At 45.3% G+C, this 69,371-nt stretch overlaps 11 protein-coding genes across 15 annotated transcripts in view; 8 read left to right on the forward strand and 3 right to left on the reverse strand.

The window, feature by feature from the left end:
• The first annotated feature begins 2,441 nt into the window (after positions 1–2,441).
• Positions 2,442–28,937, forward strand: LOC120895729 (neurotrophin 1). Its single transcript, XM_040299301.1, has 6 exons — positions 2,442–2,569; positions 8,675–9,404; positions 22,271–23,187; positions 26,786–26,926; positions 27,045–27,200; positions 27,294–28,937. The coding sequence occupies exons 2-6, from the start codon at positions 8,865–8,867 to the stop codon at positions 28,492–28,494; spliced, it is 2,955 nt and encodes a 984-aa protein (XP_040155235.1). The 5' UTR covers positions 2,442–2,569; positions 8,675–8,864; the 3' UTR covers positions 28,495–28,937.
• Positions 10,785–11,815, forward strand: LOC120895733 (coagulation factor X-like). The gene is made up of 2 exons (XM_040299306.1): positions 10,785–11,194; positions 11,268–11,815. The coding sequence occupies exons 1-2, from the start codon at positions 10,832–10,834 to the stop codon at positions 11,739–11,741; spliced, it is 837 nt and encodes a 278-aa protein (XP_040155240.1). The 5' UTR covers positions 10,785–10,831; the 3' UTR covers positions 11,742–11,815.
• On the forward strand, positions 12,173–13,099 carry LOC120895734. Its single transcript, XM_040299307.1, has 2 exons — positions 12,173–12,558; positions 12,635–13,099. Exons 1-2 carry the CDS (start codon positions 12,193–12,195, stop codon positions 13,070–13,072), a joined length of 804 nt encoding a protein of 267 aa, XP_040155241.1. The 5' UTR covers positions 12,173–12,192; the 3' UTR covers positions 13,073–13,099.
• On the forward strand, positions 14,047–15,469 carry LOC120895735. Its single transcript, XM_040299308.1, has 2 exons — positions 14,047–14,803; positions 14,880–15,469. Exons 1-2 carry the CDS (start codon positions 14,447–14,449, stop codon positions 15,294–15,296), a joined length of 774 nt encoding a protein of 257 aa, XP_040155242.1. The 5' UTR covers positions 14,047–14,446; the 3' UTR covers positions 15,297–15,469.
• LOC120895732 (cationic trypsin-like) lies at positions 15,908–16,872 on the reverse strand. The gene has a single exon (XM_040299305.1). It carries the CDS (start codon positions 16,812–16,814, stop codon positions 15,969–15,971), a length of 846 nt encoding a protein of 281 aa, XP_040155239.1. The 5' UTR covers positions 16,815–16,872; the 3' UTR covers positions 15,908–15,968.
• Positions 17,093–18,189, forward strand: LOC120895730 (trypsin-like). The gene is made up of 2 exons (XM_040299302.1): positions 17,093–17,235; positions 17,305–18,189. The coding sequence occupies exons 1-2, from the start codon at positions 17,199–17,201 to the stop codon at positions 18,129–18,131; spliced, it is 864 nt and encodes a 287-aa protein (XP_040155236.1). The 5' UTR covers positions 17,093–17,198; the 3' UTR covers positions 18,132–18,189.
• On the reverse strand, positions 18,793–19,874 carry LOC120895731 (trypsin I-P38-like). Its single transcript, XM_040299303.1, has 2 exons — positions 19,742–19,874; positions 18,793–19,645 (listed from the first exon to the last, which is right to left on the reverse strand). The coding sequence occupies exons 1-2, from the start codon at positions 19,776–19,778 to the stop codon at positions 18,837–18,839; spliced, it is 846 nt and encodes a 281-aa protein (XP_040155237.1). The 5' UTR covers positions 19,779–19,874; the 3' UTR covers positions 18,793–18,836.
• Positions 28,938–35,189: 6,252 nt separating the features above from the next.
• Positions 35,190–36,354, forward strand: LOC120897563. Its single transcript, XM_040302541.1, has 2 exons — positions 35,190–35,462; positions 35,538–36,354. Exons 1-2 carry the CDS (start codon positions 35,295–35,297, stop codon positions 36,141–36,143), a joined length of 774 nt encoding a protein of 257 aa, XP_040158475.1. The 5' UTR covers positions 35,190–35,294; the 3' UTR covers positions 36,144–36,354.
• Positions 36,355–47,269: 10,915 nt separating this feature from the next.
• Positions 47,270–51,550, forward strand: LOC120898000. Its single transcript, XM_040303268.1, has one exon. It carries the CDS (start codon positions 47,481–47,483, stop codon positions 50,247–50,249), a length of 2,769 nt encoding a protein of 922 aa, XP_040159202.1. The 5' UTR covers positions 47,270–47,480; the 3' UTR covers positions 50,250–51,550.
• An 8,848-nt stretch (positions 51,551–60,398) lies between these two features.
• Positions 60,399–62,241, forward strand: LOC120896558 (homeobox protein Hox-D1). 2 transcript variants are annotated; one of them, XM_040300758.1, is made up of 3 exons: positions 60,399–60,550; positions 61,285–61,534; positions 61,614–62,241. In XM_040300758.1, exons 1-3 carry the CDS (start codon positions 60,533–60,535, stop codon positions 61,661–61,663), a joined length of 318 nt encoding a protein of 105 aa, XP_040156692.1. In that variant the 5' UTR covers positions 60,399–60,532; the 3' UTR covers positions 61,664–62,241. The 2 variants fall into 2 exon arrangements, with proteins under 2 accessions (XP_040156692.1, XP_040156691.1); XM_040300757.1 differs by having other exon boundaries at positions 60,400–60,550; positions 61,285–61,537.
• Positions 62,242–63,609: 1,368 nt separating this feature from the next.
• The window catches only part of LOC120906441 (unconventional myosin-Va), a 24,371-nt gene continuing 18,609 nt past the window's right edge, over positions 63,610–69,371 (reverse strand). For 3 of the 4 annotated variants that reach the window (XM_040318142.1, XM_040318151.1, XM_040318135.1), the window contains 4 exons: positions 69,214–69,371; positions 65,966–67,073; positions 65,250–65,886; positions 63,610–65,164 (listed from right to left, as the gene is read on the reverse strand). The exon at positions 69,214–69,371 is cut by the window's right edge and continues 1,011 nt beyond it. In XM_040318142.1, coding sequence (XP_040174076.1) covers positions 64,931–65,164; positions 65,250–65,886; positions 65,966–67,073; positions 69,214–69,371 — 2,137 coding nt within the window. In that variant the 3' untranslated portion in view covers positions 63,610–64,930. The remainder of the gene's footprint in view (positions 65,165–65,249; positions 65,887–65,965; positions 67,074–69,213) is intronic. The other variant, XM_040318159.1, reaches the window with a different exon arrangement.

Consider the following 69,371-nt stretch of genomic DNA (forward strand, 5'->3'; position numbering starts at 1 on the left):
CCAAACCAACCCAACAGCGGTTGCCGAAACCATTCGCTTTAAGCGGTGGAAGTCGATAGTGGAGGATCTTGTATTTATGATTAAAACATGAAGTCGTGTGATGTTGCAGAAGCGGTTGCGGTTTCGGTGCAAAAACACCCAAGTGGGGCGGAAAAACGCAGTCAACATACGGGTTTATCTTATGAAATGTATTGCACATTTGGTTGATTTGGGAAATACATTTCGTTGCCAAAAAGGGTTGCACAATGCTCGATAAAATTAAGTTCACTTAAAGGCAGTGGAGAAGTAATGTTGGAATACATTAAGCTGTACGTGAGAGTAATGTAGGTAATTTATGTTTTCGGGGATATCATTCCATTAGTTTTATGACGCTTTCCAAACCATAAATCAACGGTTGATCAATGATATCGGGGTGAACTTTATCAGCTTCTCGATAAGATAAGTGATGCACTGATGCATAGTGTATGATCGACTGTTCATCTTTCTACTAAGATAAGCAAACGAAAGGTGAAAAATCGCTCGCAATAACTTTACTCGCTGCTTATGTGTGTTAAAATATGTTTATAATACAATCAAGCTCATCAATCATCTAGACAGGAGCCGACAATTTTTCACTCATCAAAAATCCCGCGAAATTCACAGCGCTAAATCTCAATGTCAGGCCGATCAGGGCTAACTTTTCGATTTCTCGAAACTACCGTCAGAGGTGCTTACCGAAATGCTTGATTCATGAAATCATACCCAAATCCTCCCACTGAAACCGAGAAAGTCTAAACTTGACTTCCCCCGTTAGGTTATCGAAAGGGTCACTCTAGGGGGGAACAAAGGCCCCCGAAACCGAACGGTCAAGTAGTTCATAATTAATTCCTGCCTAAGATGAAAGGCTTGTGCGTGTTTATGGAGAGTGCTTAGAAACTTGCTCGCCGCCAATCGGACCGGTACCGCTTGAACGAATTGCTTCAAATCCGTTCCTATCCTATTGCAAATTTAAGCTGTAGCGTTGTAGTCTCCCAAGACCACCGACGATCTAGGCAAAGTTGACCTAGAAATGTCATATGACGCGTCATCAAGCGATCGATAGTAGTGCCCATTGGCAGTGTGAATTTGGCTGTAATGTTTTGTGATTTTGAGGAACATTTCTGATGCTTTTTGAAGCGAAAATTATGAAGAAACTTTGCAATTTGACCAATGTCAGTGTGCATCGGATTACACGTTGGTACATCATGTGCATTAGGTTGTTCAGAAAGTCTCTTGAATGTAAGAGGATTTTGTCATTCTTTGATATAATATAGAGGCGGGTCTTATTAGAATTACATGTTTTCAAGCTAGATAATGTTAAATGGAGGAAATTATTGCAAAATATCAATACTGAAGTGCTGGTTCTCAAGGAAATTGCCTCAAACCAAACTTGAACGATCGATGTTCAGATTTCTGGATGAACCAGAATATCATTTATGTAATGAAAAATAAAATGCAAATAGAAACTTCTTCAACTTTTAACTATTTAGTAATGTACCTTACGACTCTTTTTATAGAAAATAATGTCACAAAATCAAAAAAATAACATTTTTTTATCCATAGCAAGGTCATTTGCTTTGTGCATCTAAACATAATCAAAAACTATGTCATCAACTAAGAAAGAAGTTGTAAGGAGTGAGAAAGAACACACCACTTGATATTCGACCCATCAAAATACAAGAGAAAGTAAAGGAAACACCCTCGATGAATCCCTCCAAATGCAGATAAAGCCCGTTTGTGTGTGATTCAACGCAAACCACCGTAAAACTCCCTTCGTATCGTAAAGAACAAGCTATTAGCATGCAAATGCTGCTCGTTAGAAACGTTTCTATCCCCGAAAAACCCGTGTCCAACTAATTGTACAACCTACCAAAAGGCACGAGCGATTGGGCGTTGTGTTGTTGTGTCTCTTCATTTCAACTTCAAAACCAACCAGTCCCGCCAGTAGGGAGCATCTTCACAATCCCATCCCTTTTGCTGTGCTTTTATTCCCCGCTTTTATCATCCAAAGCGTGTCACTGCTCTGGGACGCAGCGCAAGACGCTCCGAAAGAAATCCGATTCTGTCGGTTTCAGCGCGCGTTTTGCTGTCTGCCGTTACTGTTACCGCGATGCTCGTTTTCTCTAGGTCACGGACGTCACGGATCATACGGTGCGCGGTGGAAGTGGTTGGCCGCCACGCACATTCCGAGTCGGAGCGGCCACCAAAGCGCACTTTCTCGTGGTGTGAGCCATGGTTGTGAGAGAAAGATGCCGTAAAAGTGGCGTGCGTGAGAGTGGCGATTGTGGGAGAAATGCACCGCGGCGATCAGCTCTCGCGATCTTCTCTCGCTCTCTCGCGCGCAGGTAGATCCCCACCGCTTCTGGAGTGGTGCCACGGTGCCAAGGATCAGTTGGCCGCGAGGGTTAATCTGGTGCGAGACTTCCAACCGTACGGTCGCGTTGCGTGCGTACTTTCGTGTGCGCTTTCATTTGCGCTTTCTGTGTGGTTGAAGCTTAGTTTCTTTTCTTGTGTCGTGACAGTGATTGGTTGTTTTAAAACGCATAAAGAGGTTAAATATTGTTTCATTACTTTGTTCAACAAGCCAACCAACATTTACGCCATACGATCGAGATATTCACCCAGCACCAGCATTGTAGTGTAATACTTCGCCGAGGCTTAAGAACGACTCGTTAATATTTCACGCCCGAATGGGGACGGCCGCGTAATTGGAGGTGCATAAGGGTTGCGCATCAGCTGCCAGGTGTTTTTACGCTCCCGGATTTCCCGTTGCAAGTGCTGTGTTTTGTTCGATTGCGTTTCAGTATCTGCATGTGTCTGTTTGTGAGCAAGTGCAACGTACGATCAGTTGATCAGTTTCTGTACAAAAACGAATCAAGCAGGAGCTTTTTTACACCAGTCCCTATCATCTTGCTACGAAAAACAAATCAAACAGTGATGCCTTTTTCCTTTACGACAATTCACCAATAGTGATCGCCTCCCATTCTTGCCGTCTTCCCGCTATTCCTCCTTTCTCCCTCAAACAACGTCACGGTCACCCACAGGTGCAGGCAATGAAATGAGGTTAATCAAAGCAAAACTGTGCCAAATTGGAGTCGATGGAGCTGTGGTTGTTTTTTTGCTTTCCTTCATTTCGTTGCTTCTCCAACACCCGTTCGTTTGTTTTTCCACTCCCGGCAATACGGCAAAGTGAAGGTGCGGTGGCAGTTGTGGTGGACCGGGCCGGAAGCAACGAGCGAAAGACACGTGCACGTTAGCAGCAAAAACCCGTAATTCACCACGTTTGAGCCACCGGACGAAATGGACCGGATGACGATCGGATCGGAAAATTTCGGGCTGGGAAATGTGTCAATGGGCGGGTGGGTCAACCACGAAGGTTTGGCCGTTAGATGTTACTGCGATGCAAGCGTTAAATATGGAAAAGGATGATCAAGATGGGACATCGCACACAACTGCTTATTTGGTGTAGTTTATCATTTATCTTTGGGACGGAGAATTATTAGAAAGAATAATTTTGAAGCCTTCAAACGACTCATTTCCAAATTGATTTCAATGATCTATTCAAACGTTTAATGTCGTTTCCAGCAGAATATCAAACTGTCTATTTGCTAATTGATTGATTCAAATATATTACAAGCCTTGGGTGGCAATTATCCTACAACAAATCGTTAAATAATTACATTACATCGTTCACCCATCAGCCTCAACAAGCGTTTGATTTGAAGGCAGCGAAAGCACTACCTATTGGTACACACACAAAAAAAACCCGTTCATTATCGTTTCAAACACCGATGCGAACATATTTTTTACATGGTGCAGGCTAGCAAACGTAAATATCATTTAATCTGATTGCCTGCCAAAAAAACCCTTCGTACGCGCCCGCGCTAGGAACCACACGAGCGAAGCAGAGCCGGTCAAACAGCCAGCCGCGATCGCCCAACCGTACTCGCCAGCCAGTCAACTCCGTGTTTTGTGTCGGTTCGTGTCTTAATTTCCCGTTCAAATCTTGCGTTTCGTCTTGAGGCGACCGCGCATGTTTCTTTCACCACTTTTTCACCTTCCTGGGAACGGTTTATGTGTGTGTGATTGTGGCCACTGTCAGCACGATTCACCTTGCACTCGACTAGGTACCGTCCGTGGGAGACAGGAAAGTGGGGGGCAGGTAACAGGTGAACTGAACCGGTGGTTAGCATTTTTCAAGTTCATTGCACTTCGCGTTTATTGCCATTGGATTGAAAAGGGTGTTGTTGTTGTTGTTGTTTTTCTCCAACCTTTCTTCGGTTCGGATGCTATTATGCGTGTGCTGCTAGTTCATCCATGCCGTGCGGAGGGCAAATGGCGCTATTTCCCGTGGTAGTAGCCGCACAACACGGCGCAGAAGGGACGGAAACCCCCTTACTCTAACCCTTCTCGTACATCATGGTGATCATGGTGAGCTTTTCCCTTTTCTGTTTCCCCCGAGCAAACCATTTCTAATGCCCGTGCTAAAGGGGTTGAGCTTTTTTCTCTCTCTCTCGGTTTGTGTGGTTAATTCTCATGACAAATTGCAACGGGCAAAAGGCGCCATTTGTTGCGCGCAAGGGTTGTTAAATAAAAGGGCTCATTGATGGCTAACATTCTGCAACTAATGATGATGATGATGATAAGCGATGGAGGACGGTACGGAGAGTGAGATGTTGGATCCGGATCGGCGCCCATGTTTGCGTTGATGATAATGTTTTGACGGCAAATTTGGATGATGATGATGCTACAGATGATACAGAAAGAGTTGTTAGACCATTTTTTTTAAACGAAATACATTTTTTGGTAGAAAATAGCATAATGATACAATGTAATAAGTCTTAGGTAGCTATTGAATTTCATGATTAATTTTATCCAAAAATTAACATTTGAACTCGCAGTGATTATTGATCAATTTAACAATCATTGTACTATATCATCAAATTGAAATCTTAACGCTCGTTGAAAATTTACAAACTTTCATGAAAATGCATCCTTTACAGAGAAGTCTCACAAAAATGATCACATGGGGCATACAGCTTAAAGAGAAATTCAACTCAGAAAAACTAATTAAACACGTTGCTAGGGCTAAACCAGGAAGCTTGTATGCTTGATTGACCTATGTAGCGCTAGTGTAGCTTTAATGGAACCGTTAAAGTGTTGAGCTTAAAGAAACAATTAATCTTGAAGACATTGTTAATTAACGAGACATCATAATCTGAATGCACAGACAGTCTTTGGATAAGATTTTTGTTAATTTTTGTTGGGACTTTCATACAAATATATGCTTAGATTGGGTTAAAAAAACAACTTTTTAACATCCCTGCTTGTTGAAAAGCTTGTTAAGCAGTAAGTGGTCAACGACTGAATTCCAACTGCATCAAAATAGGTCGAAAATTAAGTTTACAACAGTCAAGACACTAGCACTTACAACACATTTTCTAACTCTTTTCGATAAAACACAGAAAGCACAAGGCTAAATTAAAACCTCAGAAATTGGCAAACGAACCCCAACTGTCCAAATTTTGGTTCCGATCTCTGCAGATCATCATGATCATGATAAAACATTCAAAAACAAAACAAAACAAAACATCAGTTAAAGAGCGCTCACATAACACATTTCAATCGCATCAGTACTTCAGTGCTTCGCCGCTATCACTCTTCCAAAACGCTAAAATCTTGAGCAACACCTTTCTTCCTCGGTACACCCGCCCAAGGTTTAACCTTCTCCCGCAAATAAAAACACAATCTCACCCAATGCACCCTGACCTGCAATCGACAGCCAGGGCGAGTTTTCACCGGGGCAAAACGGGCCCAAGCTAACCAGCGCGTAACGGACCCGCTCGAGAGGATGCAGGAAGAAGGCCGGTGCGTTTAACAAATCCCACTCGTCTCTCCCTGTTCCCCAAGCGCTGTCGAGCCTGCGTTGCCAGCGTACACAGTCCGCCCGACAGGCACCTTAAAAACCGTACGTAACGTGCTCACGTAAAAGAAGCACTGCATATCAAGCGCGGTCGCCGTATCTTTGTGCGCTGCTGCTCCTTCACCGCTCACGATCAGAATTGAGCCAACGTGAAATTACCCAATCCTAATGCGGGAATTACCTGCCCGCGTGTACTGGCAATGCACCAACACTGGCAAGAGTAGCAGGAAGTACTTCTGCACCGCTGCACGTACGGTTGGCGCACCTTGTGGCGCTCGTAAACTGCGCAACCAACACTGGCCGGGCGCATAATTTGCGATTCCATTCCGGGCGCTTCAATTTCGGTAGGAGGCCCCAAAAACCTCCCCTTGCCCGAGACGTGTGCAGAAAGCAAATAGAGGGGAAGAGGAAAAGAAGAAGAAGAAGAAGAAACCAGCATGCCCGGAAGAGTGTATTCGACGTTTGTGTAACGCGCGCTTCTGGCGGCGGGTGATGATAGCGGACCGACGGTGTCGCCCCTAGTATCTTCAAACTAGATCCAGTACGTCCAGAAAATTGTGGTTGTCTGCATGTTACAGAAACTGTGCCCTCACTAACCGTTTGAGTGCGAGTAATTTTCACTTTACGATCGTACTAAAAAAACAAAACCCCCAACACAAACATTAAAGTGGTACGCACGGGCCGTACCAAACCTGCCTTCCACCGCACTGTCCCGCAGGGTTCACTTTCCAATCATCGATCCAGTTTTTCGCACCGATCCTGGGCCCGCTTTCCAGCGGTAGATAACTTCCTGTAAAATAAATCAACCGACTGGAACCGCAAAACACATGTACCAGGCAAAACCAAACCAACGCCCGGCAGACTTTGCGTGCGTCAATTAGAAAGCCACCAAAAGGCACAGGCAAATGTCAACGATACGATTGCCGTCGGCGGGCAAGGGGAACGCAACGGGCAGGTGTGGTTTTGTGTGAGGTAGGTTAGGTTTCGCTTGATCTCCTGGGGGAGAGGAACTGCGGGAAAACTGTTAAGCTTGGCCACAGTTTTTAACGGCCAGCAACAACGTAGTGTCATGACAGTACGGCCAACCTGCTTCGTCTACGTTTTTGCCAACCATCTCGCGGTATCTCGGGTAATAGGATGCGTGTGACAAATCACTGTGCCACGACACTGGAATCGAAAGTGTGACTGCTTCCGCTGGCAGACTGCTCCGTTGATCGAACTTGATTGAGTTTGTTGCTCAGGGCGGGAGGATTAATTGGGAGTGGGATTACGGTGAACCAATTCCGCCTACCGACGGAACTGGGTCTTGCGAGGTGATGAAAGTTGACTCTAGCCAGGACCTGGGTATGAATAATTGGAGCTCCAACGATAGTGGAGAAAACTTCAGTCATGCTTCACACAAAGTAAATAACGCCACAGAAGCAAGGAATGCGAAAACACTTTTATCTATTGGGGGCTAACAGGTTGATAGCAGCTGGGATTATACATTGAAAGTGCGTTTATGAAGTGGCTATTTTGATCATGCCATATCTCACTTGCAAATAATCGTGTTATTAATATCGTATCCTGCTGCTTTCCAATCTGTAATCAAGACCATTACAGGAGGTAAAGACAATACAGGATATCGGTCAAGTGATTAAGTCACTGATAGCCTTAAGCTCATTAGTGCAGCTAATGTAGGCCTAGATCAAGTAATACTAATGCGCTGAATAATAATAATAATGATAATAAGAAGAGCAAAACATTCTTTGATCAACGACATCTGTTGCCTGAGTAACTTGGGTAAAAGCCCCATCACTGTTTCAAAACATACATTATCCGCGTGCTTGGTGTATGCGATATTAGAAAACATGAAAAAAACTTAAGGATATGATTGGACAAATTAGAGATACTTGATAATATCCTATTACGACACAACAGCAGTAATTGTTCGACATTTGTTTAACATCTGTTTAATGGAATATTTGTCTGTGACCTGTACTTACTCGCAGAATTAACTAATTGAACATAACATATGACTTTGTCCTACGACACCAACTATGACAAATACTCAGATTCTACAATATTGTCCAAAATACTTAAAACATTTGTTAGCATAATATGATGTTTTTGTGTGTTGTGCAGATTGTGCCTTTGAGATATTTTAACATCATTTGGTGCTCAAACGCTATTGTGTATATGCCCCTATTGAATGTGTCCAATGTTCAACTTATTGGAGTACCTTGTGATCGGATGATCGGTTGCTCCTTCTTCTAGGTCATACACTGGCCCAGCCAGGTTATCTTGAACTTATTCTTCAACACTCAACAAAGAATAATTGCCAGAACCAGGCCTTTTTGTTGGTGATCTTTGTTTTCTAAGGACGTAAAGGATTGTTGTTAATATTGGTTAACAACTATCTGAAGTACTGCGAATATCTGACAGCAAATGAATTACGGCTAGGATTTTTGTGGGTTTTTCTGACGTTTTTTTAATAGAGATACATTTCACCTTTGACGACAAGAAGTCAATGAGCTTTTGTTGCCGACAGTTAACTGCATTAGTTCGCCTTTCGAAGTGTACTCCGCCTCAAATCTATCTAAGTTATTTGTTGTATGTTCCGTCTATCTACACCTATCCACTGGTTTAGTTTGTTGAATATTTTCTGCGTTAAATTAAATATTAAAGACTTTCTTGTAGAAGATCTACACTCACCTGCTTAACATAAACATCTCTTAATGTATCCTGATACAGCACACCGCAAAAGTGAACATAAAGTTTCGTGAACCGCTCGTTTGCGAGCATGTGTCGGCTGCTCAAACACCTCGCGTGACCGTTCGGTGCATCGATAAGTGAACCAACAGCAAACAACAATTAGACAGAACATACAGAAACCGCAGTGCAGTGCTAGTGAAAACCACGTACGTACCACCATCACCACATCATGCAATCTCGCGTTAAGCTAACGCTGGTGGTCGTTGTCCTTTGGGCAAGTGTACTGCTCCATCATAGCCGTGCCGCACACGCGTCCACCGACTCCGGCCTGCCCGACTTCGAGCTGGACGATGGCAAGGACGAGGCGGACGACGAGTACTACTACGTGAACGACGGGACCGATCAGCAGATGCAACCGTCGCACAAAATCATCAGCTACGCTAAACCACCACCGCCACCACCGTCTGCGCCGGACGCCGGCCAGCTGGATGCGAGCGAACCGTTCCTGATGGAGGACGACGATACGAGCTTCGAGGTGATGGACGATGTCGACTTTGTCGAGCAGGGTCCGGCCATGGACTTCCAGCGGAAGGCGGAGCGGATGAAGCGCATCATGCTGAAAGCGTTCGCCAACCGGGAGTTTCAGCGGAAGTTTGGCGAGGTGCTGCCGCTGCTGAAGGTGATGTCCAAGACGCAAAAGTCGACACTGGCTGCGCTGATAACGGCGCAGGTCAACTCGCGCGACGGCCACACACTGTCGCTGGAGCAGGTGAGTCAAAAGGGATGAACGGCAAAGTTTTGCAGCGTAATGGTGGGAATGAGATATTATCATTGCTTTTGTGATAACTAAGAATGAATCATTTGAGGGGCTTTGCACTGACGGTATTTTTAGTGGAGCAGAAGGCTAGGAAAAAGAGGTGAACATTGCAGGACTAGTATTCCTACCTTTAGTTTGATGCAATAAGTAAGCGCTTGGCTTTTAGACAAAAATGAAATTTATCAACAATCCATGTCATTCTTTCGTTTGGGAATGGATGGAAATTGTATAGAGCTTAAATTATTCACCAATGTGTGTAAATTCGTTTGGTAATGAGTAGCACCGTCAACTAACTGAAATTGACCACTCTTCCTGCAATCATTTGCACTTATTTCGCCACCATGCGACTAGGTTTAAAAGAGCCATTGCTGTTACATCTCAGCATTGGGTCTAAACTACACTCGTGGCCACATGATCCCAATCGGTTAATGCACTTGTCTTCATCGTCTAATAAGAATGATGTCCGAACGCCACTCTTCATTATTCTGGTGTCCTTTCCGAAAAGTTGCCTTCGTTAAATGTCTTAACGAATAAGGTTATATATTATTCGTTTATCACGTCAATTGAGATGATATTTCCTTTATTTCCAACTAATAATTGCATTTAATTGCTTGAGGGGATGTTAGCTTTGCATTAATTTTGGCACGCAAAAGTGATCAAATATCTACTCAACCTTAGAATCAGATAGGAAACAAACCATTATATGCATATTTTGCAATCGACGAACCATGAGTATGGTTCTTTTAACAAACTTCCTTGTCAGTAGGATGCTTTTTTGTCCAAGAAGACGCGTCGAAATTAAAGTCTACGAACTTCCTCCAACCGATATGATTGTATCTGAATCATTTTACTGTTTAATTCTAACCGAAGCCTCTGCATTGTGCTCTATTCTTCTGTTGATCCCTTTATATTAATAAAAACATCATTTTGTTCAATATTTAAAACTTCACAATACTTTATGTATTTATCAATTTACCACATTTAAAGTCTCAAAATCCTTCTGCTTCTCTGAAGATTTGCAATGTATTATCTGTCTGACATGATGCCGTATTTCTACCGTAATGCACACTCAAAAAAATACACACATCACCTTTCTGATTCATTTGCCACATATTCTGGTGTGGTGAAATATTCGCTAATACCGCATGCTTAATCGGGATTTTCGGTGCAGTGGAAGGAGCACCCGGCAGTCCCCAGTGCATTACACATGTGTTTGTCGGTGTCAGCTTATCAGCTGGAAATGAAAGTAATGTACGCCAATTTTTTTTCCCTTGGCATGCCCAAGGTAATCGTAGTCTTCCCGGCACAGCTCACCTTCCAAGGGTAGTCGATTGGTGCGGAACGTTTCAGTTTGTCCGTGACCGTCGACCGCGTCCAACATGGTAAAGTGTGTGCTTCTCTGCCTGCTGGTGGGCCTCATTGGCAGCCAGGCCCAAACGCCAACCCTGCTCCGCGACACCATCTGGGGCGAGTTTCCCTCAGTGGTGCGGGTGAAAACGCCGCGCGAAAATCAGTTCTGCCTCGGCACGGTCATCAACAGCAACCACGTGCTGACGTCCGCCTTCTGCGTGCTTAGCTACGATCGGATGCGCATCTTCCCGGCCCGGCTGGTGCGCGTGATTGGTGGTGACATTAGTGTGACGCCGGCCGCGATCACCCGGCAGACGCGCACCGGGCAACACATCTTTGTGCACGAAGACTACCGACCGCATACGTACGAGAACAATCTTGCCATTATTCGTGTAAGTAGTGCCAGGCAGTGAGTGTGATCGGCGTCGATCAATGTAGCTCTCTGTCGCTCTTCTCGCCGCACAGCTTGCCGAACCCTTTCACCTGCCGAGCAATGCGATCGAGGAAGCCGTGATACGGATGCGCATCGTGCCCGAGCAACATCCGTGCGATGTGGTGACCTGGTACAGGGCACCCGGGACGGAGGGTAACCCCAGCCAGGAAATACCACGCCAGCAGGCGTTCAACGTGAACATCCGCAACCGGGATGTGTGTGCGGCGGAACGGCGCACCGAGTTCACGCTCGAGGAAAACTCGCTCTGCACGTACACGACTACCGCGATCGGTGTCGTGCAGGGCGATCCGATGTTCTGTGACGGTGAGCTGACATCGATTCAGTCGTACGTGTTTCTTCCTCCGGTGACCGGGCAGCCGCAGCCGCAGCCGCAGAGTCAACCGAATCTGGTATCCACCCAGGTGCGGTTCTACCTGCACTGGATACACACGCAGCTGAATCGTACCCAACCGATGCCGGGCGGGTGGAATCCGGTAGAGTACTAGCAGGAGCAGGGGATGAAGTTTAAGATACAATAAAGCTGTTTTTTGCCTTGCACGGTTTACTAGCAAAATTGTCCCACATTGATCAAGTGCTTTGGCTCCGCGTTCGTGCTCGAGTTCCATATGCCAAAGGGGAAAAGTAACATTATCGTGTGATGTTTTAGTGATTAGATGATATCTGACTCGAATCCCACAAAGTCAGACATTTTTTTGTGTTTCGTTCCTCAAACTTTGTTGTTTCTATTCGTTGGAATACGATATCAGACTATGAACTACGTCTAACCTTATCGCTCGATACAACCGAACAGTTGGGATTAGCGCACCTGACATGAAACTTTTATGATAAAGTGTTTCACTTTTTGGCTACAGTTATGTGCGTTCAGGCAGCTAAAGCAATGCAAGATTGTCCGAATTCACTTCAGTCCGACGACCGTAGTCAAACAGTGTCGACATCATGGGAAAAGCAGTGCTCACGTCGATTGTTCTGCTTGGAGCCATACTTAGCTGCCAAGCTCAAACCGAGACCGTAGTTCGGAACGTAGGATTTGGTGAATATCCTTCGGTAGTGTTTGTCAGCACTCCGCGCCATCAGCGATGCATGGGCACGGTGATCAACGCCAACCACGTCTTGACGTCCGGTACCTGCGTCATGACCAATGGACAGGCTAGAATTTATCCGGCACGTTTAGTGCAAGTCGTTGGAGGAGATCTGTCCGTTATCAATCCGGTCGTCACTCAACAGACCCGCGTGGCGCAGCACATTTTCGTGCATGAAAACTTCCGTCCTCATTCAAACGATAACAATATCGCTATTATACGAGTAAGTTACAGTAACAGCTACAGCTATGGAAAGAGCTAATGGGATGGAATGGCTTTTGGGGTGTTTGTCTCTACAGCTGGCCGAGCCCTTTCACCTGCCCAGCAACGGCATTGAGGAGGCACACATTCGGATGCGCATCGTACCGCAAGGGCATCAGTGTGATGTTGTGAGAGCGACTTTAACTGGCAGTCCCGTTCTGCAGGCCTACAATGTGCAGATTCGTAACCGAAATCTTTGCAACAGCTGCTGTCATCAATTATTTCGAGATGAAAGTAACATTTGCACTGAGGAAATCACCATCAGTGACAGCCTGTTGCAAGGTGATTCGATGTTCTGCGATGGAGAGTTGACGGCTATCGCGGCCACCAATGTTAACACTGGTCAAATACGACGCTTTCATTTCAACCAAGTACGATTTTTCACGCACTGGATACAACAGCAGCTAATACGTACGCAACCGATGCCGGAAGGATGGAGTCCAAATGGCGTGCAGATAACGATGAATAATGAATAACAATAAAAAAATACGAAAAACAATAAATTTAATCTGAAGTGTACCCTAGTTGTTGAAATAGTATTTAAGAGGGAAGCATGTTTTGTGTAGGAAACGGTTTCGTCTGGCCTTTTAGCAGACGCTCACCTTAACTTATCTGAACTAGGGTATGGTTTCTTGACATTACAAGTTTTAATTTATGACTAGCAATCAAAAGGCACTTTGCCCGCCATCGGTAAACTTTCGTACAGCCGTAAACTCTATGATAAGCAGTTTCCCATCTATCGATGTTATCAATCTAAATGCGAATTACTACCAAACCCATTCTAGTACTAATAATCATTCAGTTTGCAGCAACTACTCATACAGTGTCGATATGATGGTAAAAGCAATGCTCACGTCGATTGTTCTGCTTGGAGCCATACTTGGCAGCCTGAGTCAAGTCGAGGCCATAGATTGGAACGTTGTTTCGGTGAATATCCTTCGGTAGTGTTTGGGCACGGGTTTTTGACGCACTAGATACAGCAGCAGTTAAATCGTTCCCAGTCGATGATAGAATTCAAAAAAATATGAAAAAATGTCTGGTCTACACTAATGACAGCTAACTTCAGAAAAACCTACCTAATTTATAAATTGATATAATAGCAGTGAATAATAACCGTTGCTATCAATGGCAGATAAACCCGCAAACTAATGGTAGCAATATTTGTTAATCTTCCTTTTTGTTGGTATCTGGTGCAGACATATTATCAAGCAGTCTTGCTACAGTGTTTAGTCGTTTTATTAACATTAAAGAGACAGCAGACCACATGACCACTAAAGCATAAACTTGGAGAAACCAATTAAAAAAAGCGCTTAACGTTAGGCTTGATACGAACTCAAACAGCATACATTTTGTGCTATCACTACGTCATCCACCACGATTTAATCACAGCGAAATGTGTGCATTTAGCACAGAGAGTAGCACCAACGAGACTTTTGCGATACTTATAGAGCCCTGCAACAATCTGTCGTTGCGCATTGCTTCAGTAGCTCGAAGGACCTACGGGACCTCCAAACATACCGGATAAAGATACTTCAGAACAGATTGAATCACAAAATAGTTAAACTGGGAATCAGTTGAGGATTAAAAGGCTGTGTGTGTGACACTAGAAAGCTGCTTTTGTGCCATACCGAATGTTCCGTTCTTTACACTTACCATTTTTACCTACATGATAAGCAAAACAAAGCAAACACTGTGAACTTTAAATCATAACGATATCTGTTTTAACTTGAATGCCATGTCTATGATAAGCAGTTTTCCAGCTATAGATTTTATCGAACCTATCGAAAGCTATCTGCTACCAAACTTCCCCTTCAGTTTGCTGTAACTAGCCATACAGTGTAGACATCATTATGAAGGCTGCGTGCGTTACAATAGTGCTCCTCGGCACCATTGTTAGTAGTTTGGCCCAAACCGTCGTTCGGAACGTAGAATTTGGTGAATACCCTTCGGTAGTGTTTGTCAGTACTCCACGCGATCAGCGATGCATGGGCACGTTGATCAACGCCAACCACGTCTTGACGTCCGGTACCTGCGTTATGACCGACGGGGCGGCTAACATTTATCCGGCCCCTTTAGTGCAAGTCGTTGGAGGAGATCTGTCCGTTCCCAATCCGGTCGTCACTCAGCAGACCCGCGTGGCGCAGCACATTTTCGTGCATGAAAACTTCCGCCCTCGTTCAAACGATAACAATGTCGCTGTTATACGTGTAAGTAACATTCACAGTTCCAGCTATGGAAAGAGCTAATGGGATGGATTGGCTTTTGGGGTGTTTGTCTCTACAGCTGGCCGAGCCCTTTCACCTGCCGAGCAACGCCATTGAGGAGGCACACATTCGGATGCGCATCGTACCGCAAGGGCATCAGTGTGATGTTGTGAGAGCGACTTTAACTGGCAGTCCCGTTCTGCAAGCGTATAATATACAGATTCGCAATCGAAATCTTTGCGATGATTGTTGTTTCCTGTGGATTAGAGATGAAAGTAGCCTTTGCACTGAGGAAATCACCATCAGTGACAGCCTGTTGCAAGGTGATTCGATGTTCTGCGATGGAGAGTTGACGGCAATCGCAGCCCACACTGCTAGTGATGGTCAAATAAGACGCTTTTATTTCAACCAAGTAAGGTTTTTCACGCACTGGATACAGCAACAGCTCATTCGTACGCAACCGATGCCGGAAGGATGGAATCCGAACGATTATTGAGGGAAGATACATATGTAATAGACGGTACGTTTCAATTACAACATTTGTATTTCAAGTGATTTGTAATAAATGTAGCCCAGCAAACATGAAATATGTGTGTCGAATTTAATGGAATAATAATTGTTACGTTATTCAGTACCTCAAATAAAGAAAGAGAGAAAGAGAGTATAGCACCAAGTTGGGTATCTATTTGTCAGAAATCACTAAGATATTTTTATAATTTTGTAGCATATTTTAAGGCACTGATAGTTATCATGGATTTCCAATTGAAGTAAAATGCAAACTGAAAGCAAAGTCATCAAATCATCAAACTATGGACGAAATTAAACACCTCTCAATAGTCTACTCCAGAGCGACGTTCCGACAGTCTAGTATCAGATATGCTAACTACTGAAAGCCCGAACGTGGTTTGATTCCCATGCAGATCATCGTGCTTTGGTTCCCCAGATTATGAACTTGGCTGTTAATTGACGAGATCAACTTCTAAATTGCCCTTCCAGATGAAACAGAAGCAAAAAAGAACTCTTACAAGCAAACATTTGTAGCACACTCTCACAAACAGAAAATCCGCTACTTTATGCTCATGTAAACACACACATCCCAAAACACCCTTTTCCAATGATCAAACAAGCAACAGTTTTATTCGAACATCAAATCCCCATCCCCCCCGCTTTACAATGGCTGCGGCGGAGTCCAGCCCGGTGGCGGATTGTCCGTGCGCGTAAACTGCGTCTCGATCCACTGAGTGTACTGCCGCACGTCCATGTACACGCCCGGCTGATTGGCGACACCGCATCCCATGCCGAACGCCAGCACACCGGTCAGCCGCCCATTGCAGTACAGCCCACCGCCCATATTACCGCGACACACCGCATTCTGGCTCTGGGCAAGCGCACCGGCACAGATCATCGTCTGCTGCACCCGGTTGTTGTGCACGTTCGCCGCATTGCACGAAACCGTCGCCAGGATGGGCTGCGTAACGACAAACTGATTCGGACGCACGACCGCCGTCACCTGGTTCTGGGTGGCGCCCCAGCCCGCAAACACACACTGCGTATTGTCCGCCAGGATGCGCGCATTCAGCAACGCCGGCTCGATCGTGTTGTGGAACTCGGGGAACGGCACATCCACGCGCAGCACCGCCAGATTGTTCCCGTCCGTCAGCCGGTTGTAGTTCGGGTGGACGTAGCTGCGGATCACCTGGCGCACCTCGCGCCTCGTCGACACCGGCACGATGTTAATGTCGCCGGCGATGACGCGCAGCCAGAACGGGTTGATCATCACGAAGGTGGTCGGGTTCATGACGCAGCTGGCCGCGGTCAGCACGTGCTGCCGGTTCACCACCGTACCCATGCAGTTCTGGGGGATGTACGGCGTCTCGATGATGACCGCCGACGGGTACTGGCCGAGCAGGGTGGCCGTGCCGCCCGTGACGCGTGGACCCGCCTCGTCCGCGGGCAGGGCCTGGGTGCTGCCGAGCAGCGCCAAGAACGCTAACACTAGTGCAAACTTTGCCATTTCGTCTTTTGATCCGTTCGGTGCCGATGCTGAACGTTAACTGACCGCTGGACGTGGAGTTCTACGTTTAAGCAAGCCAACGGACGTAGGCAACGACACAGGCCCATGAATCACTGATTACACTGACACATAAATCAGGTTATCTTATCGAGGTATTTGGGCAGCTCGAACGATGTCTGCAAGTGGCGGCGAGATAATAGACACCTTAATCTCAATTCCCGGCGACTTCCGACAGACTCCTCGTCAGAATTTCATTTCCCTGAAGTTCACCACGCGGGGATCGATATCTTGTGATAGTACGAGTGCAATCGGGAGTTTACAGTAACGTTGGAAGGCTTTCGGACCCAGTGTCTTGCAAGTGTCCGTTCGCAGCGCATCGCAATCATGAAACATACCACCGTGTACTCCCTATTGGCGCTAGGTAGGCTCTCATCAAACGCTTTCCACACAAAACGCGCATCGATCTCCTACGAATTGTCTCTCGTTTAAGCCCTTCTGCTCGCCACCACCGTCAGCGGCCAGCGGTACACGCTTGCCGAACAAGAGGAAGGCTACGAACCTTTCCTACCGTTCATTGCCGGCGGCACCAACGCCGTCAATGGACAGTTTCCCTCGATCGTTGCCGTGGGGCTGCCAGCCCCACCGAACAACGCCTTCTGCGGTGGCGTCATCCTGAACGAGAACCACGTGCTTACCGCCGCTCGCTGCGTACTTACGCCCCAGAACACGCTGCTCTTCGCGAACCAGCTCAACATCCTGTCCGGTATGCTGCAGCTGAACTTCGGCGCACCGCGCATCGGCATCACTGCCGTGTACGTCCACCCGCAGTACAATCCGTTCACGTTCGAGCACAACATTGCGGTGCTGCGCACGAGCTCCAACTTCTTCTTCCCGGTCGTGCCGGTGCCGAACGTGGACTTTGCCCAGTTCTACGAGGAGATCGCATTCGACGGCCAACCGTGCCAGGTGGTGGGCTGGAACAACGGAACGGCCACACCGGTGCAGCAGTTCATCAACGCTCCCATCCTGAACCGTGACACGTGCAATGGGCTGGCGGTGCATTTGGGCAACATTCGCGAGTCGATGGTGTGTGCCGGGGCGACGAATGCGGGACCGGGCGTTTGTGCCAGCAATCTCGGTACGGGACTGTTCTGCGAGGGTCGTCTCGCCGGCATTCTGTCGACGGGGCTGGGCTGCGGACAGGCGAACAATCCGGGCGTGTACACGCAGATCCGGTACTATCTGCCCTGGATTCGGGAGCAGTTCTCGCGGCAGGATATTCCGCTCGGGGGTACTTCGCCGATTCCGGTGATGTAAGTGTTTGTGATTTTGGAAAGCATTTTGGAGAATAAAGCGAAAGAGTTTAAACTGTAAAGCAATCTTGTTGGGAATTACTCTGCATTAGGGAATAAGTCTTATATTTGACACAAGATCCAAAATTCAGCTTAGGAGTAGACATAGATTGTGCCTTCTCAGCTTAAAGTCTGTGGAAGATTAATGCTTTCTCGAACGTTCAGACGTCTCTTCAGTTTGAATGTCTTCCTACGGTGCAGTTTCCCACGCTGTATTTGCGATTTGACTGGCCAAAGTTTCTAAGATGGAGGATCAAACAAATATGTTACGAAAACCGATCAAAGCAGCTCATATTTCATCATTTGATGTCATTTGGATCATTTGGATATTCCATAGTATCACGTTTAGTTGCTGTACGAAGAATGCCTCTCTAAGCTGTACATTCCTTCGAGGTTCATCGTTGTGAGATTTCCATGTTTTTTTGGCTGGAAACATTCGATTTCCACACAATAACTTTGGAACTAACTGCCTACATTATTCCAAAAAAGATCTAAGGTCTAGGACCTAGGATCATTGTTAAGGTCATCTCTTTCGTTGACAATCGTTTCATGATTTCTCTTGAAGATCACTTTGCATCTCCAACTCCAATAGAGATCTCCCATGAAAAAACGTAACACAAACGATGTTCAGCCTGTTTGCCTCTTTATTAATCTCTTGAGTCCCCACCCATTACAACACTGCCGGCGTCCATCCGGCCGGCTGTCCCTGCGTCTGGTTAAACTGCCGTTCGATCCAATCGTTGTAGAATCGCACCTGCGTAAACACTGGCGGATTGTTGGCAGCACCACAGTTCAATCCAAACGACAGCGTACCAACCAGGGCCCGCTCACAGTAAAGCCCAGTACCGGCATTTCCGTTGCACGGTGCCGCATTGTTCGATCCGCCCGTGTTGCCTGCACAGAGATGGCTTTCCAGCATCCGACCGGCATGCATGTTGGCCTGATTGCACATATCGCGATCGTTCACCGTCATCGGCAGGAAGCGTTGCAGCACGTTGACCGGCGCATTAAGGGCAGCCGTCGTTGCACCCCACCCAGCAAACTGACAGATGGCACCGTTCGGTACGATCCGGCGCGTCCTATTAGCCAGATTGATCGTATTCGACGGTAGGTCGTACGGACGGTCCAACCTCAGCACCGCCACATCGTTCTCGAGCGTACGAATGTTAAACTGCGGGTGGACGAAGATGTGCGACACCTTGCGCGTCTGTCGGCGGGCACCGACCGGGGCCAGCGCAATGTCACCGGCCCGGACCGTGATCCAGTACGGGTCGATCAGCCGCTGGTTAGCATTGAACACGCACTGAGCCGCGGTAAGGACGTGCTGGCGGTCGACAACTGCACCGCCGCAGTGTACATTGAAGGTGGTGTTAATCGAGACGGCCGACGGAAACTGGCCCCAGGGTGCGTTCGTACCGCCGATCAGTCGAGGTGAGCGATCCTCCGGCTCGACATTATCTGCCCGAATGCACGGGAGGGCTGGCAGAGAAAGAGAGAGAGAGGAAGGGAAAAAAAGACATTCAAGTGAAAGGTCACATCATGCGGATCGTTTAGAGTAGTGCCCGAGGATCTTACCAACTGCCAAACAAAGTACAAACACTGTCCACTGCATTGCTACCGAAAGCTAGATTGATACTAAAGCGCGAAACCTGCCAGCATTCAATCGGGACGTCGTCTTATCGTTTGCTGCCCGGCTTTTTTTCCTCTTTTGATAACCCATACCAACCAATACCCATCAACGAAGGAAACGGATTACATTCCTTTTATCTTGCAAATCTCCTTCCGTCTGCCAACGGTTGATAGCAGTCGGTAGTGATTGTGCATAAATCACGCACGCTGGTTACGAAACGTCCGTCCTTCCTGTTGTTTTGTACCGGGGGATCCGACACAATCCAACACAGGAGGATGCACTGATTGTTTTTGGCAGGTCGGTATTGCACCACAACAGACCGTAGCTTCGGCTGATTAGATATACCGGTAGCGGCGATAATTTGTGGCAGTAGATTAATAGACCGGCATGATAAGGATAAGAATGCTATCAGCGCGTGTGCTTGAGTATGTTGTGGTTGCGAATGCACCGTAACACATTTCCTTACGCAATAGTATTTTTTGGAGAAGCATTGTTTATTGTACCGGACTGCATATGGTACAGGAAATTACATGCCAATATTAATCAGCTCACAGCGCGCCGACGACGTGAATTAACTCGTATTTTGATCGATGAGCGAAGTTACTCTTGCGACGACGGTTATGATATGAGATCTTTGGCAAGGCATTATGCCACACGGAAGGAATGTAGGCGCTAGAAACAGTCGATTTCTTCCCTATTCATTTTCACATCTATTGACAGATTTGATCCTCAAACAGGACTAGTAGGGGTATTCTAAATTACCCTACAATTAGACGTATTGGCATCTTGTGAATAAGATATTGTTCATCAAATTGCGTGCCTCTACGAAGATCCAATCTTGGTTTTACTCGGTTATTACTCGTGGAATATGCTACATGCTCTTTTGCACGATTTTCTGATCTTACCAATTTTAAAAATGTTAGTTTATCTTCGTTCATCTAATGCTGTGTTGTTATCCTCATGACCTATCCTCTTGATTTTCGAAATTCTACTCTTAACTATTCAGTAATATACGTTATGTAGAACAAATATGGCAATTTTTTGCTATGAAGCAGCAGAATTAAAAGTCTTAAACTGTGTTTTAGCTAGATGCAAGGAAAAAAAGGATGCTATCGTTAGTGTTCTTAAGCTAATTTCACCGTTTCTAGTAAGATCTAATATTGGAGAGAATATCTAAGCATGAATTTGACACTGAGAAGAATAAAGAGATGAACATATAGAGACGAACTTCAATAGACAAGTGAAGTTTGCTGTTTGGAAGTCGTTCTTCGACCTGAGCGATATAGTTGCTGTCAAACACATGCGCTAGCTCAGAGTCTATCTTGATTACTGAAACGAAATATGGAGCTCAAGTAAAGATAAACTATGTTTCATATGATAATATAAATGCAAATCAAAATGTTGACAAGTACATTTGAGAACGTTTTTAATTTACAGTTGATGTCATTCACTTGTTGACTAGCTGGAGAAGGCTGCAATGTCTTTTATACTTCCTGATATATTTAAATATGTACCAAATTAAGTTGCCAGGTACAAATAAGATGAGTAATTCTTACTTCATTTTAATCTCTCGTGAAGTTTTCATTTTTTCCAAAGTTGTTTACATCAACTGATTACGGACAAAGTCTCTAGAAATCCAAAGAGAATCTTAAGCATAACTTAACATGCATTCTCACTGCTCAAGCTGCGGGACCTTAACGATCTTGCTCAGATCCTAACTGTACTTCTTGACAATTTAGCCAAACTGATCATTCAATTCATCGCCATTGACACACCTCGTAATTGAATTCGAGTTTGTAATACGAAAACTCATCCACAAATAACAGCGTCCGAAAAATCAAACATTCATCGCCCACCGTAGCAAATTCCTTTCAAATAAAAACATTCAAAAGCGCACGCCCACCAGGGAAGCGGCAGAAGCACAAGCGCGCATCATTAATGTTCTGTGCAGCTCCCGCGGTGAGCTACTCCGTACGTTGAATATTCATTCGCTGAAGCCACAGTAGAGTGAGGGCTACAAAAAATGGCATAAACGGAACGAACGGAATGAAGGCTGAAGGTTTTGCAAATTAACAAACCACAGGCACCGATAGAGGCGAGTAGGCAACAGGCAAACCACACACAAAATAGGCGCACGCGCGCGGCTCCACCTGCTCCAACGGTAAAACCGGCACCTCAGTATATGTGCGGAATTCCACACCACACGCTTGTGCTACACATAAAAGAACCGGAATCGGGATGTTCTTTCTTCACCGGGGTTTTCTACCACATTTTTTGTTGTTTATTATTAACTGCTCTGGCCTAGTGCTCAAATTCGGTAAATTCCGTTGATTGGAAATAACAACTGCAGCCTACATTCTACAGCCTAGAACACGGCGCCATGCGTTTACGGGAGTCGCTCGGGGATTTGGGTCGAAACCATTACCGGCTGCTGTTTTATCGTCCATTTCTTTTCCACTTTTTTGTTTTTGCAGGTCAAATCGATGTTCGGTAACCGGCCGGAGCTGATTCTACCGCTCGTCTACGACATTGCCAACATGATCCGCACGGTGGCAAAGAAGGAGAGCCTGCTGCACGATCAGCAAGAGCAGCTGGACCAGGCCGATAAGGCACTGGTGGAGGATGAAGGTGTCCTGTCCAATCATCTGCTTCGCCGTAGCTTCAGCATTCGCTCCGAGCCACATGGGTTTCGGATGAATGATGCTGCACCGCCCGCCGCCGACCTGAAGGATGGACGGTTGATGGTTGACGATCAGGATACGGCTGAAGTTAAGATCATCTCCACAGAATCGACAGCCAACAACGCCACCCAGGAAGAGACAGTCGGCCGTTCAGCCCGTAGTGAACCACAGCCCTTCTTCGAGAAGCTCGTCCAAGCACTGCCCCGCTTCAACGTACAGCAAACGCACGACAAACGTTCAGACGATCGTATGACGTACCACGAGCGTAAGCTCAACATGACCGCGTTCAACGCAACCGGCAGCCAGCGGGATCAGCTCGCGATGGCATCGGACGGTCCAATCCCAGTCACCCTGCCCAAAGTGTCACCCAAACAGTCGCGCCCAGTGTCCTCGAATGCGGTCAGCGTACTACCTGCCACTACGGCCCGCCCGGAAGCAGCGCCCACCAGCGTCACCGAGGAGCATAAACTAACGCTGGAGGAAATCGAAGATCTAGCCTTCGCCGGGCTGAACGGAACGGAAGTGGATGCGTACGGTGGTGCGGCATCCACCCTGCCCGGCAATGGCACATCGGCTGACGGTGGTGGCCCAGTGGCGGAGAAGCTGATCGGTGGCCGGCAGCGACCGCCGGCACTGCACACGCTGCAGCCGAGTGAAAAGTGTGAGCACTTCTCGGGCGGTGTTTGCATCCGGGTCGCCAACTATCCCACGTAAGTGAACCTGAGCTGTCGCTTCAACTACACCACCCCCCCCTCATCTGCACAAGCTTTAAAGATCACGTGTAGTAGAAACTCGATCACACCAGCACGCGAGATCGCGGCGCTCTGCCCGGCGAGGGTGAAACAGTTGTAAAACAATCGAATGATAGGAGAAAGTCTTTAATAGCTGAAGCCAAGCGCATCTCACCCAATCGAACATTGGTTTGCCTTTGATCTCATTTCTCCCTTCCCCCCGCCACGAAACAAGGTGTTGAATGCACACACACACAGACACGCGGCACGGCATTCTGTGGTACGACGAACGTGACGAGCATTCGCATATTAACGGTTTGATCGACCGGAAACGTCGACAGATCTCGTTTGGTGCGCCATTACGGCGCGACGATGCGTAACCGAAAACCTCCCGAAACCGATCGATCATGGACTTACTCGGATGCTCTCCCTCCTTGATCTGATATGTGTGATCCGCACCAAGAAGCGATCGATTGTTTGCACCATGTCTGGTGGGGTGGTACGCTTTGCAGCGGAATGTTCGTTGTTTGTTGCGCAAAAGCCGTTGCGCCTAAGCCATCGATGCGCCGCTGCGGTATTAGCGTTATCGTACGCGGGTACGCAACCAAACGTTTGGCCGCGAGTGAGCGATAATTTCCGCAAGCGCGCTTTGTTGTTTTGCGTTGATGATGGGAGGTCATTTATACCCATGCCAGAAGCATGGCCATGACGTTGTAGCACACGAGCTGCCGTTAGTTTACGCTTTTTTTCTTAACTTTCTCCATCTTGGGGTAAGTTATCCCTTCTTCGTACGAACTAATGATGATCGGACATAGTGCTTTTTTTGTGGAAAATGAAACGGAAAACACGCTGATTAATTCGATCGATCTTGATTTACTTCGAAGAAGCAACTCCATCATCCCCCCAACAGCAGCGGATCAATTAGGGCTGATAGATGGGAGATGATGAGTAACCGCGCAACGGAAATAACGAAAACACCCTATTGCACTGCATTTTATTGCATAAGCGCTTAGCTGCGTGTTGGAGATGCGTCTCAACATATTAGACTGCTGCTACTGCCAGCACAGTCAAACGGTTGGGGCGGCGGTTGGAATTTTTCATCTCGGATTGCACGTACGTCATCCTGGGGGTTTGAGTGCGTGTGAGTTTCTTCATTCCAATGCGAATCTTTGTAGAATGTACGGGAAGATTGAATGAATCATAAGATCAGATGAATGATTCTGGAATATTCTACCTGATGTAACCTGATGTTTGATAATGATCGCTAACGTAGTGTTTGTGCGATTGGAGTTATATCATGGGATTGATCCAATTAAAGCAAAGCTTGGGAAATGCCCAGATATTGAACGATTCATCCTTAAAAAAAAAAACAAGAAGAAGTTGGGAAGCTAAATCAATTTCTGCTTCGTCTTTTAAACTGTTTCATTTGGTTAGCATCCTTGTGTTCCAGCTGTGTTTCAGAAGAATTAAAAATATGGCACCTTTTGAACAATAGATTGTATGTAGCTCCAATGCTCAGTATCTGTATAAGCAAACCAAACCAAAAACCTGCACAAACAATTAGAGTAATTCAATGTACACTTTTGTGTACTCTTTATGATTGAAAACACATTCATATAGGTTTTCTTTGAGAAAAACATAGAATTATTCCTGTTCTAGTAAATTTGGACTGTATATCCATGACTTTAATTCATATTTGGCGTTAAATTTTGCTCAGAAAGTACCAGTACACTAGTTCACACGCTTGGACGATAATAAACCATTGTTTTTTTTTTTTTTTTTTGAGATTCCTAGTTGTAGGAGATTTGAAACCATTTAATTAGAATTCTGCAGATTTTTAGATAAAAGTATCTAAAAATGTAAATGCATTGTCGTTACTATTAACCGTAAATTAGCTTTTTAGTTTAGTTTAGTTTAGTTTATTAATCGATGGACTTTTATTTCATCAGTACCCGTGTTAGAATCTAGTTCTCAACTTACGCGAATTCGAAGATACGCGGCGTTTCTTATTTGAATTTTTCAGCAGTTGAAGCAGTCCAAGTTGAGACCTTGAATAAAACTTGAATATTATTACATTAAGCTGAAAACATGCAAGTTTTCGGGGCATGAATTATGGTGTATAAATTAAGCAGAATATACAACCATCATCTCATACTAAAGTAATTCAACGTGAGCAGATATTCTAGGTACTCCGACATCTTGGGAACGTATTAACCGTATAACTCAGAGTTTACAGAAGATATTTTTGTATTGGAAGCATGTTGTACATCGAGAAGTGCCCATAAACCTAGGAATAGGAATCGAACGTAGAAAACAAAACAAAAACCGAACACCAAATGCTCTTTAAGACACTATTTTCCTCTTTCATCCTTCCCAACATTAAGTATCAAAATGCCTTCAAACACCCCCGAAGCGTATTAGCCTTATGATCTAACGATTCGTTGCATTTTAAACGTGACATCGAACCCTCCACCTCCCAAAAGCGTGAGTGTAAAAACACAAAACAAAAAAAAGGGCCCACCACTACTTCCGACTGCTGGACTTTCTCGTAGTTCCTCTGCAGGCGCAAAGAGGGGTGGCGCAAAAACCTCCTCAATGCGAACCCATTACCAGCCACCGTACATGGACGATCACGCACACGCATAATAATGATGACAGCCAGCCAGCCTCGATCGCAATCGGGCCGCCGCTCGGGCGATGAAACGTATGCGGAATTGGATACCACATGGGTGTTTGTGTGTGTGTGTCGGTTGGGAACAACATTAGAAACCGACCGAGCACCGTTTATTTTAACAACATTTTGTTTACCCACCCCCACGCTGGGCAGTTGCTACACTTCGTTCCAATATAATTGTTTTACATCTGCGCGTTCGACTCCAGCACGCATGCCGCTGCTGTACAGCAAAGATTGCGCGGTAGTGTAAAAAAAAATTAAAACAAATAGAAGGCAACACACTTCGACGATGGTGTCGGCACGCTCTGATGATGGTGGGTGCAGTACAGAATTGCTTACCGGCACAAACAGCAGCGGCACCGACATCCTCCCGACGAGGTTGTAAATGCGCCAACACCGTTGCGAATGTGCTCGCACAAGTCCAACGCTGCCTGCCTGCCTGATTGAGATGCTTTCGATTGGTTTTATGTTACATGGCGGGATGGGGTGTAGTGCGATCGTTACGGTGGAAATTTTAATTCCTTCGCCCGTGTTTTTCGCACCAACCGTAATAAAATAACTCTCACTTCCTGCATGGCGATGCTTCAGGGCGATGGCGATTTCCAGGCGACGCTCCATTCGAAATCGCGTACCCAATCCATCGAAGCAATCGTCGACTGACATGACATGGCAAGATGACACTTGCCGTCTGCCAGGTGTCACAGAATGTCAACAATTTAAGTAGCTCTTGATTTCCCTGCTGCATCTGCAAGCCAAGTAAACCAAAACCATTTTGGAAATGCAAATGGAAAATGAAAAATTTGGGCTCGGCTTTCCCCTTTCGAGGCTTTGCTGGACAACTTTCACCCGCAGCTAATCGAGCGACATCTTCTTCTTCCTCCTCCTCAAACCGTTCTTTTGCAGCTCCGAGATCTTGTACAGCATCACGCGTCATCGGCACGCCATCGGGGCCCTGCTGGCCGAGTACATTGACAAGGCGAACGCCCAGGACCGCACCGTGTACGAGCCGGACGAGATAGCGCAGGGCATCAACACCAAGCTGAGGTAAGCGGCCGCGTCCGACTTTCGAGTAGAAAGCAGCCGAAGCTGCTGCTACCGAATAGAAGATTTCGATTTCGTTTCTATTATTGACCTGCCAAATTATGCGCGTGGCGCGTTACAGAAAGCGAGAAGATGACCCATCCAAGTCCGGTGGCAGCATGTGCCCCAGCATCATCCGGTACGCCCGACCGCAGAAGGCCCGCTCGGCAACTGGGGAGTGGAAGTACATCGTCAACACGGGCGAACACACGCAGACGCTGCGGTTGGAGAAGTGCAGGTAAATCGAGAGCGATGGTGACGACCACACGCGTACGAACTCTTCATTCACTCTCACTTGGTTTCCGGTTTTGTTTTTGTTGTTTTCTTGCAGCACACCACAAGACTCGTGCACCTACCTGACGGACAACTTCCGGTCGCGGTGCGTGCAGATCTACAACTACCATCGCCTGCTCAGCTGGGACGCCGCCCGGGGACTGCACGTGGACATCTTCAAAGTGCCGACCTGCTGCTCCTGCCACATCGACGGCTACCGGGAAACGTTCCCACCGCTCACCAGCTACAACAGCGACTTCAAGTCGAAGATCCACGAGGACCCGAGCGAGTCCGCCTCGACCCTGATCCGCAACACGCACAGCAACCACCACCAGCAGCACCAACACCACAACCACTACTCGACGCTCCAGTTCGATCAGGTCGACGAGGAGGAGCCGGAAGATAACATCGCCTACCAGTTCTCGAACGGGTTCCAGCGCATCAAGCCACCAAAGTACGAGGGTGCGCTACATCTCCCTGCGGTGCCTCCACCGCAGCCACCACCACCCCAAGGACCGGTTGGGGCTGGGTTGGGCAAAACTCGCTTCGAACGGCCCCCGAAACATCCGGCCATCTCCAAACCGAAGCATCCACACTTTATCGCACCACCAACGCTGGACACTTACCTGAGCCCACCGCCGAACGATCTGGCGTACGGCATCCCGTTCAAGCGCGGTCCTCACTACACGAACGAGAATACGCTCAAGCGGGCGGGAAACGTCGCCGGACCTAATCGGCGACCGTTGCGCAAGACGGCCACCGTACAGCATCACGCCGACCAGAGCATTGCCGAGACGGACTCGCGCCTCAACCAGGTCGTCGTACTGCCACCGGGCAAGATGGACCTACTACCCCAAACGCAAGCGCAAAATATCATCGAAAAACATCGCCGCCGACAGCAAACTACTGTCCAGCCGCCGCTTACTACGTTGCAGCAGCAGCAGCAGCAGCAGCAACAGCAGCAGACCCACATATTCCGTATATCACAACCTTCGACACCTTCGATGGCCGTTAATCCGACGGTTCCGCTGTCCACCCAGCCGCAGCCACCGAGCACGGCCGGTACGAGCACGACCACGGTCACGTCGACCAATGGGCACCAGCGCATCAACTACAACTACCATCCGATCATCGATTTCTTCGAGGAGGAGGAAGTCCCCGATGTGACGCAGGAGCAGATCGATCGGATTGGGCTGAACAGTCACTCGTCGCTAAACAGCTGGAAACCGGTCATTACCGGTCGGCCACGGTTTCACTGACCATCACACACACACACCATGGGGAGCATAATACTCACACGATTTCATGCCCGAAACCCTTTTAGAGAGCTAGCTAATTTATAACAACGACAACAAAACAAACAACCCTACCGCGTTTAAGTGTTAAGTGTTAAGTGCAGCTATTAATTGTAGGAAAAAGTTCACTCCGGAGAAAATCCAGATCACGCTTTTGTATGTTTTTTTTCGTCGCTTTTGACCCGAACGAGGAAGAGTGGAGGATAATGAGCAGAGCTGACAAAGCGACGCGCTACCTTGCCAAGCGCATTTTCGGTATCGAAATGTAGACAAATGTATTCGTACCAGTGAATGGGACAATGATACATCTTTCTTTCGGTGAAAGATGCAGATTTAGATGGGGAAATTGCGTTACTTTTGACCAAATTTGGAAGCAAATAAAGGTATCGCTGTGATTATGAGAAAAACTGGTCTTTGATGTTGGTTGAGCGAAAGAAAATTGAATGTAAATGTTCAAGAATTCAGCCTATTAGATTCATAAAAGTGGGATGCACTCCAATAGTATTAGACACAATGGAGTGTGTCAAGAAACAAGAAACAAGGGAGTTTATTCCATAGCTATTACGCTTGAACAATCTTTAATGTTTTGAATTTTATTATGAAATTTGTCATGCGACTCCGATTTTTGTTACATCTTTTCAAAACCCAACTGTTTCCACGCGATTCTGACTCAAAATACAGTGGACCCTTTTCACTTGACACAATGCATTTTGCCAAACAATTTAGTGGTAAGTGGAATACAGGGGTTTCCAGGAGTTCTCATAACTGTGAAACACTTTATTGACTCTTTGTTATGTGAAATGAACTTAATGTAATGGGAATTGGACTCTATAGCACCCTAGTTGGACAAATGCAATAGGAATTCCCAAGGAACCTGTCCAAAAACGATGCCATAGAGTCCAATTTCCAGCAAATGCAGTTCACTTCCAATAAGAAAGTGTCAAGGAAGTGTCCCACTACTATGAGAACCCCTGAAAAACTCTGTAATAAATTCCTAAGCACACAGAATACTACGAGCGTTTGCAAAAGTTGTACCAGTGAAAAAAGAAAGAAAATAATCGCACATTTTTAGCCATTCCTAATTTTCAACAATAAATTGTCATCTTATATTATTGCATAAACAAATCATTCTCTAGACAATATTGAATTAAAATTGATTTGTTTGGTTGTTCATGTTTTGCCGAAATGTTTACGGTGGCTCAACTGCCTTTTTAAATTTTCCATCAAAAACCGTTCATTTGAAGTTTGAAGTTTGATGTGTCAAGCCAACCGCTCGGGCGATGTTTCAGGGCTGCTGCGAACCCCCCAGTATGCGATGTTTTAGTTTAAATGTACCGTTTCGTGTTAAATTGCACTACAGCTAGGTCTCACTAATCCTATGATCGATTAATTATGACAAATTGTGCTCTTTTTATGTATCATAAGGCAGATGCTTAAAAATCAAGAAATTTTATAACAAATTATTCGTACACTTTCTTCGATTATCGATATCGATTTATTTTCGAATCAAAGAAATATAAATAAAAAAAACGTTTTCATTCGTACACGTTTAAATATGTTTTAGATTCAGTTCACTTTGTTCTAATTTTACACTTTCACTGTGTAAGTTTTCCCACAGACTACTTGTAGTGTGGAAGTTGTACTTGTTCTTACCATATTTTGCTGTATTTCTATCATTTATCGATTGGCGAAAATGTTTTGTGCAGCTATTCATTTATGTCTAGGGAAAAATCAATCTGACCTGTAACAAAGAACCACCATGACCTCCACAAAGAACCCTCAGCGATGCAGCACTCCTGCGAAAACTAAGCCCCTGTCACTCCTCTCACCAAACAATCGAAACCTTCACCTTGTACCTGCTACTCCCGTAGCGGAAAAGACATTGGCCTGCCACACAAAAGTCCACACCGAAACACTGCGCTGCCACCCAGTGTCAATTGATATCGTCCCCCGTACGGCCATCGAACGGGACGTGGACTCTCCTCTCCGGCGGTTCGGCGGAAGCCCAAGGTATCGTGCCCGGGCACTGTAAAAAGGGGAAACAATTCATTCATCTACCCTGTAGCCTGGCCCGCGATTAGTGTGTCACCCATGGGCAAGGTCATCATGCCGTGGCGGTCAAATAGTTTTGCCAAACGCACCGTGCCCTTCCCGAGCGATCGAACGTGGCGGGTGCGATCATCTGCCGCTGTGCGAACGGGGTTCGGCACGTTCGAATTTTCTTCTTCACTGCCCACGCCTTCTGCTTGCCCGTTGCTGTTGCTTGTGGTGTTAGTTATTGGAGCATCGTCCCATCGGCATTGTAGTGGCTGTGGATGTGCATTGATCTGTGCAGTCACCCGAACGGGGGAGATAGTGTGGAATCGTGAGTGAAATAAATTAAACAAAGTGTTGAGTGCGAGCTTCAATCGATAGCGGCATTCGCAGGGTTGGGGTTAGTTGATGGATCGATAGCACATTTGCTATCACGTCCGCAAGAGCTAACGAGTGTGCGGTGGTAATAACAGCTCACTACAGTCGGGCGCAAGATTTATGGATGCATCAGAACAATGCCGATCATGGGAACGGTTCATAAATCAGCGGCAAAAGTGACCGATCGATCGACGAGCATTACTATTACTGTGGTATTTTACACTATGGTTGGTGCTTTGCATATTCTTCAGAGGAGAAGTCCAGGAAATAGTTGGCTAATAATACATTTTATCATTAAAATATGTAACTCACTAAGACATACAATAATTTTAAAATTTGTAATAAAATGGATAAGGATATGAAGATATTTCTTTCTCTCACTCTCTTTCTCCTATTTTATTTAACTATACTCTCTCTAACTCGTCCCTCGCTCATGCTATGTCCATCCATAACCTTGGTATTATACTCGACAGTCGTCTTAACTTTAAACTGCAGCTTGATGAGGTCCTAATCGAAAAAAAAGCTAATCGAACCCTTGGGTTTATTTTACGTTTTACCTCTATTTTTAGAGATCAAAGCTTCCTAAGAAACCTTTATTGTGCTCTGGTAAGGCCTCTTCTGGAATATGCTAGTTTCATCTGGAATCCTCCTACTATTGATGGCTGTTCGAGAATTGAAAACATTCAGCGCCTCTTCACCAGGAAGGCTTTTCGTCGTTTGTTCGGTGCTGCCTCACTACCATCCTATGAAACGCGTTTGCATTTCTTCAATCTTCCGCCACCCAGTGTTTCAGGCATGTTTTATTGGTGGCTTATTACTTTCTGCTACTGATGCTCCTGATTTACTCTCGTCCATCTCGCTGTATGTTCCCTCTCGTTCTCTTCGTCCTCGTGATCCTCTGTCAATTGAAACACATCATACTCTTTATACTTTCAATTATCCTCTCCTATCCTGTTTCATGTTGTTTAATCACTTTTACTATCTCTATGAGCCGGTCTCGTAGTACAGTCGTCAACTCGTACGACTTAACAACATGCCCGTCATGGGTTCAATCCCCAAATAGACCGCGCCGCCATACATAGGATTGACTATCCTGCTATGGGGGGGAATTAATTAGTCACTGAAAGCCAAGCCCACAAGTGGGTACAGGCAGGCCTTGACCGACATCGGTTGTTGAGCCAAAGAAGAAGAAGAAGACTATCTCTTTGATTTCGATTCCTCTCTGAACTCTTTCCGAAACCGGATTTTTTCTTCTAATTCTTTTTAATTATTCTTCTTAGTTTTCATTTACTTTCTTTTTTCTTTAAGTTTATGATAGTCTCTACGCTCTACCTATGTTTTTTTTTTCTTTTATTTTTTGCTAGGTCAAGACTAGTTTAGTTAGGCTTAGTTTTTCATGAATTACTTTGTTCATTTGTTAGTGTTTAATTAGTTTTAAGCCTGTTTTATTTAGCCTTGATGGCGGATATTGGATTAATAAATGAAATGAAATGAAATGAAATGAAATGAAATGAAATGAAATGAAATGAAATGAAATGAAATGAAATGAAGACATGATAAATCATGTAAAACTGAAACAAGACAATAGAACATAAAAGAAACCAAAAGAAAAATAAAAACGTATACGTTTATAAAAAAAGATTACACACATTAACATTTAAAAAACATAAAACTATAATGAAAAACTAAAACATAAAAATGAAAAAATAAACTCTAACGACTAAAAAAACATAAATATAGAGAACGTCAAAAATGGAGAGAAAAACATAGTATGAGAGAGACAAACATTGCAAACATTGACAAAAAGTTGTTAAAGCATGTACAACTATAAGAAGACAATAGAGCATACACAGAAAATAAGGCACACTTATTAAATTGAAAAGATTAAAAATTACGGTACAATAATGCTAAAATAACAAAATCAACGAAATTCATGCATAATATTGGTGATTCTGTAATAATTTAAATAATTTCCCAATTAAAATCTCATAACAAAAGCATTATATCAGCTCAAACCAAGACAACTCAACACCATTACTAACCCACATTCGATTTGTCACCAATTTCCTTAGCCTCTCGGTAATCGGTACCGGTACTCCATTCGTAACCAGTCAGTCCAGAACACGCCGGCACACTCAGCGTCATTGAGCGGAGGCTGAATAATGAGCCCGATCAAGCGTATCACGTATAAAACAACAGCAAAAAAGCACCAAAAGTGCACTTGCATAATATAATGCCACAACACTGCAATCAGGTGACGCGAAACGGTACCCACGGTTGGTTTTACTGCTGTTTACAGAACGGGCTCCATTATCTAACAGAATTACAAATTTGTCAAATCATTTGCGTACCGATTCGTTCCGATTCCCGGGAGGCAGTTTGCAGCCAGTCGTTGCGTGCCGAATGGGGAAGGAGCGCTTTGACGTAAAATCGACGTTACAATTTGCATGTCAGTTGTCGGTAGACGTAATACGTGCATGCTGTGTCTGTGTATATTACCATTATTTTGTCATTTGTTGGTTTGTTGATTTGGTTGCCCAGAGCCAGAAGATTTCAATCTATAGTTGCTTACATCGTTTGTGTACTTTCTTGCTTTATTGAAGAGAGTCAGAGTGCTGCTGCGCTCGTTATGGACATTTAAAGAAGTTAAACGCACCCGAAATCACACTTCCTGCTTCCTGCTTGGCGTGTTGCTACTACTGCTGCTGCTGCTGCTTGTTTTAACACATTTCTTTTTTACCATGCTGTGTGCGATGCTTTCTTCAAGCCACACCCTTCCATCCAATCACGACAATTTGCTAATTACACCCAATTGTTTGACGATGAACTTTCCTCTGGCGCAGTGCGTTTGTGTCGTATCGAATTTTACCACCAACTTGGCATCCCCCCTTTCTTTTTCGTCTTCAAATTCGTCTCCATACGGATGGGTCTCCCCGAATTGAAGTTCGGTCGTTAATCGATTTTTGGCGCGATTGTACCGGCCCGATCGTTAGTTAGGTTTGTCTTCCGGCGTGACACCGGGCAGGTGCAATAGCAATTTTTACCAACTGTGCAGTTAGTTGATGTAACGCACAGGTTAGATATTTCGTCCAGTTCTTTTCGAAGTTTGCTTTATGTAACCAGCGGAAAATGGTTGTCGGTTAGGAAGAGGGGCATAAATTCCTCACTTTTGAACCATGAAAAGAAAACAAATAGGTAAGTCAGCTCGATTAACTGTTTACATATAACGGCTTCATTTGTTTTCGTTTAAAATTGTATTTAATAATACGTAACAAAAATACGTTTATGTAATGCTTACATTATATCAATTCATAATTGTTATTTGTTCTATTATTATAAGATACAGTTTTACTGCAAATACCTTCTTGTTTAATATTCTAATTAAAATCAATAGAAAAAGAAAATAGAGCCGGTCTCGTAGTACAGTCGTCAACTCGCACGACTAAACAACATGCCCGTCATGGGTTCAAGCCCCAAATAGACCGCGCCGCCATACGCAGGACTGACTATCCTACTATGGGGGGGAATTAATAAGTCACTGAAAGCCAAAAGCCCACAAGTGGGTACAGGCAGGCCTTGACCTACAAAGGTTGTTGAGCCAAAGAAGAAGAAGAAGAAGAAGAAAAAGAAAATGTTCACAAAAATAATTAAAAATAAGGAAAAGAGTGATCAATCAAACCAAATCACAAAACATCAAAACAAACAAACAAACAAAACAATCTGAAAAAAAGAAAAAAAAAACACATAATTTCAAATGAAGAAAACACGAAAGTAAAAGAAAATTAGAAACATTAAAAGAATACTTCACTATAAAAAAATAAACATGAAATACAAAGAGTTAAAGAAATGAATAAAATATCAGAAACCTAGAAATAAATCAACTAATATAAAAAAAAAACAAGACAACTAAGAAAAAAGAATGAACATAACTTGAGATGAAGAAAAAACTAAACTATTAGATAGCATCAAATGTATAAATTGTAGTCAAAAGAACGAGAAAGAACGAGAAAGCATAAAAGTAAAGAAGATAAACTGAAAAAAAACATAATATTACAATTCCATTATTCCGCTGCATCATATTTTGATTGTCATAAATTTCACACCTGAATAAATTAAAACATAACTAAAAAATACGAAAATATAATTGTGACATAAGTTCCTCAACTATCAAATCAAACATTCTCGCACGATATAAACACAGCTTTAGCAGGCAGCTGTTCCGCTACGCCTCAAACAACCAAATCACAGTAAGCTACGAACCCCAAATCCTGCCAAACGTCATTCCACAAAGGTTCAGTGTGTCCCAAATCGTTTCCAAATTTGTAGCCAAAACACGCGCCCTCTGCGTCACAATGGCCCCGCCAGTGGGCACGCCCCGCATTGACAACCGGCCACCGCTGATGTTCGTAGAAAATGTGCTCAAAACGGCCAAGATGGTGCGGGACGTGGAGCGCCAGTGGACGATCGTACGGGAAAACAAGGAGCTGATGAAACGCATCAATCAAATCTATCGCACCAAGGTTCGTTTCCAAATTCCTATGCCATGTGCTGGGGCAAAATGAAAAAAAAAACTAAACCCTCCCCACATTTTCCAGGGCTTCCTAAACGTGAACTACAACTATCGCGTGCACCAGAGCCTTCATTCGACGGCCCGCGGGCGGAGGGCCCGCGCGATCGAGCGTCAAAATCAAGCCCTGCTCAATCGGCTGCTGCGCCGGAAAGCAACGGTGGACAGCAATTTGCCGCGTCGGAAGCGAACCCCCAACTGGGTGCAGGTCGATCAGCTGCACCGGATGGCGATCGAATTTTGGGAGCGCACCGATCGGCGCTTATGCCAGCTGTCGATCGAGCTGTGCCCGGGGGTATCCTTCGATGCGGTAAACCTCGGCAGTGGGAAACTGTTTCGCATCTACGACGGCACGCTGGTGGTGATACGGGCGGGCACGGTCCACTCGGATGAGGATTTACGAGCGGCGTACGGTACGCTGCGGCACCTGGAGCGGGGCAGCTTCGTTAAGCAGGTGGTGGATGGGAGAGAATACTATCTCATTACGCTGCGAACGATTGGGCGGATCGCCGATGGGAAGCTGGTGGGGCGCGTGAAGCCAAGCTCGATGGAAAAGCTGGACCTGATCAACTCGTACGGGTCCAAGTTTGGTCGGTGCAAGGAGCCGATCTATTTCGACAGGGTTAGATCGTGAGCATAAGTTGAGCAAACTTGTTGGATAAAGAAGCACATGGTTAGCTAAGCAGACAAACTTATTAAGTGCCAGCAAAGAAAGGCCTTTAGTTGTTTTTTTATGATTTTGTTTTAAAAAGTTAGTCTCAAAAAAGCTACTCTCCAGCCGAAACACATTGAGCCGATTAAATAAATCAAATTATTTAAAGTCACGCAAAAACTTAATCCCATCAGCCAAGCCTCCGCCACTTATTACCACATTTGAAAGCGTGTGAAAAGGTTCATAATCGGACGAACCAGCCCCTGCTGCTGCCAGCATCGACAGGTTCGCCGCTCTCGCGTTCGACCAAGTCACCGTCGACGGGCCGATCGGAAGCGTGAAAAACAAAAGTTATACTGTGTGAAACCGGGCCCGCTCGTATCGCGAAAAGCTTTAAATTTTTCATCACCCTTTCTCATCAACACCCTCCACAAGCGCCTCGCTTCCGATCGTGGAAGTGTGAACAAATTAAACGCAAAGCAATAAACTAAAGCCTACGGACGATCCTAAAATGAGATCCGAGAAAAATCCGGCCCCATATTAACGGAAGCGGCAAACCCCGCAAACGAGCGCAGTAGGCAGTAGGCCATGCGCTCTCTTCATCCGCGGGAGAAAATTGACAGCCTCTCCCCCGGGCGAGGCATAGGAAAAATCCAATAAACAACAACAAACCAAAATAAACGGGGGGGGAAGATTTGGAGGAAATTTCGAAGAAAGCGAATCAAAGCGACAAAGAAACACAGCTACACACGCACAGAGAGAAGCAGAAGCCCGTGCGTAAAACCAAAACAAAAGCGCACAGCGATCGACTACGACTATTTCCAATTGTTGCATAATAGCGCTCGTGAACCTTCTTTTTTTTCCTTTTTTGCTCTTCAAGCTCCTTCCAGCATGTGTTTTTTCCATCACCGCCACGAGCCTCCTTCGATGTCTGGCAAGCTGGCGCGCGTTAAAGGGAGCTCCATTCAATTGGGAATCAAATTAATGCAGAGACGGCTGCAGAGACGGCTGCGCTAGAGCTACATGGCAGCAACAGTGCGCAGACATCGCAGACGAGGCAAGCGAGTGAATCTAAACCGCGTATGATGATGGCGGCAGGATGGCGCACGTGCTCAGCACCCGGTGCGCGGACGGCGAAAGGAAGTGCGTATCGTTAAGGAAGCAGGTGTGTCAAACGCGTGGTTTGCGCTTGTTTGGTGGAATTCATACATTGTCTAAATTACTTCTTTTGGTCTCAATTTCCAATTCCATGCTCTGGTTCTCAATTCCATGCTCTGTAATGGGATGGGATCCGAAGCCCCATTGAGGGATAATACAGGCTCTCCCATCCAACTCCTATTCCGACACGTCCTCGTCGTGCAGAGTGGTAACATGTGTCACCACATATCCAAGCTTGGGTACACGGGCTTGACCCAACCCCTTGGGCGGATGGTGGCACATGGCGAACCAGGAGGGGGGTGGGTATTCCGGGAAACTGGGTGCCTGAACGTCGGGGGGGCAACCCGACGCTAAACAAAACGGTCACGTGGGCGCAGGGCCAGTCACCCAGTCCCATGAATCAACGACTACGGAAAGCCACAGAAATTTTCGAAACGGACATCCCGATACCGACCATACGCAAAGCCCCCGGACTACTCTGAAAATGGGCTCATGGAACGTACGCACTCTAAGCGAAGCCGGAGCCTTGAAAAAACTTGATGATGCCCTAGCCACACTGAGCATGGACCTCGTAGCTTTACAAGAGATTCGGTGGCTAGGGAACGGTGTGCACAATAGGCGTGGTAAGCATTGCTACGACATATATTACAGCTGCCACGACCGCCACCGCGTGCTCGGAACGGGTTTCGCCGTAGGTCCCCGGTTGAAACCCGCAATCATGGATTTCAAGGCTATAAACGATAGGCTATGCACCCTGCGCATGCGAGGCAAATTCTTTAATATAAGCCTCATAAACGTTCACGCCCCTACCGAAGATAAAGAGGAAGAGGAGAAGGACCTTTTTTACGGCCGCCTCGCTAGAATTGTAGATGCGTGCCCCAGGCATGACCTGATAATCATCCTGGGGGACTTCAACGCAAAAGTCGGTAGGGAGCCAATGTACCGCCAATACACTGGCTGTCACAGTCTGCATGAGCACAGTAATGATAATGGTAGTAGATTGGTCCAGTTCGCCGCAGCGAACAATCTGGTTGTAGGGAGTACCAAATTTGCGCGCAAAAAAATCCACAAGATTACGTGGGCGCACCCGGGTGGAGAATCCTTCAACCAGATCGACCACGTGTTAATAAGCCGCCGACGACAGTCGAGTCTGTTAAATGTCAGAACATATCGAGGAGCCAATATCGATTCCGATCACTACTTGGTTGGCTTAGTGATACGTTGTAGAATCGCCCGCCCCCGCGCCAATGGGGGCGGAGAAAACACGCAGCCTCGGCTCAACACGGACTCTCTAAGGGACATTACTGTCCAACAGGAATTCAAAGCCGCTTTAGACGAGTCTCTACTACCAGAAAACAGATATGAAACTACGAGCGAGAGGTGGAACGCTCTAAAAACAAAAATAATAAACTGTGCAAGAAATATACTCCCACCAAGTCGTGGCAACACCAAATCTGGCTGGTTCGACGATGAATGCAGACTAGTGACCGAACGTAAGAATACTGCATACCGAGCAATGCAGCAACGGCATAGAACGCGGGCATGCGCAGAGGAATATTCACGGCTCAGACGCGAAGAGAAACGAGTTCACCGCTCCAAGAAGCATGCTTTGGAAGAGCAAAACATGCGGGAACTCGAGCAAACCAGAGAGGCGTACGGACCGACACGAAAGTTTTACCAAGCGATAGCAGGTCACCGAAACAACGTTGTACCTAAGGTAACCTGCTGTCGCAACAAGGATGGAGATCTGGTCAGTAACCAGCCAGAGGTCCTCTCGCGGTGGGCTCAGTACTTTGATGAATTACTCAATGACCAATTTAGCGAACAGCTAGAAGCGCCACTAGCAGATAATGTCATGCTACTGCCACCTAGCATAGAAGAAACACGAAAGGCTATCCGTCGGCTGAAAAATAACAAGGCACCCGGAACCGACGGAATTGCAGCCGAACTGGTCAAGAATGGAGGTGCACGACTAGAAAACGAGATTCATCAAATTGTTACTGAGGTGTGGGATAGCGAATCGATGCCTTGTGATTGGAATCTCGGCATCATCTACCCCATATACAAGAAGGGAGATAGGTTGGACTGCAACAACTACAGGGGTATTACGGTGTTGAATACCGCCTATAAAATATTCTCCCTGATCCTTCAGGATCGCCTTGTCCCGCACGTCGAAGAGATAGTAGGAAACTATCAAAGAGGATTCCGAAACGGAAAATCAACCACTGATCAGATCTTCACCATGCGGCAGATCTTGGAGAAGATGGCTGAATACAAAAACGACACATACCATCTCTTCATAGACTTCAAAGCCGCATACGATAGCATAGCCAGGGTAAAACTGTACGACGCTATGAGCTCTTTTGGAATCCCGGCCAAACTGATAAGGCTAGTTAGAATGACTATGACCAACGTCACATGCCAGGTGAGGGTGGATGGAAAACTCTCAGGACCTTTTGCTACCACCAAGGGTCTGCGCCAGGGGGACGGGCTTGCCTGTCTCCTATTCAACTTGGCGCTAGAGAGGGCCATCCGCGACTCGAGGGTGGAGACTACGGGAACCATCTTCTATAAGTCAACCCAGATCCTGGCATACGCTGATGATATAGACATCATTGGTCTGCGGCTCTCCTATGTAGCAGAAGCCTACCAAGGGATCGAGCAGGCGGCAGAGAACCTCGGATTGCAGATAAACGAGGCAAAGACCAAACTGATGGTGGCAACATCAGCGGGCCCGCCAACAAATAATCAGAATCTACGTAGGCGTGACGTGCAGATAGGTGAACGCACTTTTGAAGTCGTCCCACAATTCACCTATCTGGGATCAAAGGTCAGCAACGACAATAGCATGGAAGCTGAGTTGCGCGCAAGGATGCTGGCTGCCAACCGGTCATTCTACAGCCTGAAAAAGCAGTTCACCTCAAAGAACCTGTCGCGACGGACGAAGCTGGGACTATATAGTACCTATATAGTACCAGTACTCACATACGCCTCTGAGACATGGACACTGTCCAAATCTGACGAAACCCTCTTAGCCGCGTTCGAGAGGAAGATGCTCAGAAGGATACTTGGCCCCGTATGTGTGGAAGGACAATGGAGGAGCCGCTATAATGACGAGCTATACGAGATGTACGGCGACCTCACTGTCGTACAGCGTATAAAGCTCGCCAGGCTCCGGTGGGCTGGCCATGTTATACGCATGGAAACGGACGACCCAGCCCGTAAAGTCTTTTTAGGCCGTCCACAAGGACAGAGGAGGCGTGGTAGGCCCAAGTTGAGGTGGCAGGATGGCGTGGAGGCGTCCGCCATTAAGGCCGGGATAACGGACTGGCAGACGAAGGCGCGAGACCGTGAGCGGTTTCGGACACTCCTGAGGCAGGCCAAGACCGCAAAGCGGTTGTAGCGCCGGATAAGTAAGTAAGTAACGGTCTCAATTTCAGCTTCATATTTTATATAAAAACTGACAAATAAAATTAAAATTTATGATACAATAAATTAAATATTTATAAATAAATTATTAGCAGTAAAAAAACTAATCGTAAGGGGATTTACGATTCTAGCCAGCTTCTCATATGGAGTTTGAACCATACCATACAAAACCAGACGAAAAATTAGACCCAGATTTTCAGGCTAGATCATTTAAGCCTGCAAAAATATGTAAGCGAACGCTGATTCGTCGCAGATAGCATCAGGTTAGCTCATAAATGCTTGATTTTTTGCGACAGCATAAATATTTTGTCAAGAAATATTTAAAAGCTTTTGATTCGATACTTTTAAATTTGTTTTACATACTTTTACCCATTTCAGATACAAAACAAATTTAAATAAAGCGGTTTAAAAATGCGTTTCTACTTGTACACAAATGGTGAAATCCAATATGACGTCATTTAAAAATGGATACAACCGGGATGAAGAATATTATTCCACTTACGGACAAAACATTCTGCTTTCGAACATAAATTATAGAAGATGAAGGCAATGATTTAATTAACATTAATTTATATAGAACCAATGGATCAAACAGAAAGTATTGCCAATAATCTTCTATTCAAAAAAAAAAATGAGTCTTTAGCGAGTCTCCAGTAGCCCGTCTTTCAACTACCATGAAATATTGTCTTTTGAAAGGTTAATTTATTTTGTCAAGAGGACTAACCTGAATTCAATGCTTAACCATGCTCTTCATCATATTTACCACAACACATCTTGTTATTAATTATGAACGGTCGTTTCGCTGGCATCGCGTTAAGTTCCTCTAATTCCCAAAAGAGGGCGACACAGAAAAGGTTTAGTGCGCGCGTCTACCACTTTAGCGTCTACCACTGATCGGGACGACCAGTCCCGAAGGATCCCGATCGAGGCTAGGTGAAAAATAAAAGAACACTGTTTCAACAATATCCCACGACAAGTGATGGATTTGTTAGCGTCATAAATAATAAAACCGACTGCATAAAAAACACTTGCAATAGTTTGATTTTCAGTAGCTTTGGGTGAAAGAAACAGTCCTGTTGCCAACGTCGTAACACACCTTAAACATTAAGAAGCGGGACAGCCAAGTACAATAATAGGAAAAGTAAAGGAGTAAAGTAAAAGCAGAAATGAACAAATAGCAAATTAGACGAGAAAGATTAATCGGAAAATGTTACAAAACATTCGATAATAAGGCAGAGCGTATGAAAAAAACTTAAAATCCAAAAGTTTTACAATCAAATTTACAGTATCGAATAATCATAATACAATCCTACAAATCGTATCAAACAGCAGCGATTGGCAAACTTGGCAATGAAAGTCGGTTCAACGAACTAGCGTTATCCGCTCCATTCCCTTCTGGTAAGAAACTGGTTCCGTGCGGCCGTAGTAGTATCGACCAAGCAGTAATGTACAGGTTAGCTGAGACGATGCTTTTACCTCCTGAACCGGATAGTCAATTCTTGCTCCGACTAACGGATTCACGTGTGGTCTTTCCCAGTGCCCAGCACAGCTACCTCGAGTTGACATTTGCTAACTCTATTCCTCCCTCCCCGTCCCTTACAAACAATCTAATAATTAATTACATTATCAAACCATTTCCCTACTATCAATCACACGTCACTTCAATTTGCCATGCCTGCCTGGGGGATCAGCAATGAGACAAACGAGTGGCCTGTGGCAGAGGAAAAAGGGATCATCTGAACTACTGCAGCACCGGGAAGCGGGTGTGAAAACAAACCTATCTCCCCACACTCCACCTGTTTTCCTTTTCATTTGATGCATTTTATCTTCCCTTTCTTTGCGCACGCATTATGCTGCAGTGAGCCGGAAAAACGAAAGCCAGCTGACCGACCGGCTGACCGATTGTGAGCCGATAGTGAAAACGAAGCGATGCGAAGCGCTGCAGTCCAGTTTATCTGGCCGTTTGTTATCGTATGCTCCCCTATGCTGTTTTCCCATGCCGACCCAGCTCCCCAGCTGGTCGGACGCTGTGAAAATGCATAATGAACTATTATCTATCTGCGACCCGCGATCTTGTTTCCGCCGTCGTTTCGTTTTCGTTTCGTCATCGCGGGGCTTGGTTGGTTAAAATGGGGTTTTAACCCGGGGGGAGAAGGTTTTGTTTTTTGCCTAAATTTGCTTCATCACTGATTTGAAATTAGTCATTAATAAGCCCGGAGTCACCGACCGCCGTGAGAGTTGTTTAGAAAGATAGGGGAAAGATGAAGACGTTTTCGAGGGAGGCGTGTTACATTTTCTTTGCGTTTTTTTTTGTGGTGCATTAAATTTGTAAAATTTAAGATTCGTTTGTTAGACAAAAGAATTATTAATATTTTTGACAGTTTATCGGGCCGTCTGCGGTGCATTTTCTGTGCAGCTTAAAAGAAAGCGAATGATCGTGTCATTCTTCCCTTTGTGTGAGGGTAAATTGAATTTATTCAAAGCATTTGGCAGGTAAACTTAGTAAAGGTAAACTTAAAATAGTTTTCATTTTTTTATATGAGAAAAGCTTTTTCTTAATTTTATTTTTGTTATAAAAATTATAATAAATTGTACCTAAAAGTCATCTCTTTTGATACATATTTCTGCAAAATGACATCTTACTGTCCTCCTAGGTAAGTGATCGACTTGAAAGATTTACTTATTTTCTTTTCCCTTGTCTAAAAATTAATCCCTTGTTGACTCCAATAACAGGATTTAACTATTTTTCAATGTTATCTATTAGATCTTTCCTTTTTTTTGGGGGGGGGGTTTAAATCCATCTAACTAGACTGTTACGACTGTTAGTTAGGCAGACAGATTGCAGACTTACACGCCAAACACTTCCGAAAGTAGTCTTAGCACAAAGACAGGCTTTCGAATCATTTCCAATTGTGACCACGTTCCGATAACAACCATAAAAAATACGGCTCCCAATACCTTCCCAAAAGCAAACCACCCTAACCACTTCATCACACATAACACATCACAATAACCATCAATCGAAAGGATAAGCTTTATAATGCTTATTGACCATGCGGGCTGGGCCCCAAACGAGCCCCAAAAAGACAGACCCGAAATCGGAAGCAACCTGTGCTTGCCAATTTATTATGTGTGACATAAAGCTCCATGCCCGTGGTTAAAGAAAAACAACGAAAAAACAGTCACAAACACACTGACGATCGCGTCATTTCTTGTTTGGCGCAGAAGCGAACCAATCCACCGCACGGAACGGAACAGTTTGTGCATTAATTTCACCAATGATCCGTCGAATCGCTTCATTCAAATGATCATTTCACTAGCCGTCCGGGCTGATCGTTAGCGAGCGGTCCGGCACGGTGGTCAAGCTGTGGCTCGGCGTAACGCTCGGCGACAGGAAAGGGTGCCGTGTGGATCGTTTAATCGTCCCAGAGCAAGCAAACGAGCTCGGGAATATATGTATTACATCGGAGACTTAGAAGACGGACCAACGCGGCTGACTGGCGCAGACACACACGATCCACGGCTCATTGGGCGATGAGTTTCCTTTTTCCTGGCCCGTGGGCCTCTCGCTCTCTCTCTCTCGCTCGAATCACAAACCTGCTTTGGCGAGGGCTGACCGGCAACAGTCTGTCCGGTTAGGGTGGTAGATGATGATTAAGCACTCGCGGGTGAAGAGTGGTTTGTTTGTTTTCCCTCCCCCCCCCCCCCTGTCGTATGTCGAAGGTGTAAGAATGATCGAGAGAAAGGCGGGGGCGCACGATGATTTCCGGTTGAGAGTTCAGTGCTTTGGGACGTTACGGTCGAAATGTGCAACAGTTAGGTGTGTGTGCACTGATTCCGGTTCCTGTATAGTAGATGGATATTATTGCATCAAGAAGGTTCTCTGGGTCTCCTAGGTATGGGTTTACTGAGCTGGCTCTTACATTGTAATTCGATAAAGACTACTTTAAAATCATTAAAAAAGACTTCTTCACTCATTTACTCATTTACTTCAAGTTCACGCGTTTGTTTCAATTGTACCAAAAATTACTTCCAAATCGAATATTTACAATTTCTGAGAGCTTTCAAAATCAATCTTTTGTAATCATTAGGACATTGTGCAGAAGCTGAAGTATCTATAACGCTCAAACTCCTTCTGGAGAAGAAGCTCTAACGACATGTACCACAACTTTGCAAAGAAGTTGCCTTAACAGTCTTGCATCCTGCAAAGTGATGAGTTCTTGCGACCTTCAGGTTCGTTGTGAAGCAAACAGAAGTCATATCAAGCATTCATCGAAGCAAATCAATACTTGTAGTTTCTGCAAATGCACTTCACGATTCGATGCTTGATATTGATGAGACATCATCATTCCTTTTCTTCTTTGTTTGTTTGATTAATCATGGAAGCTTTAAGCCATTTAGACGACATTCGTCTTATCATCTCCTGTTATAGTGTGAAGTAAAGGTTCTTTTATCCAACCGCATCATTTTCTAAGCCTCAACACTGAACAGAAAGCGTTGTATCCTTCTATCCAATCCACGTCCTATGATGACAGTCGTTGCCACCCTAAATTTTGGCTCAATTTTTTATTCTAACGCACCTATTTTTGTCTGTAAGTCAACATTGTTTTACTCTTGTAGGAAACATGATCAAATGCACAAGATATTTGAGTAGATTTATGGCAACTGTAATTTTACATCCATACAATTCCATAATTTGGGAACATTCATGTTCAAACAAAACGTTAAGTTTTATAAAAAAACAGCGATTGACTTAAAGTCAAAAATATATGCCTTAGTGCCAAAAACTGGTTACTCAGAACCATCATTTAGTGGCAATGGCTGTGACTATCAATTCTTCAAGCCTGAGCTCTCTACTCTATGAGCTTGAGTAACATGCAATGCAAAGTTAGGGGAAGAAATCATAGGTTTTTTAAAAGAAATATTCCAGCATTTAAATGCTCAAATATGCCTGGAAATTATTGTAAGAGCTTAAGTTAAAGTAAGGATTGTATGTTGTATGCTGCTGCTGACAATTTAATGTATGCTGACAATTTTAAAAATCTACCGAATGTCATTTTTTAACATTCTTTGAAGCTCTAGTAAGTGAAATAAAATTAAAAAATTTAAAAAAAAAATATTATAATGAAATATTTAGTATTGTAATAAAACATATAAAAAAACATTTGAAATACTATTTACATTAAATTACCTGACATATAATAACGATCAAGTCTTGAAATTAGTGGGAAATTTGAAATATTTGTATTGCATGTAATACATTTTTGAAAATTAAGTAATAAAATTAAAAATATTTATCTGGGTGATCGAATATTATTTCACCAAACATTTTTGGGATATAATCAAAACAGCAATAATTTACGTCCACTTTCACTAGAGCCCTACTGACTACTGTGAGCTCTTTGAATGATATTAAGTTGTCATGTCAGGAAAAGGAACACAATGGTATGAATTCTCTCTTCCTATAAACGATCATGAAATGATCTGCTAGATGCATTCAGCACTCCTCCACACTACTTTGTGGCAGAAATACATTAGCTAATCTAACTTATTTCAATCTCGAACGCCAAGACAATCTCTACCCTCCCGGACAACCAGCCCCTATTACAATCACACTAATCCAGTACGGAATCTAATCCATTTTGGCAACAACAGCAGAAGAAAAACACTAATCTCGCACCATATTCCCGCCTCTGATTGCATAAACTGGCACAGCCAGGCGCCCTCAGCGGTATGCAAAATAGACACAACGGAAGAAATGCAACAACAACAGCAAAAAACAACCTTCCAACAAACAACAAAAGACAATCAACCGAGTTGGGTACAGCAAAACAACAACACTCAACACTTGTCACCATCACTCATGGCAACCACCCGCCCCCCCCCCCCCCCCCCCCTGCTCGTCCCAACCATCTCAACACGTTCAACACAACTCATCGGGAGGATCGATCCCGGGCTGGAGGAACGAAAACGAAAGTGTCCGCAGCAACACTGTTCGCAGCATCCGCTTTCATACGATGCCATGATCGGAAGATCGCATGTTTGTGTATGTGTGTGTGTGTGTGTGTGTGTATGTGTGTGTGTGAATGTGTGTTGCTTGGTGACGTTTTTCGGGTGGCGGTTTTACGTAGATTAAATCCGACTGGCGCGCCAGTTGTACGACATGGGTGTAGGACAAACAAAACTAGCAAAATGTACTACCCTGAACCCCTTTCTGAGCCCCCAGCTCGAGCGGCTTGTAACTGGTAAATCAAGCGAGAGAAAAATTGCCTTCCACCTCTTCTGCCAGCGTGAGGCCGAAAGATCCAGCCCGAAACCGCCCGGATGAGACCGACGAGTGTTGCTGCAGCGAAAGAGAGTGAACTGGAGCAGAGCGAGTTTTCCCACCCCGGCTCGGTCGGGCCGGCGCCGGCGAAGAAGGGGACACACGAAACGAAACTCCCGGGCGCACGCGGAGAAAATCTATAAAACTCGCCCGGTTTCGGCGAAATGCAGCACACTTTTCCCGTTGGCCTTGCGAGGCGAAAGTGAACCGATCCGAGGCAGTGTGGTTTGTGGCGCGTACGCGATCGAACGTCCCGTCGTGCCTGCCGTGCAAAAGAAAAGTGTACAAGTCATCCCAGAGAGAGAGAGAGTGGACGGGTAGTGTCTGAAGAGTCATTGAAGGGCAGTGAAACGTGGTGCGCTTTTTGCAAATTGCCGTGGAGAAAGGATATTATGCAATAAACAAGAATGGCCTGTGAGAGTGTTTGCTGTGCGATGTTGCTATTGCTGGTGCTTGCGATCGTGTCCCCGGGGGTGCAGAGTGTAGGACGCCCTCCGTTCCTGGGCCGCCGAGAGCCTCCACGTACGCTGCAGATGATCGGTTCGGTCAACCCGCGGATGCTGCACAAGATCAGTGCCGATCTGCAGCCCGACACCTCCAAAGTCGTCCACATCCAGGTGCCGTACTACGTCGATCGGCCCATGCAGCGGCCGAAAAAGTTCCAGCCCTGGGTGCTACCACCCCGCAACCAGCGGTTTGCGTCCTCCGGCGGTGGACCACATCATCACCATTTCGCTCCGGTGCAGCAGCAACTTCACCATCCAGGGCATGCTCCTCCTTTTGGAGGCCCGTTCCGGGAAGCCCCGTTCAAGGCGAAACCGATCCTGCCGAACGAGTTTCTCGCTAACCCGGGCCCGTACGATACACCCTTCGTGCCGGTCATGAAACCTAGCCCCGTTAATCCACTGCCAGTAGAGCCGGCCCCGCCGGAGATTGCGTTCGAGCCGATCAGCATACTGCCGCTGGAGTCGCCCTCCTTCGACACGGTGCGCAACCACGTGCGCTATCTGAAGCAGAAGCAGGCGGCGTTCTTCGAGGGTCAGGGCCGTGAGTTTGGGCTGGCAGGAGGTGGTTCGGTGGCACCGGAGGAGTTGGCGTACTACGGTGAGCATGGTGGTGGGTCGTCGGTGCACAACGGTGATCCGGATCGTGACAGTGAGCGGAACACACTGTCCGAGCATGACTTTGGGCAGAACGATCGGAAGTACGATCGGCGGGGAAAGGCGCACGAGGTGAAGGAGGAAGAGGAAGAGGAGGACGGTGAGGAGGACTTTTACGACTCGGAGGGCAAGCAGTACCGGGACGATGATTTTGAAGATTCGCGGGACGAGGCGGACCGAGTGGCAGCCTTTGAGCCGAAGAAGGTGTACACGCAGGTGCGACATCGGGAGGTCGTACGGCATGTCCCACGGTCGAAAGAGCCTGAAAAGGAGGACGAAGAGGAGGATCATGATGAGGATCAAGACGATCAAGATGAGCAGGGAGATCCCAAGCAATCAGATGATGAAGATGATGAGGAAGATGAAGATGCAGAGCACCAGGAACGTCACACCGAACGACGTCCAATCCGGGAGCGCATTAACCTCCAGCGCAAGAACATCGTGTACTCCGAGAAAGGGCGCCAGGCGCACAAGTTCGATCATGGTTCCGAGGAGTCGTTCGGTGAGTTTGAAGAGAACGAGAAGACAAAGCCAAAGCGTCTCAACCGTATTAAAAGATCTCTGGATGATCGGGAGGAGCCTGAGATGCTCCCAGTCCACCAAGAATCCAATAGGACCTCACTGGTGGACGTGCTAGCGATGATGATCCTCGGCAACGACACACTCCCACCGCACGCCGAAGCACTAACCGATCCGCGCGAGCTGCACGGCGAAGAATTGATCCGCTTCCTGGACGAAGCGATCCAAAACACGACCCAGTACCTGCCCGACAAGCGGTCGGACGAGCGGACGCACGTCATCAGCATCGTATCGCCGCCGAGCAATGTGGTCAAGTTCCCATACTACACCCGTCCGGCAAGCGAGATCGATGTGGATTCTGCATTGAGGTACGCGGAAAACCTCACCAGCTTTAGCAACGGGCTTTATGGAACGAAAACATCGGAAGGGATTGAGTGTAACGAGGTGGATGTGGAGCTGGAAGAAGAACCGGAACCGATCGAAGAAGGCGCGGAAGGCTTCAAACCGATCCGGCGACTGAAGGGACTGGGCGATAAGATCGATTGCCTCAAGCGGAAACACTTTGGCAGCGAGCCGCTCGATAATCCACTGTTTCGGGAGGAGTTTGTCGGCGTGCCGCGGAAGATGTACGTCCCCAAAGGCACTACGCCGGCCGTACCTCAGCAGCAGCAAACGCAACCGAACCCAGCCGTCGCCGTCTACAACGATGTCATCCGGCACATCAAGAAGCATCTGGCGAGCCAGCAGCGGCGCAAAAACTCCAAATCCGACACGGAGCAGGACACGCTAATGATAGCGGTGCCGCGTGTCTTCCGACTCGACCGAAACGATGCCCAACCGGCACCGTCCGGGGTGCATCTGAAGCGTGAGGCACGGCTGGTGTTCCCGCAAGCGAACCCACTGCCCCTCTCGAACCACATCAGCGTGCCGATCTTTGACATTAGCAAGTTTGTGCCACGGTTTATGATGCGCCCGAACGAGGATCTGTACAGTGAGGATTTGCTGCCCGCGGTTACTGTGCCAACAACGACACCGGTGCCACGGCTGAGCAGTCCCAAGGTGAGGCTGCAAACGCTGGTCCGCACGGCGGAACAGCTAGCCGAAGGAGCGGTTGAGGTGGAGGAAGGCGTGGAGAAGATCCTGCTGACGACACAGCACACCCCGACCGGTACGGTGCGGGACGACATTGCCGATGCGTTTGACGACGTGCTGACCAAACCGAACCAACCGCCGGCCCCGCTGCCACCGATCAAGCCGTACAGTGTGGTGGAGCAGGACGCCAGTGGACCGCCGGAGCCGACGTTCAACAAATCCGGCCCACCGTATGCGGCCCTCGCCCTGGAACCGCCGGTCGCGCAAAGCATCCTCAAGCAGCGCATTGCGCCACTGGAGCGCAACCGGCTCGACGTGGGCAAGGCGAAACGTTCGCCGGTGAAGATGCGCAAACCGCGAAGGCCCACGGTGACGCGTAAGAAGGTGCTTGTGTTTTACACCTGAAGTGGGTAGGGGGTAGGGAAGGGAGTCGTTTATTGTTTTTTTTAGTAATTATTGTAGTGTTATTTATTTGCTATAAACGTACCTTTAGTTACGCGCAGCCAGTCACAGGAGATCAGTTTCAGTTCCTTTAAAAATGGTTTCGCTTTGCGGTGGCAGATAGATGGCGCTGCTGTCTGGGATGGGCTGTGGTCAAAGTGTTACAATTGACAGCCACTTTCTTTGGCAGCACGGAAAGTGACAGTCGGCCTCGTTGCAATCGAAGTAGGTGGTAGTAAAAGTGAGCATTGAAGGATAGTAACCTGCGGGCCCAAACCCATGGAGCGTCGGGGCGTCATAAGATGCAAAAGAACTCTCAGCTCTCAAGTTAACGTTAAAGAGAGCAGCACAAACAAAACAAAAAATGCGGGTTATTAAGGAGGAGACACACACACAAAAAAAACAAGCGCAGCACCGGAAGTGGGAAAAGCTGGAGAAGACAAAGACGAAGGTGCCGGTAGAGAGTTGTAATTTTCGTTTTAATTGCAAACGCGTGAATGTAGGCACACACACACACAAAAATCAATTGAATTTTGTTTGATGAAAAAAGAAACACTAATGCTCACAGCGAGAGAGAAAGAGCGAAAAAAACGAGTTAAAGTGAGAAAAAACACGAATACACACGCGGCACACATCGCTTCACTAATTAAAGAGAGGCAAGATTTCACCCGCGCCCCCTATAATCCTCGGCCGACCGTTTGCCCCGTAGTCGATTAATTGAAAGTGAACACACACGTGTGCGGGAGTATTAATAGCATCCACCTACATTTCCGAATGCACTTTCCGGGGCGCAATCGCCGCTGTGAGCTGTGAAAGACAGGGTAGTAAACAAAGCGATCGACGCAAAGCTGACGGAAGCAGCTCGTGCACGACAGGTGTGTTCCAGAAGATGGATGAGAAAGTGCATCGACACGAACGGCGAACGTCTCGGGGCCCACGAATTCCCACACAGAAAAGGGACAGATTTAACGGTCAATTGTGGCGATTGCGCAACTGCGGTAGGCGCTTCGACGGGCAAGTGTCGCGTTAATTAGGAAGTTTGTCTTGCCCGCTTGGACAACTAATTGACTGCTTACGGTGATGATGGGAACGGGTTAGCTAAAGTTACAGCGAAAGGGCCAATGGCATGAGAAGAAAACAGTAAAGTTAGGTCCGTGCGCGTATGACCAACAACACCAACCGACTGCTTCAAAGGACAGTGCATTGTAAATGCTTCGCTAATTTTAATAAACAAAGCCAACATCTCTCGTTTGGTGTTTAACGTGAAGAAAGTTCGATTTTGCGTTCGCTTTGTTGTACTTGTGCTCCGAAAAATCCGGTTCGAAGGACCACTTCCAATTTAATTCAAATTGGATTTATTCGTTAATACGTTTCGTGCTTCATGTTTGTTGTTTTTTTTTTATTTTTCATTGGATTGTTTTGCCAATATGTCTAAAGCTTACCTAGGTTGACCAGATAATCTGTAATTAACGAAACATTCCCCTTTGTTTATCTAAAGTTGATGTCCCGCCGTAAGTGAAAATTTCTAATTTCTCTCATTTCTGATGGGCTGGTCTATTAGGCATTGATTAGATAAATTATTGTTATAAAGATTGCGGATTGTAGTAAAGAATAACTTTCAGTTCAGTTCAGTTCAGTAAGGATAAGAAATAGCTTGATTAAGATTTACCATTTCCATATATGGCTTTTGTAGATGAAAACGTGGTATCAAACATTTGCACACGATCAAACATCTTTTTACTGTGCAAATCTTGTGTACGAATATACATTTTCAGTAGATGAAATACAGGTAAATCAAAGTTCTGAACCATTAGTCCCAAATGATTGGTCGTAAAATCCTTGGTCACAAAGTTCTTGGTCGCAAATGCTTGGTCACAGAATTCTGGGTTCTAAACTTCTTGGGTGCAAAATCCTTGGTCACAGAATGCTTAGTCACAAAATTATTGGACGCCAAAATCTGGATCTGGCAAAGTTCTCGGTCACAAAACCCTTCGTTGCAAGTTCTTTGTTGCCAAATGATTGATCGCAAACTAGGTTGGTGGTGAAATTCAAAGTACTAAAAAGGTTGAAGAGCTTTATCTTAATAGCTTTCTAACTTTGGGGCAATGCACTACAGTCTATTCCCGAGTTATGCGGTTACTGCGTTCCCGGCGAATCTGCGTAACTGGAATATCCGCCTAAGTCGAATTTCACATTTTTTGAATAAAATACTATTGTTTACTTGGAGTTTTTGATTTAATTTAGTATTTTTATACACTTTATCATTTAGTTGATATGATTCGTGCAGATAATTCTAATATTCTGGCTTCTAAGCGATTTAAATTTGTTAGCAAAAATGCAATTTTTACCAAACTTGAAGCAAATTGTACTGATTTGACATGTGATCTGTCAAATTTAGAAAACCGCGTATCTCCGAATCAGCGTAAGTCGAGAACCGCGTAACTCGGGAACAGATTGTACAAACTTTCCTACCATATTAAAAACAAGAGGATTGTTTCAGCTACAGTTAAATGATATACTAATATTAAAGTTACAGTATTTTTTTCGTAATTTACGGTTGCTTTAAATTTTGAGAGCAATAGAGCATTTAACGAGTTTCTAAGTTAACATCCAAATCTGTGTCTTCCGTTATCAACCAATATTGCATACAAATTAAACCAAATTGTGCCACCAAAGGATTATTAGATTTCAATTACTAAATGAAGTAAAATAAAACAACAGCATATAGACTGTTTTGCTATGTTCATAAAACAATCAAACAAGTTTTCATAGGTAAGGTTGTAGAATGTTGAGTTGAGTTGTTAATTTGGATGTATTAAAACAAACTATTTCATAATTTGGATTTCTAGCATAATATCTACAGCTCATAAACAAATTAATACATCCAAATCAAACAAATAATGCGGAAAAAAGCACAAAAACCACCTCCAACACCTTTAAAGAATTTTAATTCACCACAAACACTCCGCGACCACATCACACACGCACGCATCATGGAAGCGTGTGTTTTCAATTAAACGCTCAACTTATGCACCCACACCTCCTCACCCATTCCACAAGTAGAATTTCTTGCAGTCGACACAAATGCAATCCCATTGCATGCTGCACCATGCGCTGCATTCGTGGCGGGAAAGAAGAGAAGAAATGAACAAAAAACACACTAACAGCAAACAAAACAATAAAACCTACCCACACCTTGCCACCATTCGGTCGACATTGAAAACGCTGTACGGCGGCTACAGTAGGCGCCAGCCATCCAACCATCGGTCGTGAATGATGGGAATTGGAATAGAACGTTCTGGACGGGTTCGGCCCGAACCGCACGCGCTTAACGACTACTATTCCGCAAGCCGCCGCAATTAGCTGAAGAATTCCATGCAACAAAACCAACCATCCATTAAGTTGCACTAACAGCTACAAGGCACACTACACCTGTTCCCTTAACATCTGCTGGGCTGCTTCAGGTGTCCCAACTGGCAAGGGTTCACACCGGTGGTGCCCTATTTTGTTGGGATCGTTGCATCCGATTAGAATTTAATTGAGCGCTTGATCCGGGAACGAGCGCTGTCGCATGTTTTAATAAACCCACAGAACTCTCGTTTGACGTGCTTTGATATGCCCGTATTAAATCACACCATCCACAGAAACAGCTGCTCAACCATTCCCGCTTCGCTTGTGATGCTAATTTCTGCGTCACTAGGAACGCGCGATCGAATGCACTGTTTGTAGTTGAAGTTGTTGTAGTAATCATCATTTGCCCTTGATCCCACCGTTGGTCATTTCATAATATAGGTATTGCGATCGGTTTTGTCATTCCAACAGTCTCCAATGAAATCGACCACTTGTAAACCGATTACAGCTCACGATGATGATGATGATGGCGATGATCACACCTCAAACATCAATGTACCTTAATCGGTGCATATTGTTTTGCCGCCCTTATTAATTGACGCTGGAATTGTTACGCCATTTATTCATAAAAAAACACACACACACTCAAACCACCGTCTGTTCAGTTCCGTTGTTATGCAATCCCAATTTTCTATCATTTACTTCCCTGCTGGGTGTTTTTATATGCGCGATCTTGCCTTCCCGTGCCACACACCGCTATTTCCTTGCATCTTGTTTGCTCGATCGATCCGTACGGGCTGCTGCTGCTGCTGCTGGTTATGATAGCTTTTATGAACCAATTATTCCCAATCGTGACAGTGAGCGATGCGTTGGCTCTTGCCGTTGACATAACTGGGAACGCCACCTTAACATAAAGCACTCTTTCTCTCCCTCTTCCCGCTTTGTTTCCGCTCCCTGAAACTAGTTTATTTTTTCACGCGCGAGAGTACTATCCAGCCATTTATGTCATCTTCCGATCGGAGTACGATGACCAAAAAATTGGACCAATAAAACGGTCAATTAGTGGGGCTACTGCTCACTGTCTTCCTTTCCTGAAGTTACGTCTCTTCCCTCGTATACGCTGAGAGGCAAGGATCGATAACGGTCAATGTAGCGCTTCGGAAATCGGTAGCGGTTGTAAAAGCTCTTACAACTGTTGCGAATTTTTATTTCACCGTAAAACAAAAGCTGCAATGATTGAGAGGAGGATAAAGAAACGAGGAAAAGATAGGGTTTAAAATAATGGCGAGGCACACTATCACAGATCAAACAGACCGATAGGAGGAAGTGTGAAGTAATTGAAGGTAATGAAGTAATTTTCTTCTAAAAGGAGTTGGTCTACCGATTTTATCTTTTAAAAAGATGCTACAATTAATATCACTTGTAGTATTACATGCAATGTGACTAAGTGGGTTATGAATCATGCAATATAAACGAATCTTTTCAAGAATCCCGATCTTAGCCTCAAAACTAAACAAACTGTGGAAGATCATCTTACTGATCAAACCTTTTCGCTTACATCTTTATGCTATTAAGGTCTCTGGATAAGGTAGAATACGATGGCTGGGGCATGTCATGAGAATGCCGGACTCATGCCCCACCAAGAAGGTGTTCGAACAGCGATCCCCAGTTCGGCATAAGGCGCAGGGGAGCACAGCGAACTCAATGGCCGGATCAGGTGAAGCGAGACCTGACGCAGATCGGGTGTCTGCATGAATGGCAGGCTACAGCAAGGGAATTCCGAGCATTCTAGAGAATTGTTGTTAAACGGGCCATGTCACATTAACGTGCTCTATCGTAAGCAGGCTAACAACCAGGAATTTTAACCTTTAGATACTTATCAATATAGTTAGCAGCAGAAAGTACGGTTCGTTCTCTCTTTAAGACAGGTGTTGCAACGCCTGGTAAAACATTGTAGTTGAGTAGCTTTGATAGCCGTTTTTAGAACTGGCTTTCGTGTGTATTTAATATTTGCTGTACAGCTAAAAAAATAGTCTGTGCTTTCTGCTGACACTGATTTGATTTTTTTCGATGACACCCTCTCTCTACCAGATCAGTTGATCTCCTTGACCCTGTTTGCCCTTGTTGGTGACCGTAGCAGAACTACTCCCTAATTGGTCCCTAATTTAAATAATTCCTCTCTCGCATTTGGGGATATCGTTCAGTCCTTATCTAACAGGTGCCGCTATCTGGTGTCTTTAGTTACAACTGTTCGACTGTTATCGTATACAGGTGTCCCCCGAGATACGGCTGTAATTGGGACCGAAAAAATGTCCCAAAGCAAGGTGTAAGTCGAAATAGTCGTATGTCGAATATTTGTGAATTAATTTAATTTAATTAATATTATTTTTTTTAGTTTTATTCCAAAAGCCGTTTACACGATATAAATATTCAAGATCGGGTAGTTGTGGAGTCTTTGAAAATGTGTGTAACGGATCAGCACAGAAATTCAAAAAATACATCAATTTCTTGTCAATGACAATTTTTAACTGTTAATATCAAAATCTTCGTATCTGCGAATCGTCGTAACTCGGAGGACGCCTGTACATCCTGATGTTACGTAAATAATAACCTGTCCAATTGCACGAGGTCGTTTTCGTGCCAACAACAGGAGAAGATCAATTCTTTGTTACTAACATTCAGACTTAACTTATTCATTAAAAGATTTTTACATCCACTGTAACCTAAATAGCTGGGATTTATGTGTTCTTTTAGTACCATGTTGTAACAAAACGATGTTTTGAGTGTCACAATCATTGGTAAGTTATCTAGTTAGCTCAGTTATTGCAATGCAATTTCGGGTATAGCTTGAAATGCAAGAACCAGAGAGAACTATGAATTTCCTCCTTTAACAGAATGTGTAGCTATAACCAAACTACCTAGTTATCTTAAACGGAATTAAGCAATCGTCGTAAGGAAGAATAGATATATTTCATTAAAAATCAACAACTCCTCACTAGTACAACATTCCGTGCTCTTTCATGCTTAAACATGTATCGCTACATACATCTAAATGAAACATTAACACTGCTTCTACTTCCGGTATTTTAAATGTTGTTATTTTTTGTTTACTTTTTTCCAACTCCACCTACTCCGCGGCGAACTAAAGAAGGTGCGTAGCGCTAAAAGCGCAGTTGGACGAAATAAAACGAACAAACATTCGATGCGGCACACAGCATAAAACGACGCACATTTTTGCCTAATTGCACTAAACAGTTTTACCTTCAGCGTACTAACCGATCCAACGGTATCGGAAAGTACATCCCAAAGACTCATTACATTACACGGCCACAAGGTACCATTCAAGCGGCACATTTTTCACTGCTGTTGTTGTTGTGTGTATGTCTCCCCTTTGTCACAAACCCAATTGATGCTGCCAGGATTGACAAACGAAGCGGGACGTCAAACGCTGCGAAAAAACGTGCACCGCGCAAGCCGCTTGGCGGTCGGTCGGTAATTATAAATGCGCATCGCCGCGTTTAAGCGCGGCCAGATCGAGCTCCTTCTGGCGGTTCCGATGGCGGTTCCGATACAATTTTTCAAGGTCCACACGAACCGTCACACCAGTGCCGAAACAATGAGTCAGCATTTACCGTTTGTAGGCTCATCCCGAGCGACCCGAGGAGCTGCTCATCTGCTGCGAAAGGGAAAGTAGTATCGCCAACGGAAAGCCGGATGCAGGTCCCCGGTCTCGGCTACTGGTTGCGCAATCGTTCCAACCAGCTCTCTGCAGCACTCATTCTGCCCGTCCCGCGCAAGAACGTGATACAATTATTCCAATAAATATCGTGTTCACCCCCTCCCCGTCCGTTCGTTCGTGTCGTGTGGGATTGAAGTTGTCGCTAACGGCTCAATTCCTGCTTCTCACGAGATGTAGATGTGCAAGTAGATCCGATCAAGTGGAGGCGATTAATTGAATTAAAATAATAGACCGCAGGCACCTGTTGCCGCCGATCAAACGGTGGACGTGATGGCATCCCGTGCGGGCTGAGTTGGGGATGGGATATGCTGATGTTTATCGGCAAACTGGGCAAATCCATTCAAAACAGCCCGGGCCGGCGTTTGTGACGCTTGAGGAAGTAGCATAGAAAACATACATCCACTGCAAGCAGTGGTGATTAACGCTGAAGAGATGAGTCAAATGTGTTACTTCAAGGAGGTTAGAGTTGTTGGGGTATTAGGAATGAAAAATGCCTTTAAATAATGTAAATTTAATCAAATGGCACTATGAATCATTAACAAATTAATCTATTATCTCTGAAATTTACCTCACTTTCTCATTGTTTTATCACAATATTTGACATGTAGAGTTTTTTTTTAAAATTTGTTGAATTTTGACATTTGACAGCTCGACATACAATCACTCGCCAAGACCAATTTGTAGCCTAATTCTATTTTAGAATTATTATATATGTAAGAAAATGTGCATTCATTGTGCACTTGCGAACATTAGCTCACGAGAGATTGATTTTTTACTATAACACATGTAATTGGGAAAAATGATGATTAAAATCCATTAAAATGATATTTAACTATGAGACAAATGTGTAATTATGACACTTTTTTCGTAGAAAAAGCAAAAACTGTCAATTAAAAATGGAAAATCAACTGTAAATAAACTATAAATGAGATAAAAGTATGTGAAAATGAGAAAATGTATAGAAACAAAACGCCAACGGGTTCGTCGCTTAGATTTCGTTCGAAACTTATCGGCCATCGAAGTCTTTTGTTTAAATTTGCTTTCTAGCTGGTTGTTTGTAGTTCGGCTGTAAAATTAAATATGTTTGTGTGTGTGTGTCGTTCTCGATGTTAAAAAGATGCGACAAAAATAAAAAAAGAGAAAAAAAGATAAATATTAATAATATCAAATAGTTCTAACAACACAACCTAAAACGTGTAATAGAAACGCATTAATCCATAATTATCCAGCAAATATTAAGTTCCAACTAATAGTTCACACACACCACTCCGAATCCACCACCCACCGAAAGTGTGCCATTTCGTGTGCCCTCCCACACCTAATGCTTCCCCTCTCCTTCCCCCCATTCCCCTCGGCCAAACAAACAAACAAATGCACCACACCTGATTAGGAAGTCATGGTCACTTCGGCACCCTTCGGAGCACACCTTCCACTCTTTAAGGGCAAACCGCGTACACACGTACACACACACACACACACACACACACACACACACACACACACACACACACACACACACACACACACACACACACACACACACACACACACACACACACACACACACACACACACACACACACACACACACACACACACACACACGAAAACCCCGCGCCGTTTGTCCAGCAGCCTACCAATGCAAAATGTTTGCTCAGATGCGTGGGATTACATTGGCCAAGGGCCACGCGGTAGCAGGGAAATAGGTACGGCCTGCATAGAGAGAGAAAACCGCTGACCCATTCGGCGGTATGCAAATCGTTTGGCAACAAAAAAAATAGGCGACTCGGTTGCGTACCTCAAGGTCGTGCCCGGGTCTTACTCCATTAGTGGATGGGATGGGAAGAAAGCATCAATAATGTGGTATGATGTGGTAAGCGTGTGTGTACTACTGTTCGATTAGGAGGAGGAGCGAAAAAAAACAATAATAAATATTAATTAATAAGCGACCATGTCCAACATTCTGCCAGCATATGATTTTCTCTCCATCGAGTAGTACACACTTTACCACCATTCGCCTCAGTGCCAACCACAAACTGGCACGAGCATGAGAAAACACTCTCTTCTCCTCGCCGGGTGGTTCACTATTTCCCTCACTAAACGCACATCAAATTTGTCATTGGCCTAGCCACAAACGCACGGCGTGTTGCAAGAACAATGCAGAACCACTGCAACAGCCGCCGCCACCCATTAGGTGCCCCTCATTAACTTGCCAGCATAAGTGCAGCTGCAACACTGCACCCACCGATGAAGAAGCTACCCAACCACGCCGATCACGCATCATCATCATTATTATTATCATTGACATGATGCGGCAACAGTATAAACTCCCAAAATGCATTAATGTGTACGCACGATCATTGCAACCGTGTGCTGTCGGAATATGACGCTGCGGCCAATTGTGGCCAAAGCGTCACGTGTATGCATGTGCGTACACACTTGCGTTAATATGCGTTTATGGAAAATCTCACCAACGGCTACGCGCGCGCACAGCAGCAATGCAGGCGGGTGGGAATCGATAGCTGTCCGTCAAAAGAATGGACACAGCAGCATCGACGGCTTTTTTTATTTGTTACTTAGATACTGATGGAAAATTGCACACCACCCACCCAACCCACCCCCGTCGCGTCGTTTGTGGAAGAACGCGAAAAGAAGGTTCGCGATAGTTAAGGGTTCGTCTCCTACTCGTCTACTGCCAGTAATGATCACTTTGAGCCGCCACAGCGCCGACCTATCAAATCATTCACCTCCACCTTCCCTTTCATTATCCACTGTGCATAGGGAAAAAGGGGGTTGTGGAGAGGGCATGGACATGGTGCCACACATTGAATCAACCGAAAAACACCATGCGTCCGCTTCCTTCACATGCACTGTACATTGACTGACTGTACATTACTCGGTACGCTCCCCACTCCTGCACCAAGCAGAGGGAGTGACATCGCGGGCGCGATAACGCTAAGCCCCTTCCCTCCTACTAAGAATAATGCTGCATCTGTGCATGCGCGTATATAAGCACACCGGATAACCGTTGCTCGTCAGTCAGTTCTCAAACGCCTTCAGTACAGCCGGCCAAGCAAAGCCACTCGTGGAAGTGATCTAACGCTTCGTTTCTGTTGCGATCCAAAAACAAACCAAAGCACCTTATTCTTATTCTACAATGGCATCGTTCAAAGTAGTAAGTTTTTTTTTGCCGTGAAGTGTACAAGTGTGGTTTTGTGTGTATAGAAATGATTTAAAAAACGTGAAGAGAAGTTATTTAGAGCAATATAAAAGATAGCAATAGTTTTGCACATTACAACGGGAGTGTGTTTGATTGTGGCAAGGGTTCGTCGCTTACCGTTTTGCCAACCAGCTTGTTGGGTCGTTGAAGTCTTTTGTGCGGAATTTTGCCATATTCTGCTAATTTTTCCATTAGCGAGTTTTTCAAATGCTTTAAAGTGTAATAAGCGTGTAAGAAGATGTGTTGGCATAATATTAACATCTCCAAAGTACAAAAAAACGTTTTTGATTGTCAAACGTCAAATGATTGTAATACTAAGATAGTTTTTATAAGCAAAAGTGATTTCTGCATGAAAATCGTGCTTCTGAGCCTCACATTCCGTAAAATAGACCCTTTTAGTATAAATGTTCTCATTTAAAACATTTAATCTCATGTAAAATAGCTTCTTATGAGGTTCGTCGCTTCCTTTTCCATCTCACCGCATTGAAGTCTTTCGTTTAAACTTAATGCAAACAAGTAATTTTCAGTAATTTACCATTTAAAAGGCAAGATCATTGTTATAAATCGATTGCTTTGCATTCAAATGGCATTCTTCTCTCTTTTCTTTCACAAATCAAAGTTAAAAAAATCACACACATTTTACCAAAACCAACTATAAAACCGCTCATTCGATCCTCCCACCCACCCAGACCCTGTTCTTCGCCCTCGTCGCCCTCGTTGCGATCGTGTCGGCCATCCCTGCCCCGCAGCAACCGGCCGCAGCCCGGCAACCGATTGAGCCGCGCCCTGCAGCGGCCGCCGAAGCAGCGGACGAGCTGGAGGCCGGCGCCGACGACAAGGACCTGAAGGGGGCTTCCTCCTTCGGCTACGGCTACTACGGCGGCTACCCGGGATACTACGGATACGGCTATCCCGGCTACTCCTACAGCTATGGATGGGGTCGTGAGTTACCGGACACAGTGTCGGCGGCGGGATCGTATTAACGTTGGCTCTTTTTGCTCTCTCCCTCTCCCAACAGGCTACCCGTACTACCGCTACGGAGGACTGTACGGTGGATACTGGTACTAGAGTGTGCTAGCCCAGAGCTTGCCCCCCACCCTCTAGTTAGCCCATTGCCATCATACGCACCCGGATAAGCGAACGCAACGCATGGAACTTCTGTCTCACCGGCAAAACATCAAACCTTTAGTATGTAGGATCATCATCCACCTGAACCCCTCTTCACCACTGATCTACACCCCTTTCAGGCCGATTACTGTTCGTGTCGGTCCATCTTTTCTTTCCCGCCGTTCTTCCGATCACAAACTTGACTCAAACACTTTATTTAAGCAATAGCAAATAGTTTTCCACTTCTTTTTTTCCTGTTTTGTTCTGGGCGCTACTGTGTCCAGGGTTTTTTTTTCAACAATTTGCCCAAATACCGATTCCGCGGGCGGTAAACCCTTCCGTCGTTTCGGTACATATAGTTCATCTTTTCTGTGTTCTATCGTTCTATTTATGAATTTACAAAGCAAACACAAAAAAACCAAAACGCTGCCGTTCGATTAACGAAACAAGCAAAGCAAAACAACAAAGCAAAAAAAAAACTGGAAACTTTTGTATATAATGGTTATCCTTTTTTTCTAATAAAAAGAGCATAAACAGTACTCACAGTGTTACGATTGTAACAGTAATCTTCAACCTATATAATAAACTAAAAAATAATTGATAATATCACAATTTTTAGACCGGTTATCATGGTTCGTTAACATATTTTACCATTGCATTGAAAGCATTTCCTCAACCTTCATTTAAAAATTCTCTCCCGCAACAGATCCAAATGCTCATCCCAAGCAACCCAATTAAACGTAACGGAACTCGTCTAATTACACTCTACTCAACCAAGGGAAAAACAACTTCCAGCTAACGGAAAACATACGTGCCAAATAGCAACCAGCATCCCTTTAGAACGATCACCATACTGATCGTCCGCTTGATTACGTGGAATGGGGGGAAAAAACACCAGAACCGTTGCTCCGTGCAAAAATGCAACCACTGCAACGCCAATTTTCGTGCCCGTCATACCCATTTACCGAGAGTTTTCCACGCACACTCTCCCGCAATTTGCCCTAATTGCACACACTCCGTAATTGCCCGCCCAACCGATAAGATGCTGTCGCAAAAGTGAGCACTTGAAGTGCACATTCACCACTAGCACAAAACATTCGGAAAATTTTAACAAACTCCTTATAATTCGTTCGTATTATGATTAAAATTTGCTACCTGCAGGTGTCGATACAATTAGTCTCGGTATGTGTAAAAGAGACGCGTGGCATTTGCATCCGCTTTAACGCACGGTTGTGACGCACCCTGCAAAAAATCGTACCCCCCCGCCAGCAAACGGGGCATCATCATTTACATACAACATTGTCAGGTAGGAGCGGGGAGTGCAAGAGTGGCCCGATAGTGAACAATCCCATTACCAATTCTACACCCATCACGCTAATGCGCCTTACGCATGGTCACCGTGTTTGCTAGTTGTACTTATTAAGGCGTCTAATTCGTCGAGCGCTCTGCGTTCCATGCCAGGTGCATATATAGCTGCAGCAGAAGGCACCCCTTTAATGTTTTTTTTTTTTGTTTGCTGTGTGAGAAGTCTGTTACCTAATCGGAAGGGCAGCGCAATCGCTGCAGCTAAGCTGCCGTGTTGACCGTTATTGGCGCGTGGTCAAGTTCGGTCCAAAGGGAGGTCAAGTTTGTGCTGAAATATGTAAGAAAGGAATAAATTAATAAATGTGCTTTGAAAAGGGTTAAATTTAAAATTACCTTTAAACTTTGCTCATGATTATCACACATAATCGAGCTGCTTGTCTCGTCGTAACGATAATTTCGAAAACGTATTGGTCTAGGCAGACGAAAGTAATTAGAATATTGACATTTCTACTAAAGCTACTCATTTAATGCATCGATAAATGATGAATAAAGTAAGCAAAAATCAATCACTAAATAAGTCATCAGTAAAGAACAGTCCAAAGTCGTTGCCGTTACGTATATTTGCTCGTGGGTTTTCATGAAACGCTAACGATTTATTTACTACAACGGAGCGAGTGCAGAGAAGAGGGCACGACTGGTGGTAACATGGTTGTGCACTTCTCTCTGCCACTCACACACGCGCGTCCACCGTTTTCAAGCGGCAGCTTTCCTATATTGGTCGGTCTAGATAGTTCAGATAAGTTTAATGATCTACGCCTTCCGGATTGTAGAGGATTCGCTTTATAAACCCCTCCAAATTTCAATACAATTCATTCAACGTTTTATTATTGTTTTTTTTTTATCATTTTGCACGATCATTCGCGATCGCGACACTTTGCCTAAGACACGCTAACGCTAATAAGTTCTCGTTCTAGTTCAGATGTAATATGTAAGTGTGTTATATCTGCTATGGTTTTAATCCATCCTTTACTGTGGATAATAGACTACTGCTAAAGCCTACGCTACACAGCTTGCTGGATGTACATTGATGTAAATATAATGCTTATTTCTCCCCCGATCCCGTTTACTATAGAACTCCACCGTTTGACTAATATGCGAGTTGCCACTTCGTCTGTCGATAACGGACGATAACAAAAAGCGCCGGCGTGTGTCTATGTTAAGTTATTGAAATGCTTTGCAAGCGTACAGTTTTTTTAGACGTTCATTTCTTCCCTGCTTTTCCCATGCAATTAGTTCAACAATAACAACAACAAGAATAAATCTCACAATTGGAAAAGTAACTTAAAACGATACCGATCAACTGCTGCACCCCGTGCACAACAACCGGGACAATGATCCGTGTATCGCAGCAGCTTTCCCAAACGGGGGCCAAACGGCCTTACGAAGTTAGAGTAGGCACACACGTTTCACAGTAAAGTCCAATCGAGTTCAGTCAGTTTACGTTCCCATTTTCTCCCCACCCACACAACACCACAAACGCGCCCCCTCCCCCTTAAAGTTCGACAGTTTTATAAACTTAACGAAAACAACTTACGCGCGTAACTATCGCTCGTGATTCGATGCTAGTAAGAAAAACAAGTCGTCCGTCAATGGGAATGATTGATTGGATTTCGTTTGCGGAAGTAATATCCAATTGCACTTTTTCTTCAGGTATGGTAGTGGTGTATTGTTTTGCACGCAGCCACTATTCACCGGGGTTTTGAGGTGAAAAAAAATAAGCCAAAGGAAAAACGTTCGAAAAACAACAAACGCCCACACACTTTCTAACAACCTTAACTTAAGCGTAGCAAAACATGAGTTCCATTAGAGCAAAGGAGCTCCCCTTTTTTCTAACAGTAAGTAGTCGCTTTTGCGCAATTAAGTCTAGATCTTGGTAACCAAACCCTCCAGATTCAGCTCCGGCGGCAAGTCAATCTCCTCCAGGTTGATTTCGCTGTACTTGAACAGCACGACCAGCGGGCTGACGAGCTCCTCGTCCATCATGTACGTGTCGGATTCGCGCTGCTCCGAGCGCAGGTTCAGCTGCTGCGTGAGCTTCTCAATGAAGGCCGGCCGGATCTGGTTCTCGCAATCATCCGTCTTGTACGATTTGATGATCTACAATGATAAGTGCGTAACAAAGCGATCAAAAACATGCCCACAATAGCCTCACATCAATGCTCGATCGCTCGATCCTCGTTACCTTCAACACCTGCGCGGTCGACAGGGCCGTACTGAGCTCCAGCAGCGTGTGCACGTCCTCCTCCGTCTTGCGCGCCTGCAGTATCGACGAGATCTGGTTGAGCGGCAGGAACGGTTTCATCACGTCCGGGCCCATCTTCATCTTGCGCACCCAGTCGTCCAGGCAGCCCATGTTGTACCGCAGCTTCATGCCCGTCTTCCACATGCACAGGTCGCCGCGCAGCATCAGATTGTTCACCGACACGGCGCAGATGTAGTGCATCAGCTGCTTGAAGATCTGCTCGATGTAGCATCCCTCCAGCCCGAAGCTGCTCAGATGGTTGTACACACAGCCGAGCTGCTGCACCAGCAGCTCCGGCTCCGATCGGCCCTGCTCGGGCGAAATGTCCAGCGACATCGTGCGCCGGCTCTTGCCCCGCGCCGTCTCGTCGTGGTGCAGTATGGCGGGCACGATGTACTGCTTCAGGCTGTCCTGCACCTGCCGGATCAGCACACTGTGCATGGAGATGATCGTTTCGTGGATGACCTGCCGATACTCGGCCAGGTCAAAGTTTTTCAGCTGCTGCGCGTTCTGCACGTCCGTGTTGTACTTCATGTAGTCTTTGTAGCCGCCGAACTGTTTCATTAGATTGTGTAGCCTGCAAAATGGAAGGTTTGAAGGGGATTATTTAAGGAAATTGTGTTAAAAATACCATTCTTCATTAGAACGACATTTACGTGAGCGTATTTGCGAGCCACATGACGCGCACTTCAACGGAGTTCGCGCCCCGGTACAGTCGCTTGATCATCTGCACGAAGCGCGTCAGCAGCGACCGCACGAGCTGATCCATGTTGACTAGATCCGTGTACCGGATGCACATAAACACTACGTACGCGGGCAGGCTCGGCGCAAGCGTCACAGCGACCCGCGGCTTCAGGTCCGTCACCAGCCGCTGCATAATCTTGCTCTCGTCCTCCTGCCGGTACTTCAGTATGCCCTGGGACGACTGCGTCTGCTTCTTCACCACCGCCACCATGCTGTGGAACTCGTCGTTCATCAGGATGGAATCGTTCAGCCCGTGGTCGCGCAACCGATTCGACAGGATGTTGTTCTTCTTCAGCAGCTCATTGTTCTTCGCCAGCAGCTCGTTCAGCTGCTCCTGCAGCTCCACGTACGCCGCCGTCGACTTCTTCAGCTCGTGCCGCAGATACTGCTCATTCTGCCGCACCGTCTCCAGGTCCACCTCCTCCCCGACCTGCTCCACGCGTTGCTGCAGTATCGCCTGCAGCTCCCCGTTCTCCGTCCGCAACCCGTCGATGATGCGATTGTTCTCGACGAGCGTTTCATTGTTCGCGTCCGTGATGGCGCGCAGCTCCGACTCGAGCTGCCGGTTGACCAGCTTCTGCGCCTGGAACGCTTCCATCAGCTCGCCCTCGTCGTGTATCCGCAGGCTCGTTTCCGCCCCGTTTGCCGTTTGGCCGAGCGAGCGCAGCGATTGGCTCTGCTGCGCCAGGACGGCCTTCAGCGAGATGCACTCCTCCCGGCGGCGCTTCAGCTCCTCCTGCAGCGCCCCGTACTGGGCGTCCATTTCGCGCGACTCGACGCCACGCTTGATGCTGTTGCGCAGCAGGTTGTAGTCCTGGCGCAGCTTCTCGTTCTCAACCTCCAGCTCGGACGCACGGATCGAGTCTTCCGTGCTGAAGGTGGAGGATTTCTTCAGCCGGGCGAGCTCCTTCCGCAGCTGCTCGCTCTTGGACTTTTCCTCCTCGAACAGTTTGCGCATGCGCAGTATGATGGCCGTTTGGTCCTTCTCGGGTGACTCGCCTACAGTCGAATCCGAAGGGTCTGCGGTGGTTGGAGAAGAGGGATGGGAAAGAAAGCAAAAATGTGATAAGGAATGTTCTTCTTGATTTAAAGATAAGTTAGTGCAATTAATAGCGTTAGTAGGACATAGACAACAGTAAATGACTGCTGGTACTATTAGTTTTGTTACAATTTTGTATATTAAAAAAGTCAAATAAGATTTAGTAACTGTGGTAAGTGGGTTAATAAGGACAGTGAATTAAAGCTCAGATCGATTAGCTATGGTACTCTTACTTAAGGCCATAACGGCTCTTCTTATGGACATAAATACATACTTATAACAGTATTAGATAACTTGTTAACAGTATTGTTGGGATGGTTAACATTATTCGCCATAAAAATATATTTATCACGTGCAAATGGATAAATTGCTGCACAAATTTCACTCAAAACGCATCATCGTCGTCATAGTAAATGAGCTTGCCATAGTTTTAAGCTCTAAAAGCTACCCAAATTGCCATAAAGTGCAAGTACACAATTGACAAATGACATTTAAGAGAAAAATGTTTTGCTATTGTATGGTAATATGATGATCCCTAACATGACCGTTGCTGGTTCAAAAATAAGCTAGCATTGGCAAGTTTTATGCCATTGGAATTCTCTTTCTAAAGTGATTTGTTTGGCAAAATTTAAAAACAATAGTATTATTTGAACTTTTTTTCATTAAAAATTTCACATCTATACTGGTGTTGAGTGTATCTGATTCAGATTAATGAATCTGAATGAATCTTTGAAATAATTCATTGAATTAGAATCTCGGTTGGAATAATTCATGAATATCAATGATTTAAATATCTCGAAAGATTCATTAATTTCTAGGGATTCATGCATCTCCAAAAAATCGTAAAGCTTGATCTTCTTTTTAGTATTGTTCTTGGCTTTACAATCTACGTGGTCTATACCAGCCTACACAGGCTACACAGGCAAAATTACACAAGGCAAGTACCACGCTCCCGGGTAATTTGTTTCGCTACAGAGAGACGATCGATGCGAGGCTTGAACCCACGACAGGCATGTTGTTAAGTCGTGCGAGTTAACCACTTTACTATGGAATCGCGCAAATACAATATAGAACAATCCTTCGAGATTCATGAATCCCTGGAGATTTATGAATCTTAATGGATGCATGATCTTTGAAGATTAATGAATCTTTCGAGTCATTAATCCTTCGAGATTCATGAATCCCTGGAGATTTATGAATCCTTAGAGATTCGCTTCGAGATTCGTATCACTTATCGCTGAAGATTCATATGAATGAATCTCAACCAAAAAGATTAATGAAACCCAAAAACATCCTTATTGATCTTCCAAATAAAGTTTTTTTTATGGAGCAATCGATATAGGGATTTTCAGCGTTTTTCATACTGTTGACATACTATCTCTTTTGTATGGGACGTTAATCTTTTGTTGCGCTGTTGATAAAGAAGTCACATTAGTTAGCTCTATGTGAAGAGAGTTGGATTCTATAACACCTTTATTGGACAAGCTAATTTGACAATCCAATTAGATCCACTTTGAATACCCAATTGGATTATAAATGAGTCTGTCCCATAAAGAAGTCATAGAATCCAAAAACCCAACTCATACAATTCTCTAAAGGCACAGCTTCATCTCCAACGTAACCAAACGTGTGCCAAGTCCATTTTAAATACGATATCTCGAGTGATTTTTTTCAATTTTAACCTTTGTCAGTCTTTATGTTCCGATCTTCACATAAAGTGAGAAACCATTTTAAAAAAGACGATATAACATAGAAACGGTAATAAACCGATTGTGAAGGGGAATATTTTTTTTAGAACCTCAACCAGTTCTTCATTTAAGCTAAGTCTTATTCTGATTACTAAAACATTTAAATTTGAAATGGTAAAATGGAGATAAAATTAAAGTTCCTTAATGATTTCCAGGACGAAATGTTCTATCAATTGAATGGAAATGAGCTTTGCCGTTAAGCACTCAGCGTGATGTGCGATTGTGTGTGTGTCTGCATGCATTGCGTAGCTAGTTGAGCAAAAAAGGGTGTTAATTCCAGTGCAACGTTCTCCTTCCAATGCGTGCGATTAGTATGGATTAGCAGCAGCCTCCAACCGGTACCACCACAACGGCCTCCCTCCGGCATTCTCACCTTTCAGCATACCGATCGCATCGGGCGGCGTCCGGTACACCCGCTCGTAATCCACGAACGGATGTCTTTTCTCCTCCCTGCGTGACTCACCATGACTAGCGACAATTGTACTACTAACGCTATAATTACTACCAACAGAACCACCGCCGCTGCGGTGA

This window comes from Anopheles arabiensis, chromosome 2 (assembly GCF_016920715.1).
Source record: "Anopheles arabiensis isolate DONGOLA chromosome 2, AaraD3, whole genome shotgun sequence".
Lineage (NCBI taxonomy): Eukaryota > Metazoa > Arthropoda > Insecta > Diptera > Culicidae > Anopheles > Anopheles arabiensis.

Coding starts and splice junctions, on each gene's coding strand:
- LOC120895729 (XM_040299301.1), top strand. CDS start 8,865: ATGCAATCTCGCGTTAAGCTAACGCTGGTGGTCGTTGTCCTTTGGGCA. Junction 9,405..22,270: donor ACACACTGTCGCTGGAGCAG/GTGAGTCAAAAG, acceptor TTGTTTTTGCAG/GTCAAATCGATGTTCGGTAA. Junction 26,927..27,044: donor GGCATCAACACCAAGCTGAG/GTAAGCGGCCGC, acceptor GGCGCGTTACAG/AAAGCGAGAAGATGACCCAT.
- LOC120895733 (XM_040299306.1), top strand. CDS start 10,832: ATGGTAAAGTGTGTGCTTCTCTGCCTGCTGGTGGGCCTCATTGGCAGC. Junction 11,195..11,267: donor ACAATCTTGCCATTATTCGT/GTAAGTAGTGCC, acceptor CTCGCCGCACAG/CTTGCCGAACCCTTTCACCT.
- LOC120895734 (XM_040299307.1), top strand. CDS start 12,193: ATGGGAAAAGCAGTGCTCACGTCGATTGTTCTGCTTGGAGCCATACTT. Junction 12,559..12,634: donor ACAATATCGCTATTATACGA/GTAAGTTACAGT, acceptor TTGTCTCTACAG/CTGGCCGAGCCCTTTCACCT.
- LOC120895735 (XM_040299308.1), top strand. CDS start 14,447: ATGAAGGCTGCGTGCGTTACAATAGTGCTCCTCGGCACCATTGTTAGT. Junction 14,804..14,879: donor ACAATGTCGCTGTTATACGT/GTAAGTAACATT, acceptor TTGTCTCTACAG/CTGGCCGAGCCCTTTCACCT.
- LOC120895732 (XM_040299305.1), bottom strand. CDS start 16,814: ATGGCAAAGTTTGCACTAGTGTTAGCGTTCTTGGCGCTGCTCGGCAGC.
- LOC120895730 (XM_040299302.1), top strand. CDS start 17,199: ATGAAACATACCACCGTGTACTCCCTATTGGCGCTAG. Junction 17,236..17,304: donor GTACTCCCTATTGGCGCTAG/GTAGGCTCTCAT, acceptor CTCTCGTTTAAG/CCCTTCTGCTCGCCACCACC.
- LOC120895731 (XM_040299303.1), bottom strand. CDS start 19,778: ATGCAGTGGACAGTGTTTGTACTTTGTTTGGCAGTTG. Junction 19,646..19,741: donor TGTACTTTGTTTGGCAGTTG/GTAAGATCCTCG, acceptor TTTCTCTGCCAG/CCCTCCCGTGCATTCGGGCA.
- LOC120897563 (XM_040302541.1), top strand. CDS start 35,295: ATGGCCCCGCCAGTGGGCACGCCCCGCATTGACAACCGGCCACCGCTG. Junction 35,463..35,537: donor ATCAAATCTATCGCACCAAG/GTTCGTTTCCAA, acceptor CACATTTTCCAG/GGCTTCCTAAACGTGAACTA.
- LOC120898000 (XM_040303268.1), top strand. CDS start 47,481: ATGGCCTGTGAGAGTGTTTGCTGTGCGATGTTGCTATTGCTGGTGCTT.
- LOC120896558 (XM_040300757.1), top strand. Junction 61,538..61,613: donor CTACAGCTATGGATGGGGTC/GTGAGTTACCGG, acceptor CTCTCCCAACAG/GCTACCCGTACTACCGCTAC.